Here is a 71,655-nt window from a genome sequence, read left to right on the forward strand (position 1 = left end):
CGGGGTGTTACAAACACGGCATTGACAAGAATTTATTAACGACCTGTGGGAGCATATGGACAACCACTGGAGCACAAATCGTTGATTAGGGATTGTCGATACAACAACCGTATGATTGACCGTTATATGGAAAAGCAATCTTCTTATGTTCACGAGAGACGTCAAGTTGATTTGATCGAGTATTTATGGGTGATAAAAGGCAACCACAGTGGATGAAGTCAAGTTTAATGCTTTGTTTGAAATTATACTTTGTTTTTAATAATGGTTTGTTTTAAATTATGCTTTGTTTTGTATGTGGTTTGTAATGAATTAAGGTTTGTTTTGATGTATGAAATGTTTTTAAAAATAGCTGTATTATTTAGGGTGATGATTTTCCCACTCCCTTTTTGTCCACTTATATTTCCATTTGTTTCTTCATTCTTTTTACCATAATATAAAAAGGGAGTGTAAGTGGACAAAAGAGAAGTGGAAACATACAATTTCCAACAAAGGGAGTGTAAGTGAACAAAAGGGGAGTGGAAAAATCAGCTCCCATTATTTAATGCTTTTTTATTCAATAAAAGAGAAACAGTATAACAAATTAATACATATGACAACTCTTTCAATACAACCTAATGGTTTTGATCATTTAACCAATCCATGTTGCTAGGTCCATCTTCATGGAAAAACTTTCCTCTCATAACATCCCTTCATTTTAGCTTCCAATAAGACTTTGTTTCAGGAGACATATGGCTCATATCCATGGCCATGATTTTCATCTCTTTTTCCGTCATGTCTTGTTGCTTTGCCAGCGCCCTTTTTGTTGCATATGTTTCATATCCTGCTTTGTTAGCTACATCTCTTTTCAAGTCTCTCTCAATTCTCAGTGCGCTGTTGATATCAATTTGCTCCAAAAATATTGCACATTCAGTGTTTGAATTTATAGAAAAGGTTTCCAAATTTTTTTCAACATATTTTACAAAAATTTTAGATTTTTTAAATATTTTTTTTAATAAAAAAATGGGTAGCCATTGGATTGAAAGAGATTTTTGGATCGAAACCTCCTAGAGAAGCCACGTGGCTTGTAGCTGTTGGTTTCTGGCAATGCTGACGTAACGCTAGCGTTGATGCAAGAATTTTTAAATTTTTTTTTACTATTGGCGCGTGCAATGGTAAAAAAAAATTACAAAAATATTGTGCTGACGTCATCTGCCCGAAGGCTAGACAACGGGCTAGATCTCCCCGTGGGTCCTAAGCCTTGCCCGCTCTGGAGCTACCTTCCGAGCCTAGTGCCCCATCTTGGCTAGGCTAACCCATTGCGCTGGAGCTTCTCTTACAAGGAGCCCAAATACGAAAAAACTGAAAAAAGAAAAACAAGGCCTCAAACATAACAAAACAAAACTCAACCTAAAATTTATGGAGAAGTTGAAGACATTGTTATGAGCCTATAGGCTAGGTATAACAATGTATTAAAAGATGTGGTTGGAGTCACTACTGTTAAGAAGAAATGAGTCAGTGCATTACATCTATAAATTGAGTTGTATCATAAAAGTATTTACAAATCTACTATTATATAATTTAGTACTCTCACTCCCTATTTTACAATATTATTCATCTTATAAAATTTTCAGAGCAAGCATAAATAATAATCCAAACAGTTATTGATCCCAATGGTCCCCCAACTATTGCTCAAGTATCATTTTGGTCCACCAACTAAAATTTTCATTTCAATGGTCCTTCAACTCTTCATTTGATATTGTTTCACCCGTTTTATTTTTGTTCCTGTGATTGTAGGGTAAAAATCCCCATTGACCTGAAAACCATTTGTGGTCAACAGGTCAACTTTCTTTTGCGTGAGCGTGCCACTGTTAGCAGTTAAGACCCTAACAGATTTGTAAAAAAAAAAAAGATAACTTGCGCCCCAAGTTACTGACTTTAATCAAGTGATCGTGATGTTGGGTGAGGAATATCTTCCCAAGTAAAGTTCTTTTCTTGCCTCAGATTGGTGAGGACTTTAATAATTTATCACAGTGAAAGCAATTGGGAGTTCTGACCAAAAATAAAAGTTTGGAACAATAGGTCAAACAGACTGAGAACAAAGATGACCTATTGTTCAAAATTAAAACAAAGTAAAGCTGTCATTTCTACTTGAAAGAAAAAGGGTGCAGAGTTTGGACTTTCACTTCTGCCTAGATTACGATATGTGAATCTGGCTGGGCTGGATGTATCTATACTGGAATTGCTCGTCAGTATCTTCAACTAATGGCATTCAACTGGAAATCGATACCAATGCTCGGAATTGGCAGAGCTTTAGTCTGTTTTAGCCATGGAAAGGCTTGCTGGATAGGCATAAATGCCTTTGTCAGCCTACACTCCTCCAGAGGTGGCTGTGTTGATGATTAGACTGATGACTGACGGCTTAGAGTTGCGCTACTGTGTCTGCATGGCTTTGACTAAGATTCAAACGAGGATTGAGAGTTTTTTTGGCTGTTCTAGACATTCAGAAGCGTTCCTGGAAGTTTGTTGAGGTTTTCATATCTGTGAAAGATCGAAGCCCTGGTTGTTTTGGCTTTGAGCTGAACAAATCTGTAACGACAGAAAGCTGAATTCTGCTTGATTTCCAGAGTTATGCTGGGTAATTTTGTAAGCCAAGTGGCTTGGGTGCCTCTGGAATCGAAGGCTTTCGAGATCAGAATGATCTTTGATTTCGTCAGTCGCCATTGATTGAATGAGTATTTGAGTGTTTTTGTTGATTTTGGGTCGTGTCCTTTTGTGAGCTCTTCTCTCTGCATTAATAGGCAAGGTTTCGGAGTGTTCTCCCCTTGATACCTGGCAATCACTTGCTGTAAAAATCCCTTTGTGATATTCTTGCCTGTCAATCCAAATTGTCATGATCATTAATCCCCCTTGGCTTTTACTTTTCGCCCATTCCCACCTATTTTTCCTGAAATTCTTCTGCCCTTATCCAGCTTTATGAATGGTTTACCATCATCTTTGTGGTAGTGGAGAAAAATTCTCTTTTCTTGTCTGTTTGTCTAGAGATGGACGGTGGTGATTGCCTTGCTGGGTCTTCTTCAAGATGGGCTGGAAGCAAAATTGGAAGCTGGGTATTCTTTAAAACTGTTAAATTAATTTACCAAGAATGGTAATTAACCTCTTTGAACAGAGTAGCCTTTTGAAACTGCCTAAAATTGATCTGGGCTTCTCCCCTGTTTTGGGTTGCTTTCCCTTTCTTTCAACATATCAAACAAGAACCGACCCAAGTGAAGTCTAGGATTGTGGGCTGCACAAAGCATCTGGGCTGGGCTCTCTTCTAATCTTGGGTTCACTTGGTAGCTCTTGAAATTGACTTTGGGGTTTATTTTTGAGCTGATCTCTTCCCTTCAAAACCCGAAACTGTTCATCATCATGGGCCGACAGATTCTAGGATGGGCTCTCTTCAATCTTGAAGCTAACTTGAGCCTTGGCTATGGGCTGGGCCCGCAAAGCTTGGAATAAATATGAGTTTTCTCGATTTTGGGCTCTATTCATCAAGCCCAAACCGTTTGGATTTTGAAGTTGTCTGCTATCATGGGCCAATAGTGTTCGGCTGGGTGTGCAGAATTTAGGCCCAAACAGATATCAAAACTGTCTTACTGTCAAAGTCTGTCAAAATATTCCGTTAAATTGAAGGGCAAAAAAGTAAAATATTATTTGAAAAACGGTTAATGACTAAAATGGTCCTCCAACTATTGTTCCAGTATCATTTTGGTTCACGAACTAAAATTTTCATTTCAACTGTCTTTCAACTCTTTTTTTTTTTTTTGGTATCAAGATGGTCCTATCGTCAAAGTCTATTAATTTTATTGTTAAATTGAGGGGTAATCCCACCATGTTGGTGGTGAGATTCAATTTTTTCAATTTTAAAATTAGGTACAAGTTCCTATAATAGTTACCTTTATTTTTTAATTATTGTTTACTCTTTTAAAAAATTTGTTATTTTATTTTTATATTTACGTGATTTTTTTTTAATTAATTTAAACAATAGAGAATTTTTTTTATTAATTGTTAGGTGAGTCTCATGAAAAAAAAAAAGAAAAAAAAGCCATATGGCTGGTGAGATTCAATTTTTAAAAATTTTTCTAAGTTTTATAATAATTTTCTTTAATTTTTAATTATATATTATTATTTTAATTCATAGAGATATTTTTACCCCTCAATTTAACAATAAAATTGACAAACTTTAATGGTATGACCATCTTGATACAAAAAAACAGTTGAAGACGGTTCAAATGAAAATTTTAGTTGATTGACCAAAATGATACTGAAGCAATACTTGGGAGACCATTTCAATCATTAACCCTAATCCAAACCAAGATGGACGGAAACTTTGTAACTTGGGCCTGGGTGGGTTTGTAGTTGATCGGTGCATATTTACATATCATTTTGTACCCTTCTAGCTTATGATTTGGTTATGTTTTTGAGTTAAACTTGTGCTTTTAATCCTTTTTGTGTTTATCTTTCAGTTCATTGAGTTTTAGGTAATAATGAGGGCTTTGGATAGTAAATGATGCAATCCATGCATGTTATGGCCTAATTTGGATGAATGGATGAAGAGCTTAAAGACAAACTCAATTTTGGCTACAGTCCCCTGCCAGCCCAGTTTCGTAGGTCATATTGCAAGCTTTGTTTCAGCAACCTACATAGCTCGGATGAGGCCACATTCTTCATGAAAGTTGTTTCAATGGGTGTGTAATATAACATATCCAAAATTCAGCCCCATTGGATAAATATGGAGTCTGTTACCTAGCAAACACAGAGCCATGCTCAGGATGGATTTTATCAGCGCGCAAAATGAGTTAGCAATTTGTTTTGGCCTTAACTTCCTCCTCCGACCTTGGATTGGCCCAAATGATATATGGCTGGAAAGAAGACATTCTGAACTTCAAGTTTGAGTGCTTAAAGTCTTAATTTGCTTAAGGGAAGCCCAATTCGTAAGCCCTTGAAGTTGCTGGTCATGCTGACCTCAGGATGAGCTATTATTTCTGGTTGGAAGCTTGGTCATGGTGACATGAAGATGAGCTAGGGCTGCTGGTGGGATTTATTAGTGAAGTGCATCAACCATTTCAGATTTTATAATGGAAGTGTTGTATGCATTAGTGAAGTGCATCAACCATTTCAGATTTTATAAAACAAGTGTTGTATGCATTAGCCATACTTAATTCAGATTTTCAGCTTCTTTAGGCCTATATATAGTGAGGTTTCCCAAGCTTGTAAACACACCCCAAGGGGGGGGAGCTCTCAAACACTTCTCTAGAGCTCCCTTCCCTTCTCTCCCTCAAATTCTCTTAGTTTCATTTTCTAGTTTTCAATTATTGTAATGAAATATTTGTGCTGAAATTCTCCTTAAGTTTTTCTTAGTTCCACTTTACTTTTCATTATGTAAATTCTTTTCTTTAGTTTTTCAAGTTTGATTAGTTTCCAAGTTTCAATTATGGTTCATGTTCTTATTCATTATGCTTATAAGTTAATATGCTAGTTTGAATGATTGATCACCATTTAGGCTTGCATGTTAGCTATCTTGGTTTGAATTAAGAGTAGACACCATGCTTTAATTCGAATTGAACTATGAATAGGAAGAGTATGTATGGACATTCGACAACAGGGATTAGATACATGCTTGGTTGTTTAAATTGTTCTTCTATGCTTAATGGGTTCCTAATGCTTAATTTTAGGTTAGACAACAAATGATCAAATTAGGGAATTAGGAACACAAGGTTATGACCACACACCATGGCTTAATCATACATTAGCTAGAATCAATCCGTTAATCTAATTGAACTTGGGAACTTATCTGCTTGAGTTAGTTATTTTCTTTCTTCCTTGTTTTATTTATTTCCTTTCTTTTTCATTTCTATTTTGTGTAGGGAAACTGAATTGGATCATTCAATCACCAATCCTCGTGGGATCGACCTCGCACTTACATACGCTATACTACCGAACGGCTCGTGCACTTGCGAGTATCACAAGTTGAGGATGCAACTGAATCCATTTTGGTGCAGCTGAAATCCACACAACAAGTTTTTGGCGCCGTTGCCGGGGATCGGTAACATTGTTTGATTCTATTTGGCTTTCCTACTTTTTTTTTTTTTTTCTTAACTAGACAATTTCAAGTTTTAAAGTTAATGACGTTAATGGACAAGTTGTGTTTGTAGTCCAACAGAAAAGGACAATTGCCCAACAAGCAAGAGAACTGGGTTTAAGTCCCAGCTTACACAACCCATTGGTGCTTGTTGCTTTGAAGCATGGAATTGGACTTGTGTTGATTTTCCCTTTCATTTTTAGTTTTTTTATATATATTTCGTAATCCTTTAATTCCGTTTCAAGTTTTTGTATGTTTTTGTTTTAGCAATGTAAATAGCTCAATAAAAATGGAGAGAGATGGCAACTTCAAAGATAGGAAGTGTGGAGTAGTGGGAGAAGTCGCGACCTCCAAGTGCATCCATGCTCGACCTAATCGCTTCAAGGGGGAGCATTTCAATCCTTTCTCTTCTTTGAATTCTGTTTATTTTCGTAGTTGTTTTTGCCTTTTGGTCCGCTTTGAGTTCTTTGTTTTTCTATGCTGAATCCAACCATATAAAGAACGTAAAATTTGGACTTACGGTTGGAAAGTTATAGCCTAAAAACTGAACAGAGGTCGAAGCTGAAAAACATAGAAACGAATCTGTCCAAATGGTGATAAACGGGTGATAGAAAGTGCTGTTTGTTTTTTTTTTTTTTCTTTGGTTTCTTGGTTTGTTTCTTTTAGTACAACAATTTATGTTGTTGTTTGAATTTGTTTACAGTACTTAGTTTGTTGTTTCATTTTATCTTAATTTGTTTTTATTTCTTATCTTAAAAATTTTAAAATAAAAAAAAAAGATTTTTCATATGAGCCGACTTATGGTAACCCCAGTGAGCACTTCCGTTAATACAGTGTCTAGGAGTTCTTTAGGCGACACCTTCGGTGTCTAAGAAGTTTGGGTTTTAAGCGGGACCATTGTGACCCCTCCAACCTTCCCGGATCCCCTGGCTGTGTTTTCTGAGGCCCTTAACTGGTCATCCGTGAGTTGCTTGTATATTTGTGTGTTTTAAAAACAATAATAATAAATATAAAATAATAAAAAAATTTGAAATTTGAAATTTGGGTTTTTATTTTTCCTTGTAAATTGCAATTTGGAACTTCTTTGTTGTTTTTTTTCTTTGTGTGGTCAGTTAGTTGTAAATAATAATAACAAAAAAACAAAAAACAAAAACAAAAATTTAAAAAAATTCAATTTGGAACTTCTTGGTTTTCTTTTATGTTTTTTTTGTTTTATTAGGTTAGTTTATTTATTTACGTGGTGTGGTTAGTTAGTTTATTTCTGAGTGTTAAAAACACATTTTTATTCAAACATTGCATTCAAAAAGATAAAAAGTTTAAAACAAAAAAATAAAAAAACATTCAAGTAAATTAAAAATAAAAACAACTTCTTCATCTTCATCTTCATCTTCATGGCATGCCTCTGTTTTCTCTTACTTGCAGAATCTGCAGCAGCTCCACATGGTCCTCATTTTTTCTCTGCAGTGCTTCCATGTGCTGATTGGCACAATAGAGCCGCTTCTGCAAGTCCGCCACCATAGCCTTCAAGGAAGCTATTTCCTCGCTCATCGCGGCACACTCCCGTGTTCTCGCCAGCAATCGCATGCCCAAATTGGTAGCCGAGACCGCGTGGAGTACAGTTAAATTGTGGGACTCCTCCACCGCTGCCTTGTCAGACCTCTGTGCCACATGCAGATGATCTGTCAGTGTGAGCTTGTTACCAATCATGCCTCCCAGCAGCGCTGCTCTGTTCGGCATTGCCTCAGAAAAGTTCGGTATTATCTCAGCAAAGTTTGAGGCCGTACCGTGATGATATGTGGAGTTTGGGAAGACATGGTTTGGAGGAACCCTTATCTGCGCATTCGGTGGCGCAAGGGACAATTCAAGGTTAAGATCATCAAGGTGAGTGCATGAGGATGCCATTGCTTTGTTTTTGGATTTTTTGATGTTTTTCTCTGAATTTGCAGGAAGAAATGCGGGGTGCTCTTCTACTTCACCGAGATGAGTTTAAATAGACTTATACAGACGAGGGAGCCGAAAGCACTTCGGATCTCGAGGGTGCTATCCTGTGCTCTTTTCTCTCGGATCCCTTCATTTCCGGCGCAAATTGCGAGCACGTTTTTTTTTTTAAAAGGGAGCATGCTTACACTTTCACTTACTTTTGCCTCCCTGTTTTCTGATGTTTGTGTTTTTGCTTTTTTCAATTGTTATTTTATTTTATTTTTTTTCAATTGTTTTCTTCTTGTTTGTCAGGTTTCTCAAGAATTTAGTTGGAAGAAGAGACAAAATTAAAGATGCGTCTTGGACACCTGGTGCAAGAATCCCATCTCTTCTTTTAAATTCTTGTTTGAATTGCGTGTTTATTTCAGTTTTTATTTATTTATTTATTTATTTTGTTTTTATTAGGTTTTATAATTTAAAACTCATAGGATATTCTTTGAAGGAGCTAAATTTTTGGTAACTCCAGTGAGCAACCGCAGTCTATACAGTGTCTAGGAGTTCTTTAGGCGGCACCTTCGGTGTCTAAGAAGTTCGGGTTTTAAGCGGGACCATTGTGACCCCTCCAACCTTCCCGGAACCCCTGGCTGTGTTTTCTGAGGCCCTTAACTGGTCATCCTTAAGTTTTTCTCTTAAAAGAAGAAGCAGCTATTTGTGTGTTTACTTAACTAATAAAAATTTCATGTTTGGGTTTTCGTGTTTTTGTTTGATTGTCATTCTTTAAATTTAGGGTCAATCGTCTCTTTGAGATAGCATAACATTTTTATATATAAATAAAATAAAATAAAATAAAAAACTTTAAAAATAAATAAATAAATAAAAACTGAAATCATTTCTTCTTGGCGCTCGGTGTCTCGACCATAGGAGCTTTTAGTTTGGCCGTCTGGATGTCCACTTCTGGGTCTTCACGCACAGCCTCTTGGGGCTCATCACTTGAGCTCCCAAAGATCGCAATCTTAGCTTGAGCGTAACTACTCTCGTGATCTGCTTTCTTGCGTTTACCCGGTCGGTCTAGGTCCTCCAGCTGCTTTCGCATGTCGCGAGAATACAACTCTACCATCTTTGATAGGTTTTTATTCTCGTCCCGCAATACTTCTAGCTGGTGTCGATTCACCTCCACTATCCTTGACCTTTCCCTTTTCAAGCTTTTTATAGCACTCTGACAATCTTCAACCATACTTCGCTCCGCCGCCAACTGAGCTTTGAGCACCTCCACCTCATGGGACTTCGCAAGTAGGCGATGACCCAAACTTGCGACACATGCTGTACTCTGCACGCTCAGTGCCAGGGCATCACTCGTGACCCGGTTGTCATCCCTTGTCCCGAACACACGTATATCTTTGGGAGTCACTAAATTTCTGCCAACTCCAATAGCAACATCGTTGTCTAGGAGTATTGAGTCATTGACAGACACAGGCCCCCGGGAGGAGCCAAAGTAGGGCATCCATACTGGTGCCGCTGCTTGGCCCAATGTCTGAGTCGGTGGAGCTAGGTTGAGATCCAACGAAAATGGGTAGGATGAGGCCATTTGATTTCTGATTTTTTTTTTTTTTCTTTTCTCTTTTGTGTTTCTGAGTTTGTGGTTTTGTTTTTATCCCCATCTTTTTCCTTCTTATATACATAGTCTTTGACAAACCCTAGCCATTGCAGCGTCTAAGCATTTCTGAATCTCCAGCATTCCTCGAGTCCCACAACCTTCTCACTTTCCAACCATACCCAACTCATTTATCACGACATGTCTTTTCTGAACGGACGCGTTCAGTAAAGCCTTCGCGCCTTTCCATGAGCCCGTAATTTCTGCTTGTGAAATCTGCGGCGCTTCTATCTGTCAACACGTGTCTCGCTCAGTCTGCCCATGACTATCCATGAGACGACATCAGGGACCACATTCCCTCTTTTTAGAAATCCCGCTTTGCGCTCATAATTCACGTTTTATCTTTTTAAGAAAAAATTAAAATTAAAACGTGTGGCCTTTGGATTTCATTGTGGGTCGGGTTTTCACCATTGTTTTGGTTTCAAAGTGAGTTAACTTTCTTTGGGGTTGGGCTTTCAAACGTTTGGGTTTTAGTTTGCGTAAGACTGTCTGTTTAGGGCTTACTGTTTTGAGTGTTTTACTGTTTCGTTATTTATTTATTTGTTTGTTTGTTTGTTTTGTAATTTTTATTTTTATTTATTTTATTTTATTTTATTTGTGTATTTTAATTCAAGTGTGTTTTGTGATTTATATTTACTTTAGTACCTTTCATTTCTTGTTATGACATTGTTTGTGGCTAATTTTTAAACATTGAGGACAATGCTCATTTCTAGGTTTGGGGGTATTGGAGTTTAGCAAGTAAACTTGGTTTTTCTTAAAATTAAAAATTAAAAAAAAAAAAATTTAAATTTCTTTCTTGTTTTGAATCTTGTTTTGTTTAGTCACTTTCCGAACACATTTGATGAGATTGTGATAAATGTTTGCATGACTTAAATGAAAATTGGATTTCATATAAATAAATAATTAAAAAAAAATAAAAAATTGGCATTGTTCTAGCATGATATGCTTGAAACCTTCTTTACACTTGCCATTTGTTTCATAATTTTCCAATTAAAGGATTTGCATGATCTAAAGAATTGTATGAAGCATAAATTAGACTTATATAACCAACCATATAAAGTGAGCTTTTGAGCCTTGTACTTCAATTCATGAGTGTTATACACATACTCTTAATTTCTTGTCATCTAAGTTGTTGTTTGATCTCATTATTCATTGATTTGGTTGAACACTTAAAAGTCATTTATTCTTATGCAATTTGACTTCACGACATTTAAGAAGTGATATTAAGGCCCTCTTTGGATCGTTTGTGCCTTTCAAGCTAACCTTATGCATGCTTAAGCATGATTTTCCATTGTTAACCATTTTGAGCCTACATGTAAACCTTTTCTTTCATTTACCAATTATATTTCCTCGCCTTAGCCCGAAAAACAAATATTTACCTTTCTAAGGAACTCATAGGGAATGGGTGTTACATTTCGAAAGAAAAAAAATATATATATATATCACACAATTGGTGAAAGAAAAGAGAAAAGTTGTGATTAAGTGGTGGTTGAATGAAATTTCATTTTTGGGTTTCATTTTTGGGCCTTCAAAATAAATTGGTGGTTGTTCAGGAAAGGAGTTTGAATCAATGTAAATGAAGGTATAAGGAGTTTTGATCATGTAAAAGAAAAAAAATCTAATCGTGATGATTCGAAGTCTTGTAAACAATTATTTTATGTTCTTACATTTTGAGTTCCTTGGACTTTGTATTATCCATACCTTTCATTTCTCACTCACCTTACACCCTTGGCCCCATTACAACCTATAATAAAGACCTAAATTGATCTTAAATGTCATGTGGTTGAATTGCATTCATTTTTCTACTTTTAAGTGTTTGGCATCCTTCTTGAGATCATATTAATGCAAGTTCTTCATCTTTCTATTTCGAGTTAAGTCTTTATGGTTTAACTCTAATCTCATGTTTATAACTGAGTGTTGCATTATAGCCCTCTTCCGAGTGATTCATTTGTGAGAGGACAACTTTGGTGAGATTTGAAGTTGAACTTGTGCTTTGTATGATTTTTGAAATTGTGTGAAAACTAAGATTGGGGAATTTGTTGCATTTGGCTATCACACTACCACACTTTGAGCATATTATGTTTTGAACTTTGCCGCTTTGTGAATAATGTTTAAAATTGAGCTTTTATTGTTAAAACTTTTGAGTCATGTGCATGAGTCATTTCTCTTCAGAAAATGTTCGGAAAGATTGTTTTGAGTTCTTTTTATTTTTGTAATTTTTTTTGTTTTGTTTTGTTTTGTTTTGTTTTTTTGTTTTGTTTTTGTTAATGTAATTATTTTTTTTTTTTTGTTTTTATTTTTTATTTTGCTTAAGGACTAACAATCTTTTAAGTTTTCTAATTACCTTGTTTTACAGAGTCAGTAAAACGTTTGTGGGTATCGTATCTGTTAAACCCTCAGGAGACACAACTCCTCCTACTAGGGATGCCTAGAGGTTTAAAGGCTTGTTGCATATGCTCAATGCAATCGAGTTACCTACGAAAGTGGTCTAGTTAACTTCTTGTTTGTTTTTATCTTTGTTTTCCTTTTGTTTTGCTCGAGGACTAGCAAAATCTAGGTTTGGGGGTATTTGATCGGTGCATATTTACATATCATTTTGTACCCTTCTAGCTTATGATTTGGTTATGTTTTTGAGTTAAACTTGTGCTTTTAATCCTTTTTGTGTTTATCTTTCAGTTCATTGAGTTTTAGGTAATAATGAGGGCTTTGGATAGTAAATGATGCAATCCATGCATGTTATGGCCTAATTTGGATGAATGGATGAAGAGCTTAAAGACAAACTCAATTTTGGCTACAGTCCCCTGCCAGCCCAGTTTCGTAGGTCATATTGCAAGCTTTGTTTCAGCAACCTACATAGCTCGGATGAGGCCACATTCTTCATGAAAGTTGTTTCAATGGGTGTGTAATATAACATATCCAAAATTCAGCCCCATTGGATAAATATGGAGTCTGTTACCTAGCAAACACAGAGCCATGCTCAGGATGGATTTTATCAGCGCGCAAAATGAGTTAGCAATTTGTTTTGGCCTTAACTTCCTCCTCCGACCTTGGATTGGCCCAAATGATATATGGCTGGAAAGAAGACATTCTGAACTTCAAGTTTGAGTGCTTAAAGTCTTAATTTGCTTAAGGGAAGCCCAATTCGTAAGCCCTTGAAGTTGCTGGTCATGCTGACCTCAGGATGAGCTATTATTTCTGGTTGGAAGCTTGGTCATGGTGACATGAAGATGAGCTAGGGCTGCTGGTGGGATTTATTAGTGAAGTGCATCAACCATTTCAGATTTTATAATGGAAGTGTTGTATGCATTAGTGAAGTGCATCAACCATTTCAGATTTTATAAAACAAGTGTTGTATGCATTAGCCATACTTAATTCAGATTTTCAGCTTCTTTAGGCCTATATATAGTGAGGTTTCCCAAGCTTGTAAACACACCCCAAGGGGGGGGAGCTCTCAAACACTTCTCTAGAGCTCCCTTCCCTTCTCTCCCTCAAATTCTCTTAGTTTCATTTTCTAGTTTTCAATTATTGTAATGAAATATTTGTGCTGAAATTCTCCTTAAGTTTTTCTTAGTTCCACTTTACTTTTCATTATGTAAATTCTTTTCTTTAGTTTTTCAAGTTTGATTAGTTTCCAAGTTTCAATTATGGTTCATGTTCTTATTCATTATGCTTATAAGTTAATATGCTAGTTTGAATGATTGATCACCATTTAGGCTTGCATGTTAGCTATCTTGGTTTGAATTAAGAGTAGACACCATGCTTTAATTCGAATTGAACTATGAATAGGAAGAGTATGTATGGACATTCGACAACAGGGATTAGATACATGCTTGGTTGTTTAAATTGTTCTTCTATGCTTAATGGGTTCCTAATGCTTAATTTTAGGTTAGACAACAAATGATCAAATTAGGGAATTAGGAACACAAGGTTATGACCACACACCATGGCTTAATCATACATTAGCTAGAATCAATCCGTTAATCTAATTGAACTTGGGAACTTATCTGCTTGAGTTAGTTATTTTCTTTCTTCCTTGTTTTATTTATTTCCTTTCTTTTTCATTTCTATTTTGTGTAGGGAAACTGAATTGGATCATTCAATCACCAATCCTCGTGGGATCGACCTCGCACTTACATACGCTATACTACCGAACGGCTCGTGCACTTGCGAGTATCACAAGTTGAGGATGCAACTGAATCCATTTTGGTGCAGCTGAAATCCACACAACAGTAGTACTTGAAAATAAAAATAAGATTAACTACACTTTAGTCCCTAGAGGTTTATGGTCAGTTTCGAAATGAGCTCCGAGATTTCAATTTCATACTCAACGTATCCAAATATGACCAATTCACCCTGTCCGTTAGATTGACCATTTGGTCAAACATTAAATGTTGATGTGCCAACTGTGGGACCACCCACAGACCCTGACAATCCATTCCAACTTGTCCAAGTGAAGGGCATTTCTGAAATAAAATTAAAGAATAATTTATTTTTAAAATATATATTTTTTCAAACCCAAAAACCAAAATATTATTAAATAAGCAATTGATCGGCAGAAATGCCACGATCCCCAAGAAGCTCTCATTTGACCAATTGACTGGAGCTTCAGCGACAGTGAACTCAGATTTCCGTAAGTTCTCAGTGAAAGCAGCTATGGATGATTTCAGATCCAAATCATGCGGGAATGGAATGATGCAGATAGAGAGCTACTACGGCAATGGCTCGGGGCCCACTTCCTTCGGCGGCATCAATGGAATGCAAGATCTCAGGTGTTACAGTGCGTCCTCTGCGTCTTCGGTGCAGTCGCCGACCCAAACCCAGATGGGCAACTATGGCGATAGGTTCAAGAAGGGCAAGTCCACAAATGGGTATGCTTCGAAAAGCTGGAGCTTTAATGATCCGGAGCTGCTGAGAAAGAAGAGGGTCGCTAGCTATAAGGTTTATACTGTGGAAGGCAAGCTCAAAGGCTCTCTCAGGAAGAGCTTCAGGTGGGTCAAGGAAACCTGCAACAGAGTGGTCTATGGGCGGTAAATCATTTTTCTGAAATGCTTATCAGCAGTCAAAAGGCCATTTACCATGGGAAGACCTCCTAGTTCAAGACTATATATTCTTACTCTCCGATTGACCTCAAAACACCAACCAAGCTCTTCATAGCTTCAAGTTTCATGGTTGCCAATTGAGGCGGTAATAATGTGGTGGAATGTGGCAACACCAGGAGGGACACCATGGGCAGTTTTAAGAAGGCCATTTACCGCCCTCATCCACCAAAAAGTTTCAGAAAAACTCAAGAACAAAATTACTAGTATTCTCAAGAATTTTAAATCCAAAGAGTAAACTTTCCCAGTAAATCAGAGAAAAAAAAAATCAAAAAAATTTTAAAAAAATACACTGTTCACCACTTCACTGACTACAAATCCCAAACCCACCTCCAAAAAACTCAGAATTACCTAGACCCACTCTCTATTTCTCTCTTTCTCTTCCTCCCTCTCCCCCTCTCTTCGTCATCCCCACCCTCTTCCCTTTATTTCTCTCCTTTTGTGGCTCAATTGCATTGGATTGGACAAATTAGGTTTTTTAGGTTCGGGTAATTATGGATTTGGAGCAACAACTAATAGGGCTAGTGAGTTATTTGGTTCTGATTGTGAGGTTGATTTTGTTTTGGATGTTTGATTGTATTTTGGGTTGGGAAGGGCCTGGGATTGATTGGAGGAGGGGGGGTCTGTGGAGGGTCGACGAAGGGAGGATGGGAGATGGAGAGAAAGGGTTGCTAGAGCTGGGGAATTTTTTTTTTTTTTTTTGTTTAAGTTTTTTTTTTCTTTCCATCATGTGGACTAGTTGGAATGGGTTTTCAAGGTCTGTGGCGGGTCCCACAGTTGATACATCAACATTTAACGTTTGACCAGACGGTCAATCAAACGGACGGGCTAAATTGGTCATATTTGGATACGTCGGGTGTGAAATTGATGAAATTGAAATCTTGGGGCCCATTTCGATAATGACCCTAAATCTCTAGGGACTAAAATGTAGTTAATCCATAAAAATACCTTAAACCCAAAACCGCAAAAGCTGAAGGGCAGACTTCAATCACTCAGCAAAGTAGAGAGCAGACAACAATGGAGTCTGAGGTGAGTTTTGAGACCTCCTTCTTTCGCCTTGTGTGCCCTCCGAGGTATTTAATTAATAGATTATTATAAATAAACCCAATTCTAGACATGTATTTATAAAAAAACCCACGCACTATTTAAACATAGAAACACACCCAAAAGCAACCCCAAAATCAACAATTGTATATTTTTTGGGTGTGTTTATAAATGGGTCTTGTGTGTGTGTAATGATGGGTTTTGGGTGTGTTTATAAAGTGTTTTGGGTGTTGGGTTTTTTTATAATTTCAACCCCCATTTTGGGTGTTTTAGTGAAACTCCCTTTAATTAATTGGTGTATTTTGCAAATTCAAGCACACGCTTACATAAGTTTCGAGATATATGATACTGAATAATTGATTGATTTTAATGTGGAATAGATTTTGCCCTCTGTGAAGTACACTGTGGAGCCAGTGGGGTTGGGTGGACTTACTTTGCTCAAGGTGACTTCTTTCTTTTTCATTTCTGTTTGGTTTCCCAGAAAATGGAGCAAAGTAAAGAAGAGCTATATAAACGAATATAAAATTTCATTGTTATCTCTATGTACTTTCCTTTTAAGGAAAAAAAAAGTTGCCCCATTGAGTAGAAGGTTTTGATAATCTATCAAATTAAGCTTAATCTGAGTGTAAATGGGACTGAGAGTTCACGTGTGTTTTGATTGTAGGACCGCGTTAGTACTCGAGGTTTTCACGCTATCCAACTCCAATTTAGTTCCTGGGAAATATGAAGTTGTATTCTTCCTATCTTTTTTTTGCTTTGTTAATAGTGATTCAATAATTAAAAATGACCACTAGATTGAGTTTGCAATATTCTGCATTACAAATGTTTATCTTATTTGTGAAAGGCTGTTGCGCCAAATGGTGATGGTATGTCTTTTGCTTTTCGGGTGCAGGGGGTTAAAGCTCTTAGCTCTGAAGTTCAAGATGGACATTTATCGTTTACCGGTGAACGAGTTTTAGAGGTGGGCATCCTAATATTTTGAGGTGTACGTATACTGCCCCATAATGCATATACACATGTTAACATTCTTCATGTTACTTTGCGTGGTAAGTGAAATGAGACATACACTTGTTTACCTCAAAGTCCTTACATCTGGTCGCATTCCTGCTTACTAACAGATGGCTAGGTCAACTTTTTGGGGCTCTTATATCCTAGCTTGGAACATTCAATAAAGTAAAGAATGTTAACTTGAATGAACTGCAATCTCTTCGTGATACATTAACAAATGTTTAGTTGGAGTCTTTTTAACATGACTTCTGAAGAAGTTACATCCCTTCATTTGAATGAATAGATCTCTTCACATCTGCAGACACATAATTTAATTAGGTGTTAATTGTTGTACCTTCACAAGTCATTCATGAAGCTACATCGTCATTGATCAATAATCAGCATATAACAATTTTTATTGGAATTCCTTTCTGCAGGGTTCCTGGCTTCTAGCGTGGTCGCTGAAGTTGCAGATGGTTCTTCTAATGGCCGAGAGGTATGGAAGCTTTCGTTTAAGTAGGCATGGAATTCATGTGGATCAAACACTATCCTTATTTTTTATTTCTCTTTTTCAATCTCCTCCCCTGTGGCCACCAATTTGGCCACTTACCAAAGGAAGAATCAAATGTTACAGTTGTTAGTCTATTCGCAGACAAGAAGGATGTAGAGAATATTTGGTCATTAGATAATTTCTCTTCTCTAAACCTCTTTTATTTTTCTTTTGATTTACTGTGTCCTATGTAATGCAAATTCTTACGTTTTCTTTAATTATTTATTTTTAGTTGATTTTTTATTTACGGGTTCATCGTTCATGTTTCTTTTATTATTGATGCTGAATTTGTTGTGTTGCAATTTTCATTGAATATAGGTATTGAAAATTCTTGATATCTCTTCATTCTTGAACTTACACCATGAACTAAGAGCAGTGTAAAGATTTGGATGCGGTTGAAAGTTCATGGGAGAGTTAGTACCTGTGAAAAGGATCCTGTTCTTGTTTAGGGATCCTATATTGCTTGGTCTTACAAGTTTAGAATCCAATGACTTCTAGCGGTCTCATGGGGAACTATTCTGCAGATACAACATGCCTTTTAGGACGCAAACCTCTCAAAGCTTTTAGGGTTTCCAAATCAGGCATCACCCCTTGTTCAATCATTTCCTCAACGAGCCTCAAAGCTTCACCTATCCTTTTAGCTTGCATACAGCCGTTGACCAAGGCTTTATAGCAAGAAGCAATATCAGGGACACGATCTTTTGTCACCATTAAATCAATGACCTTCTTTGCCTTATCCATTTTGCCACGAAAACAATAACCATCAATTAGCATACTGAAAGTTATTTTGCTCAGCTCCATGCCATATTTAACTTTGGCCTCAACTACTTTATGAGCCTCTTCTGGCATCCCTCCTTGGAAGACAGCATCCAAAAGTATTGTCAAAGTTATGATATCAGGTAAGACTCCCTGAACTACCATTTCATCAAACAACCTTGTGGCTTCAGCCCATTGATCTGTACGGCACATGCCATAAATTAGAGAGTTGTAAGTGAAAATGTTAAGCCTCATACCTCTTTGGGACATTAGCTCTAACACGGAGAGCGCTTCCTCGGTCCGTCTCTCCTTGCAAAGAGCATGTATTACAGTGGTAAAGGTTACAACATCTGGTGCAATTCCTTCATCCAGCATTCTATTAAACAACCTTGTGGCTTCTTTCCATTGCGCGGAATGGCAGAGGCTATTAATTAAGGAGCTGTAGGTGACGACATCAGGCTTTACACCTCTAAGGAACATTTCTTCCACAAGTTTTAGTGCCTCTGCCGTCTTCCCTTCCTTGCACAAAGCATCCAACACAGAAGTGAATGTAACAACATTAGGCAAGGCTCCACAATCAATCATGTTTCTAAATAGCCGCACAGCTTCTTCCCACTTACCAGACTTGCATGCTGCAGAAATTAAGGAAGTAAAAGTGAAAACATTAGGCTTTATGCCTTTGTTTTTCATTTTTTCAAACAGAGCAAGTGCTCGTGTCCAAAGACCCATGTTGCATAATCCATAAATTAATGAAGTGTAACTGATGATATTTGGCGCAACACTTTTGTTGATCATATCTCGAAATAGGGTCAGCGCCTCATCTATTCTTCTTTCTTTGCATAAGCGGTCAATGATTGGATTATAGCATTCAGGGTTAGGCTTAAACCTTCCATCTTCATACATTTGCTCGAGTATCTCAAGCGCCATACATGTTTTCCCAGCTCTGCACAACCCATTAATTATAGTAGCGTAAGTGATTTCACTGCATGCTAATCCTTTCTCTTCTATTTTCCGGAGCAACTCCATTGCCTCAGAGAGCGACCTGTACTTGCAAATCCCATGAAGCAAAGCGTTCAAAGTATAAGCATCGGGCTGAAGACCATGTTTAAGGATAGTTGCTAAAACAGAGAAACCCAAGTCCACCCGATTCATACGGCACAAGCAATTGATAACAACACTCAGTGTAACGACTTCCGGGTGTAAGCCAACACAAGCCAGCATCTGTTTATACATAGAAACTACAGTGGAACACTGATTCATCTTGGAGACTGCCCCAAACAAATGATTAATAGCCCAAATCGAGGGAATGGGTTTCATTTGAATTACGGAATCGAAGTGACCCAGTGCTTCATCTAACCCAAGATTACCAGATTTACAACGCGTTTTTACCAAATCCTCCAAATCAATGGTTTCCTTAACACTAACAGTATGACAACGATTGACAGAAAAAGAGCAAAACTGGCTTCTTAAAAAGACGAGCCCAAACACAGAATAGAGAGAAGAAGGATTACCCTTTTGGAGAAGCGTGAGCCCTTGAGCTATTTTGGCCATAATTTTCGTCATCATCGACCAGCTCCTAAGGCAGAGCAAGCAATTCACGATTTTTTTGGTCGAACTGAACGAAATTTCATTGCCAAAAGTTTTGCGAGTTGCACGTTTAGCGCGGGGAAGGCGTGAGGAGGCGTTGCAAGGCGGAGCGAGGCGGAGAGAGGCGGAGCAAGGCGCGCCAGATCTGTACACTCTGAACCGGAAGAAATTTTGCGAGTCTGCAAATTGGCTGCGGCTCTGCGAGGAAGACGACTGGCGTGTTGTTTTTTTAGGTTTATTGTAATGAAACGACGTCGTTTCGATTGAAGTGTTTAAAATAAAAACTTAAAGTGAAACGACGTCGTTATACTTGGAGTGTTTTGAAAAAAAGAAAACACGCAAGTGTCTATTTTTGTTTAGGGTAAATGGCCGAAAACCCCCTTGGACTATTTTGACTGTCGAAATGTCCACCCTCGAAAATATTTTCAGCCAATTTAGCCATTAGATTATTTTAAATGGTCAATTTAGCCCCTACCGTTAGTTTTCATGTAATTTCATTCAATTTTCTGTCTAAATGTCACATGTTAGGCACGTAACTCACTGTTTAATTAAATTTTTATTTTTTTTAAAGTTTAAAATAATTAAATTGTTAAAACTACAAAACTGAAGAAAAAAAAAAAAAAAAAAAGGGGAAGGCAATCATCGTCTTCCCCAGCCCCTTCCTCCCAAGACTATCTGCAATCCCACATCCACAAGGATTTTCGAGTGAATGCCAATGGTAGGTCCGTGTAAATAAACATATAATTAGAATTAAGATATGTTTTCATCTTCATCGACACCTACTTGTTCTTGATTGGATCAATGGGATTTAGGGATTGCATTTCACAGTTTTTGGGTATTCTGGATGATTTTTATGGGTGATTGGCAAAGAATCCTTTGGTTTATTTGAATCTGCACTTTTCACACTCTAGTTTTATTGATAAATATACATAATAACTATTTCGGCGTGTTAGCTTCCAAACCCAGGCGACGACCAAATTGCTTTGAATGAAGAGTGTCAAATCAAGTATAGTGCCCCACCAGGCCCGGACCGATAGCACACTATTCTAGTTTCTTGCTTCCTAGCATCAGGCCTATGGTCCATCCAAACAAAGGCAGGAGTTCCCATAAGGAAGCTTACTCACCTGTAAGTGTTTTATAATAACTTTTTGGATGTCCTTGCTTCACACACTTGACTATTTCGGATGTCCTTCTATGATAACTTTTTGTTGTCTTCATATTGTTCGTAGAATTGATGAAATCACTTGCAAATTTAGAGATGACGGAGTGCTTTGTATATTTCTTTTGTTGCAATGAACTTTATTTGGTCTTTGATTTGTCTCAGCCACTGTGGGTCTTGTTTTATTTGTGACCGTGGGTGTTGGGTGTTGGCTAAGTGTCCATTAATTTGGTTTTGCTATCAATTTCTTTTGCTGATTTTTGTTACCTACGGACGAGCAAGGGGATGGAGGCGGTGTTAGAATGGATTTCATATATGTGCATCTATTTTTGTGGGTTCGGTTTGATTTTTGTTACCAAATCATAACCGATTTTGTCCGGTTCGGTTTGATTTGGTCCAAGTTTTTTTGTGGGTTAAAAAATAAAATAAATAAATATAGTCGATCTAGTTCAGTTAGGTCTGGTTTTTTGTGGCATAGAACTGGAATTGGTACAAGTTTAAACCTGTCCAATTTGATTTTCAGTCTGATTTTCACTTTTTTGGTTAACTCGATTTGGTTCGACTTTCCGGTTCAATAGTTTTTATGCCCACCCTAATTTCACACTAACTTATAGTGGAATCCAAATCAACCAAAGTTTAACAATTGCAAAGTTAAATAAATAAATAAATGTTTAAGAACACAAGGCTGGTCTCCAGTAGCCTATTGGATTTGTGTGCTCCAAGCCAAAACCCATAATTTCTCGGGTTCGAGACTGGCAGAGAGAGAGAGAGAGACGAAGAGAGAGGGGTTGACAAAAAAATTTAAAAACACAAGGACATCACAACTTTAGTTTATAATTTACGCTAAACAAGTACAATGTTCTGTCTCATATAGTTTTTACACCCAAATAGCAATTGCAGATCTGCACCTCTTCTTCTATCTCCTTTTGTTTTCTAAACAGAAATAATTGAATTCAATCAAGTTTGTTCTTGTGTTTGAGGAAATGTGTACTTGTAACTATCCTCATCAGCAAAACCAATACTAGGATCCTTCCCCTCCCTAATCACCTCCCTAACATCCTCTATCCTCTCAAGAATTCCCTTCACAGCTAAATCGAATGCGTCTGCGGTCTCTAATCTTGACCTGGGATCTGCATAAACGAGGTTTGGAATTAGCCTTATAACCTCCTCTCTCAGGGCAAATTCCTTATCCTCTGAAATGCCAAGCAAGATTTCCTCAATGCTGGCTGGCACATCTTTTGCCTCCCTCACTGGAATAAACACAGAGTAGCTGCTATGATTCTTTGGCAAATGCCACAAGTACTGAGAATAAGCGGTACCCGGATGAAAAAAAACTGGTATACAACCAGCCAAAATAGAATCAAAAGCTGATCTCCTGGTGTATGAATCACCTCCAGGCTGCAAGCAATAAACTGAGCTCTGAAACACCCTCATTACACTAGCCGGGTTGTCACAATCAATGTTCCCACCAGAACTACAATCTATTAACTTGCAAGTGCTTGAAGCTAGGCACTGATCTATAATTTTGCCCCGAATCGAACTCTGCTGGTCAGGCCTTGGTGCCCCAGCAAAAGTGAACAAGTAAGGCCTTTCTAGCTTTCTCATTCTGTTCTGCCATTGAACCAATTCAATGTCCTTTGAAGGATGAAAATTTGTAGGGTATGGTATAGCATAGTCATTTTTCCATGAGCTTCCTTCAACTGATAACATACTCATGTTCATAGACTCAGGCAACCACCTCAGTTTACTACCCCAATCGGAAACATCATCTGTTTGCCTCCTGAAATCCCAAGAAATCCTCCCAGCAACCAAGAAATGGTCTCTCCCCCACATTTTCTTCCATTCGGGTTTTCTCGAGAGCCAATCGACAAGCTCTTTCGCCGAAGAGTCTCTGACCGTGAGGTTAGAATCCCACAGATGGAGGCTGGCATCAAGGCCAGCATAGAATGGGACATAAATGGCTGAAGCCAGAGTGGAGTTTTTTGTCAAACACTCATAATGCTTCATTTTGTTGTGGAATATGAACTCCAACAAGAACTGGTTTGTGGAAAACCAACTCTCATTGGCCAAAACCCCTTCATTGTTCTCAATTTCAGGACCAAATCCAAAATTCTCAAAGTAAGGACACAAATTGGGCTTATCAGTCCCCCTAGTAAGATATTTACAGTTCTCGAGCAAGTCATGGTTGAATTTTTCAGGAAGATCATCATGCATATAAACAAAACGACCAGAGCATGATTCTGTGCTGGGTTGGTCTGTAATTGAAAGGGTTTGGTTCTTCAAAATACCAATTGGGTCAACTTGTTGTGTGTTGACCAAAAGATTGACCCCATTGTTGACACTAAAAAAGGTTGAATAATCAAAGGAAAGCAATATAAAGCACAAAGCAAAGGAGATGAGAATGCCAAACCAGAGTTCTTGAGAGCACTTTGCAGGGAGCAGTTTCTCCATTGTTGGGCTTGCTCTGCTGAGCCAACCAAGATCTCCAGCTACTCAAGTCTCAGAGCAGAAGATAGAGACAGTGAGTGAAGGAGAAAGACAGGAAAAGCTTTGTTTGTGGAAAAGGAAAAAAGGAAAGAAAATAAAAGAGAAACCCCACAGCATTAATAATGTGAAGGAGAATTAATAGGTCCAGTGTGGCAAATTCAAGTACAAAATTAACTTTAGAGAAAATCATAGGCTTGCTAGTGTTGGTTGTCGGAAGATGACAAATGAAATGAGAATTGCTTTTGCTTTTGGATATCTGCAACAAGAAAAATAATTTGAAAAGTTTTTACCGAGGGAGGCACGTCCAATAGTTTGTCGGGTGATTAAAGTACAGGTGTTACACGTAAAACTTCGGGACACCGACACTGGCTAAGGGCATGTTTGGCAGTATCTTTAGCAAGGAAAAGTGTTTTTAGCAGAAAATTTTAAAATTATTTATGAATTATAAAAGCAGTTAAATTGTTAGTAAAAAATTTGATGCACATCCTAGTGCTTCGGTTTGTTTTGTTTTTAAAGAAGCCAATTCGGTACCTCATGGACTAGTTCGGTTTATACTATTATCTAATTAGGTATCTGAATTTTGAATGATAGGAGGACATTCCTGATATCATTCAGAATAATTTGGTATGTAATTCTTATGTTTTTTAATATCATCACTTCTCTTAAAAAATAAAAATAATTTTTTTTTTGCACTTATAAACAAAAATGTTTTCTACGTAACTTAAGCATCCCCATACGGATTATAAATCATGCAAATTTTTTTTTTTGGTGAACTAAATCATGCATTTTTAAAAACCGGCATGGGTTGCAAAATATTCATTACTTGTTAGAATGGATTAGTGAAAGCCTTGTTTGTTAGGCAAAAAGAAAACATAACAAAAACAAAAGCAAAAAAGCAAAAGCAAAAGCCTCCTCTGATCCTTGCAACACCCAAACACTGGTTGCGACGATCTGAAGTCATTGTTGTGAGGTCCGATAAGTTTTTGTAATTTTGGAAGGTTTCACAAGTCTGTAAACTCAATTTCCAGTGATTAATGAAGAAGTTTAGGTAAGTCTTTCACTTGTAATCCTTTTCTCGTTAACATGCTTTTACCATTTTGGGGTTTCCTCGTCGACAAAATTGCCTTGTGTTTATTGATTGAAAATAAGATTGAAGGAGTTGCATCGATGCATGTACTTTTCAATACACAGAGCTCGGTCTATTCCCCGATACCTTTAGAACCTATTTATTTATAATGTGATCGAATAAATGAGTATAACCTATTCAGCCCCTATAGGTATATTTTAAGACACTTTGGAATTTCAAACACATTACATCATTTGGATTTGCAGTGACCAGTTATTAACGTCAGAATGGGAAGACAAGGATAAGATCTCTTGCATATGGCAATAAAGTTCCATTCATAATACAAAACACAAAAATAAAAATAAAAAATACACACAAAATAAATAAGAAGATCTAGGTGCATTCATAAAACTCATGCACGTAGTAAATCGCTGGAAATCAACTTTTTTCTAGATGCGGTGGTGGGTGTGGCGGCGAAGGCGCTTCTTCTGTGGGGGTTGCAGAGTTCGTTTAGGCTCATAAATTGTTTTGGGATTTTGGTTATGTTGGGTTTGTAGACTTTATTTGGGCTTATGGTAAATTGTGGTGATGTGTGAGTTAGTAGTTTTAGTGCAGCTTTTGTCTGCGTTAGTTTTGCTTTTAGCATGTTAGTTTGTTGTCTTCTTGAAATTGGTATCTTGTTTTGTTGATATCTTTGATTGTACCGTTGAAATTTATCTAATAACATTTCTATTTGATCAAAATTAAAATAAAATAAAACTCATGCACGTAAGTACCTTCTCTTTAATGAAGCTGGTAGACATGGCATTCGTGTCGTGTTATCAGTATTCGTGTCGTTTTCGTGTCAACCCGTTTTTTTTAACGGGTTGACACGACACGACACGATAAGAAAACGGGTGAGAAATATCAAACACGAACACGACCCGCTCTAATTCGCGAATCACACGACACGACCCGTTTCACCCGTTAAGAAAATAAACTTTTTAATAAAAATTTAATAAACCTATATTTTTACATGCCCAAAAAATCAAAATCATTCCAACAAAAGCTAATATTCTTGAATTTAATCCAAACTTCAACATCAACATCCGTGAATATGATCCATCATAACAAAAGGAAAAGGAAAAACAAATATGAAGTAATCCATGAAGATCTGCACACCAAAAAATCCATTAACATGATCCAAACTTCAACATTTCACCATTGCAATTTTCCTGGAAGAAAAAAAAACACAGAAATTGTTAGACAGCAGTTAGTATGAAAATTCCAAACTCACAGAAATTGTTGTGAACTGCACATAAAAATTCTTCTCTAATATTGCTTTTAATATCAATTCTATACATAAAAATAAATAATATTAATACAACCCAAAACCATACAAAGATCAAATTGTTTGAAACTGTAACACTAAATCAAAATACAAGGTTGATTCTTCTTCATGCTTTATTGTTGGTTTGAAACTGCAACATTAAACATATATATATATATATATATGGAGGGCCAGAGCAAGGGGAAAAGCAAGGCCCCAGACAAAGAAGAAATGTGAAGAGCAAAAACACCATGAATTATGGAGGGCCAGGGAGGCGTCCAACTCCAATGAATGGGAATAATCTGAACATTTGTTAATGTTTCTCTCTCTCTCTCTCTCTCTCTCTCCTCCCGTGCACTCTGTGTCTCCAGCAAATACCAAGTCAGAAGCCTCTATATCTCTAATTGACAGCAGAGTAAATTAAGAAAAATCAAACATGTCCAGTACATCAATATATAATTTCCAAAGTCCACATAAATATATAATTTCCATATTGAAAATCAAATAAATTTACCGAATCAATTAAGAAAAACATTCATACCTTAAGATAGGATTTAACAGCAGAAAAGATCTTCAAAGACATAGAGAGGAGAGATCGCAAGAAGAAGGAGAAGATGAGAACTTGAGAGAGAAAGAAAGAAAATTGCAGAGCAGAGAAAGAAAAGAAAGCGGCTGAATGAATGAAGAGAAAGAGATGCTAGGGTTTTTTTTAAAAAAAATAGAAAATTACAAAATTACCCCCTCTTAACGGGTTGGTTCGTGTATTCGCGAATGGACACCGAAACGACCCGTTAGCTTAACGGGTGGCTAACGGGTCAACACGATAGCAACACGACACGATAACTCCAACCCGAATACTGAATTTTTCGTGCGAATTCGTGTCGTGTTATCGTGTCGTATGGGATTTTGCCATGTCTAACTGGTACTAAAGGGTTAGGTTGGGTTAATAAACTCCTTGTGAGATCGTGAGCTGCATATAAATTGCTGAAAATGTTTTTTTATTTTTTTCCCTTTTATTATGAAAGAAGATGTTGTTTCCAGACCAAGAATTGTTATTATCACAACTCTCTTGCATTAAAAAAAAAAATTATAAAAACAAACCGATAGTAATTGAAAATGTCTCTTTCAACAAAGGAGCAGACGTTGGAACTTGAAATATATTTTAATATTGAGAAAAAAAAAATACTACTACAATAACATTTAATTATATTTAGAAAAAAATATTTTTATATTTTTATACAAGAGATATTAGAGAACCGGACATTCGAACGGGTAGTTTACTAAGAAGGCCGCACAATAGCAAATGTGGTCTCTGGACTTACTATGAATTCATCCAAATTAGATCCATGATAAAGTTATAGATCTCGAGTGTAAACAATGGCGGAAACACAGAGGGACTAGAAGGGTCAAGCGACCCCATGACAGCCGAAAAGTTGGTGGTGGAGGTCCTCAGGCGACCCTATGGTTAGTTGGTCTGCGACCCCAAGGCGCACACCCTATGGTTAGTTGGTTCGACGAAAGACCTAAAGGACCTTGCGTTGGCGTGGTCTTTTATTTATTTATTTTTTAAATTATTTTTTTTAAGCTCTTGGCCAAAAAGAAGTTGTTTTGGTCCAGGTGCATTCAATTTCTTTTATGACATGACTAAAATGACGCCGTTTTGAGCCATGTCTTTTTTTTATTAAAAGGGTTAGAATATGAAAGCTTCATTCGATCAATCCCATAACCGCCATCCTGGGAAACTCCATAAAAACTTCCTCCAACCTCATTATATAAATAAAAAATTTAATTCTTCAGAAATTATATGTTGTGATTCAAACCCTAGCTTTCATTTTGTTTTGTTTTCTTCTATATTGCTTTGTAGGATTTTGGGGAAGAGATAGGAGGACGTCATGCATATGTTTTTTCAGGAGCATATGAAGTCCTACTGTTTATTGAATTTTAGGGCAAACAGTTATGAAGATAATAGTTCCACTGTTTTTTGTGTGTTGACAATAACTATTGCTAAATTATTGATGTTAACAAAGGAAATGAATACAAAGTGTTATGTTTTCTTCTGCTGGAATGTATTTATACCAGACTTTCACATGCAACTTGGTGCCTTTGAAAATGAAATCAATAAGGCTGTGGGAAAGTTTGACACATCAGTTTTTTTTTGGTTCATTTTTTTATTTTTTTTCATTTAAAAAAATCGAAATTTTTACACCACGACCCCATGATGTAAAAATCATGAATACGCCACTACGTGCAAAAAGAAAAATGCACTGTTGCCTCTTGCTCTAGGTGAAAATGTTTTAAATTTGTGTTAATGGTAACTCTAATTTGAACTCTAAAAAGAAATATCTACAAACAAATGATATTATTATTATTGTTGTTGTTGTTGTTAAGACATCCGCAATGGTTGTTTAACAATTCAATTCAATAGTTCAATTTATTCAACTTTTTGGGCAGTTATTGAACTGAAACGCAGTTTCACTTGCAGTGAAGGACTTCAATAGCTTACAAAATAAAAAATATATTTTTAAATGATCGAATAAAATAAAACGATAAAGTTAATTATATACAAATTATACAATTAAAATGGTTTAAAAATATTTTTAAAAAGAGAACAATTTTATAATAAAAAAAACCCTAATTGAACTAACAGAAAACTTATCCCAATGAAACTTGACTCCTGCAATTTTTTTTTTGTATCTCCTTTCTTTGCAACGTCCTCCCCCCATGGAGAAACACTTGCCTGCACCGCAGTCCTATCCCCCTCCAATCGCAGCCCTCCACTTGTCCATTTTCTGACAAAGTTGGACATGTGGCGGGCTGCGATTGGAGGGGGATAGGACTACAGTCCTATCCCCGGTGCAGGCAAGGTTTTTTCCCCCAGGGCCCCCCTTTCCTCTTTCCAGTTGTTTTTCTCTTCTTCCTTTCCCTGCATTTCTCCACCAAAGTGCACATGTATTTTTTTTTAAGGGAGAAAATGCAATTATCTTATTTTGTTGGTTTGATTAAAGACAACTTTTTGTACTTCTTTTGTTGTTTGTTTGCTGTAATACTTAGAGCCTTTATTTTTTTTGGGTCAATTAATCCTGGGATATTATATTTCCTGTTTGTAATATGAGAGAGTGGAAGAGAGGTATTAATTGAGTCTGAAAATGAAAGGGAAACAAATAGAAGACGGGGAAAACAAAAAGGGGCATGTATGTTTTGGGGAAAACAAAATTGTGCAAAGAAATGTGGGAGATGATTGAAGAGGAATGCTATTCACAATCGCTCAAAAGCGATTGTCAAAGGACTTGCTATACACGTGTACACGTTCTCATGCCTTCCCAAAAAAAAAATGATTTTTTCTCTTTCTTCTCTCGGTTGCCTCCCTCTCTCTCTCTCCCTTTATGTTTTTAATTAGTTTTTCTCTCTCTCTCTCCCTCTTTTTTCTCTCCGCCTGTCTCCATCTCTTTTTCCATCGCTCTCCCTCTTCTTCTCTCTGTTGCCTCCCTCCTCCTGCTTCTTCTACTTCTTAACAAACGGGGGCTAAGCCCAGACAACAACTAAACACAAAAAAATTATAGTCTTCCTTTTCTCTCTCCTTCTTCCTATTAGTCTTGTTTTTTCCCTTCGTTTCTCCAAAAAAATTTCTGTGTTTCTCTCCTTTTCTCTATGACGCTGCAAATTTCTGGGTTTCTCTCCTTGAGTTTTTGTGTTTCTGATTCCCACAATTGCTGCGTTTCTCTCCTGTTGATTTAATCATTACCCATCAAATGAACACAAAAAAGGAGAAGAAAGTTAAGAAATCTGAGGGAGAGAACTGTGATTTGGGGGAAGACAGACACAGAGAGGAAGAAGTTTGGGTTTTTAAAGCTTGGGGTTTTTGTTTTTGTGTTACAAAAAGTTTGGGTTTTTACAACCCATCGATGGAGACAGACACGGAGAAGAAGACGGAGGGGAAAAAGAAAATAAGAAGTAGAAGAAGCAGGAGGAGGAGAGAAGAGAGGGAGAGCGATGGAAAAAAAAGAAAGAAGGGAGATGGAGACAGGCGGAGAGAAGAAGAGAGGGAGAGAGAGAATAGAAGAAGCAGGAGGAGGGAGGCAACAGAGAGAAGAAGAGGGAGAGCGATGGAAAAAGAGATGGAGACAGGCGGAGAGAAAAAAGAGGGAGAGAGAGAGAGAAAAAAACTAATTAAAAACAGAAAGGGAGAGAGAGAGGGAGGCAACCGAGAGAAGAAAGAGAAAAAATCATTTTTTTTTGGGAAGGCATGAGAACGTGTACACGTGTATAGCAAGTCCTTTGACAATCGCTTTTGAGCGATTGTGAATAGCATTCCTCGATGATTGAAAGTTTGAAGATTTATGACAAGTCGCAGCTACCGTTGTCATTGTGTGCCGACACTTGACAGGGAACCCGCCAATTGTCTGTATGCGATGTGATCTACGGAGCAACGCCGTGACAGTAATTAAGGCAAGACTAGAGTAATGCTTTGGATGGCAAACCTATTAAATGAGAGCATGACGTGGTAGGCAAACCATGAGCCCCCCTCCCACTTTAGCGCCTGTGATTGTGCTAGTGTTCCACAAACTTTTCCAGTCAACAGTTTTTATTCTTTTCTTTGAGATGAGCGGGGAAAATAAAAATACAATATTAGCAAACTTTTATTTGACCATATCATTGATTATGTTGGACAAATTAAGCTAGTTTATTTCAGCCCATTATAAGAAAATTTGTTGAGTTGTTGAATAAATAAAAAGTCGTATAAAAAATATAAAAACATAGAGCATTTGAGCCTACATCCATGGACAAATGTTTAAAAATAGTAAGTGAGACGGTGCGACGGTGTGGTGTTATTAATTCACTCATATTATAATACGTATAGTTATTTATTAATATTATATCTAAGTTTATGATATATCAACCTCATCGTTCACTCATATTATAATACGTAGATTAATAACCCCATGTGATAATGCAATCATTGCACTGAAAAATTTATCAAGATTATCTCTAAAATTTTATCAACGGAAGAAAACAAAGAAGATATAACCTTTAAAATGAGGAGATATTAGATATTTAATACCCAAATATATCCTCCAAGCCCAATCAAGTTGGTTTGGGCTTTGACTTGTTCAGCTTGGCTAGGCCTATAAGTCAGGCACCCCAGCAATAAAAAGTCTCACAATCTCCAAATAAAAGAGTCATATATTTGTCTTTTGAGAGTTTCCAAAAATTGTAGATGTACCTAATTTGAACTAAATGTTATCACATATATTCATCTTTTGCAGTTAATCTAATTTTTTTTATAGGCATGATCCTAACTATCTAATCTTCCAAGTTCATCTTATCTACGTTTTTTTTTTTGGGGGGGGGGAGGAACAAGGGTAAGGGATTCCCGATTTTAAAAATACCTGATAGGGTATGAACCGGGGATGGTATTGTTATCCCCATCCCTGAATCCGAACGAATAAGTGTTGTATTTATTTTAATTAATAAATATATATAATATAATAATTGAAAAGTTACCCTAATTCCTAAAACCATGTTACAACTTATGTACAAACATTCCTTATTCCAACTCCATATTTATATGTGTGATTGGTTTTCTAGCTGTAGACTTGGATGTGTTTGTGCTTACCTTAAACTATATTGTGGAATTATTTGTTTGGATTAACTATAGTAAACCCCCCAAACTATGGGGGTCATTACAAACTTATACCCAAAGTTTATTGACCGGTTTGACTAGTACACAAACTTAAACGGAACCTTTCAAACTACACCCTCCTCGTCAAGTAAACCTTTAAAAATTCTGTTAACTGATGATGTGGCAAAATAGGATTCCTGTTTTAAGCTGATATGACATCCACATAGACTGAAAAATTAATAAAATATTCCTTTATTTATAAATTATTAAAAAAATTAAAATCAAATGTATAAAAAAAATAAAATTAGAAAAAACTAACCCAAAAAAAAAAAACCCTGCCAAACCCAAGTTTTCCTCATACTCGCCCTCTCTCTTTCTAGTCCTCCCGCCGCAACATTGAATCGATCCATACCCAACATCTGTTCCTTCTCCTTAATTTAATCAAACACACAAAAAAAAAAAAAAATTGTTTTCCTGTAATAGGGTTTTGTAATATGACTAGCTCTAGGAAAGGGTATTTTACTAAAATTGTATTTTATTTATTAGATTCACTTGACATTTTCTCATTGGTTCTGTGCCATGTCAGAAATTTTTAACAGAATCTTACGGAAGGGAATAAATTTATGTGTGAGATGCAACATAAAGGATCAATAATGTCACAAAAATATATAAAGGATCAAAGGTGATAATTTCACAAATCTGATGGACCTATAAAACCCCAAAAAAACAAACCTTTTAACCCAAAACCCCAAAAGCTGAGGGGCAGACTTCAATCACTCAGCAAAGTAGAGAGCAGACAGCAATGGAGTCTGAGATGAGTTGTGCACTCTTTCTTTCGCCTTATGGATTGCCTTCTCTTTCCCAACACTGAATAAATTTTCTCGCTTTTCTCAGAAACCAAGTTTCGAACCGTTTCGGCTGTTTTCATCATCAGGGTCAGGATTTCTTGAACAATCAGAGCCCCCTCTTCCCCCTCCGCCTCCTTGGGTCGAAGTGTTGCCCTCCGAGGTATTTAATTAATTGGTGTATTTTGCAAACTCAAGCACACGCCTACATAAGTTTCGAGAGATGATACTGAACAATTGATTGATTTTAATGTGGAATAGATTTTGCCCTCTGTGAAGTACACTGTGGAGCCAGTGGAGTTGGGTGGACTTACTTTGCTCAAGGTCACTCCTTTCTTTTTCATTTCTGTTTGGTTTCCCAGAAAATGGAGCATAGTAAAGAAGAGCTGTATAAACGAATATAAAATTTCATTGTTATCTCTATGTACTTTCCTTTTAAGGAAAAAAAAAAAGTTGCCCCTTTGAGTAGAAAGTTATGATAATCTATCAAATTAAGCTTAATCTGAGTGTAAATGGGACTTAGAGTTCATGTGTGTTTTGATTGTAGGGCCGCGTTAGTACTCAAGAGGTTTTCACGCTATCCAACTCCGATTTAGTTCCAGGGAAATATGAAGGTGTATAGAGTTCTTCCTATCTTTTGTTTGCTTTGTTAATAGTGACTCAATAATTAAAAATGACACTAAATTTAGTTTGTAATATTCTGCATTACAAATGTTTATCTTATTTATGAAATGCTGCTGCACCAAATGGTGATGGTATGTCTTTTGCTTTTCGGGTGCAGGGGATTAAAGCTATGGGAAGGTTCTCTTGATCTAGTTAAAGCTCTTAGCTCTGAAGTTCAAAATGGACATTTATCGTTTACCGGTAAGAGAGTTTTAGAGGTGGGCATCCTAATATTTTCAGGTGAATGTATACTGACCCATAATGCGTACACATGTTAACATTCTTCATGTTACTTTGTGTGGTAGTCTAATGTTCAAGTGTAAATAAGTTGACTTTTATTTGTAAAGGTGCTTTTGTGAAATGGGACATACGCTTCTTTACCTCAAGCCCTTACAAAGTGAAACTAGTTTGGCTTCTGGTCGCATTCCTGCCTACTTCATTCAGATTGTAGGGTTTCCTCACAAAGTATTACTCCATTAATTTCATTTTCACACATCGTAGAGGGGAACTCTTGAAATCTCTAGGTGCCTTTTAATTGTTATCAACAGATGGCTAGGTCAACCTTTTGGTGCTCTTATTTGCTTGGAACATTCAATTAAGTAAAGAATGTTAACTTGAATGAACTGCAATCTCTTCGTGATACATTACCAAATGGTTTAATGACAAATAGCCTGAACACTTTAACCTTTGTTAGAGATAACACCATGTTCTGCTGGATTAGATGGAAGTTATGCTTAGTTGGAGTCTTTGTTATGGGCTCTAACATATAACTTCTGAAGAAGTTACATCCCTTCATTTGAATGAATATATCTCTTCACATCTGCAGACACATCATTTAATTAGGTGTTACTTGGTGCACCTTCACAAGTCATTCAAGAAGCTACATTGTCATTGATCAATAATCAGCATATAACTCATATATCACAATTACAAGTGATTATCTCTTATGAGTGATTTCCTCGTTGGCCTCGAAATTGAGGCCACTGTCTTTTATCTCCTTCTCCCATTTCTCACTATGCCTTACTGTGTTTCCTGTCATGAATTTTCAGCTTGGTTGCAGTCATGGACTTCCTGGTATCTTTGCTTGCCTTGAGGTGAGTTTTTGTTTCTTAAGCTCGTATATTTGGTTTCATAGATTAGATTTCTTAAGATTCTTCATTGTTGCTTCAGGGTGCAGCTGCCATTCATTTCCAGGACTTCAATGCGGAGGTCCTGCAGTGTCTCACCATATCTAATGTAAATTCAAATGTTCCAAGCTTCCAAGGCCCAGCACTGCAAGTTACAAAGTGTGATGTGGGGACGGAAATTCGTTTTTTTGCTGGCGACTGGCGTGAAATACATTAGCTTCTTCCCTATCCACAAAACATTGAGAAGGATCTTAATGTTAGTACAGGGAAAGGTCTAGATGCTCACTATGATATTATTTTAATGGCAGAGACAGTTTACTCAATCTCTGCTCTCCCACATCTTTATGAACTCATAAAGAAGGTATTTCTTATTTAGTTTGTCGTTATTTATGATTCAGAACTGTGAACTTGCAGCTGCTGTAGGTCTGATAATGTTTAATTTACAGTGCATAATTCCTTCTCATGGAGTAGTATACATGGCTGCCAAGAAGCATTATTTTGGAGTAGGTGGGGGAACTCGAAGGTTCCTATCTATTGTGGAGAAAGATGGTAAGCTAGTCTGAATTATCTAGAAAACTACTTAGAATCTATCTCGCCACAGAAGTAGTCTCTTATTTGTTTTCTACCCTATTCCTTTGGTTCATGGGATTGGGTTTAGGGGAATGGTTCCTTTGTCATTGTAATTAAAATATTCATGGTTCCTTTGTTAAATATATGTGACAATGTGGTTATTGACTGTTGTCAAATAATTTATATCTATACATTATTGTTTTTGGAAGTAGGCCTCTCTTCTTATAGAGTCCACATCACCATCCTTGTCTCAGAGTGCTATCTTTACAGATGCTTAAATAAGAAATTTGAAATAAGTTTTATTGGAATTCCTTTCTGCATGGTCGCTGAAGTTACAGATGGTTCTTCTAATGTCCGAGAGGTGTGGAAGCTTTCATTTAAGTAGGCATGGAATTCATGTGGATCAAACATTATCCTTATTTTTTTATTTCTCTTTTTCAATCTCCTCCCCTGTGGCCACCAATTTGGCCACTTACCTCCCATATGAAGAATCAAATGTTACAGTTGTTAGGCTATATGCAGACAAGAAGGATGTAGAGAATATTTGGTCATTAGATAATTTATCTTCTCTAAACCTCTTTTATTTTTCTTTTGATTTACTATGTCTATATGCAGACAAGAAGGATGTAATGCAAATTCTTACTTTTTCAGTCCCAAAATAGAAGTTTTTCTTTAATTATTTATATTTAGTTGATTTTTTATTTACGGGTTCATCGTTCATGTTTCTTTTATTATTGATGCTGAATTTGTTGTGTTGCAATATTCATTGAATATAGGTATTGAAAATTCTTGATATCTCTTCATTCTTGAACTTACACTATGAACTAAGAGCAGTGTAAAGATTTGGATGTGGTTGAAAGTTCATGGGAGAGTTAGTACCTGTGAAAAGGATCCTGTTCTTGTTTATGGATCCATCGGTGAGATTAAGAATATTGAATGTATTTTTCAGCACCAAGGATCCTATACTTGTTTGAAACCACTTCATTTCACTAATATTGCTTGGTCATACAAGTTTAGAATGCAATGAAATGATTAGCAGTTAAAAAGATTTAACAGGATTGTAACTAGTTCTCGCGGTCTCATGGGGAACTATTTTGCAGATACAACATGCCTTTTAGGACGCAAACCTCTCAAAGCTTTTAGGGTTTCCACATCAGGCATCACCCCTTGTTCGATCATTTCCTCAACGAGCCTCGAAGCTTCACCTATCCTTTTAGCTTGCATATAGCCGTTGACCAAGGCTTTATAGCAAGAAGCAATGTCCAGGACATGATCTTTTATCACCATTAAATCAATGACCTTCTTTGCCTTATCCATTTTGCCATGAAAACAATAACCATCAATTAGCATACTGAAAGTTATTTTGCTCAGCTCCATGCCATATTTAACTTTGGCCACAACTACTTTATGAGCCTCTTCTGGCATCCCTCCTTGGAAGAGAGCATCCAAAAGTATTCTCAAAGTTATGATATTAGGTAAGACTCCCTGAACTACCATTTCATCAAACAACCTTGTGGCTTCAGCCCATTGATCCGTACGGCACATGCCATAAATTAGAGAGCTGTAAGTGACAACGTTAATCCTCATACCTCTTTGGGACATTAGCTCCAACACGGAGAGCGCTTCCTCGGTCCGTCTCTCCTTGCAAAGAGCATGTATTACAGTGGTAAAGGTTACAACATCTGGTGCAATTCCTTCATCCAGCATTCTATTAAACAACCTTGTGGCTTCTTTCCATTGCGCGGAATGGCAGAGGCTATTAATTAAGGAGCTGTATGTGACGACATTAGGCTTTACACCTCTACGGAACATTTCTTCCACAAGGTTAAGTGCCTCTGCCGTCTTCCCTTCCTTGCACAAAGCATCCAACACAGAATTGAATGTAACAATATTAGGGAAGGCTCCACAATCAATCATGTTTCTAAATAGCAGCACAGCTTCTTCCCACTTACCAGACTTGCATGCTGCAGAAATTAAGGAAGTAAAAGTGAAAACATTAGGCTTTATGCCTTTGTTTTTCATTTTTTCAAACAGAGCAAGTGCTCGTGTCCAAAGACCCATGTTGCATAATCCATAAATTAATGAAGTGTAACTGATGATATTTGGCGCAACACTTTTGTTGATCATATCTCGAAATAGGGTCAGCGCCTCATCTATTCTTCTTTCTTTGCATAAGCGGTCAATGATTGGATTATAGCATTGAGGGTCAGGCTTAAACGTTCCATCTTCATACATTTGCTCGAGTATCTCAAGCGCCATACATGTTTTCCCAGCTCTGCACAACCCATTAATTATAGTAGCGTAAGTGATTTCACTGCATGCTAATCCTTTCTCTTCTATTTTCCGGAGTAACTCCATTGCCTCAGAGAGCGACCTATACTTGCAAACCCCATGAAGCAAAGCATTCAAAGTATAAGCATCGGGCTGAAGACCATGTTTAAGGATAGTTGCTAAAACAGAGAAACCCAAGTCCACCCGATTCATACGGCACAAGCAATTGATAACAACATTCAGTGTATAGACTTCAAGGTGTAAGCCAACACAAGCCAGCATCTGTTTATACATAGAAACTACAGTGGAACACTGATTCATCTTGGAGACTGCCCCAAACAAATGATTAATAGCCGAAATCGAGGGAATGGGTTTCATTTGAATTACGGAATCGAAGTGACCCAGTGCTTCATCTAACCCAAGATTACCAGATTTACAACGCGTTTTTACCAAATCCTCCAAATCAATGTTTTCCTTAACACTAACAGTATGACAACGATTGACAGCACAAGAGCAAAACTGGCTTCTGCAAAAGACGAGCCCAAACAGAGAATAGAGAGAAGAAGGATTACCCTTTTGGAGAACCGTGAGCCCTTGAGCTCTTTTGGCCATAATTTTCGTCATCATCGACCAGCTCCTAAGGCAGAGCAAGCAATTCACGATTTTTTTGGTCGAAATGAACGAAATTTCATTGCCAAAACAAAGATACAACTTAACCCAAATACGAAAAAACTGACAAAAAGAAAAACAAGGGCTCAAACATAACAAAACAGAACTCAACCTAAAATACCAAAATAGGAGGCCCAAAACAACAAAAGCCCACAAATACAAAAACCCCAACACCTAACCCTAAACAAAACAAGCTGCCGTTGCTACCACTACCACCAGAAAAGCTACTGCCGCCACAAGAAGAGTAAGTGAGAGGGTTTAGTTACTTCAATTTTAGGGAAGAACGATCATTTTCCGTTGGTTCATCCATTTTTGCCTACTGTTGGTTGGGCATCTATTTTTATGTTTTATTTTTGACAAAGTGGTATTCTAAATTATATTATGAAATTTGCATATAAGGTGCGCCACGGTGAAAAAGTGGGTCAAACTCTCCCCCTTCACTCAAGTCCTTAAAATTGAGAAGGAGCTTCTCCTTACAACCAATTGTAAGGACTCAATTGTAAATGCCACATCAACCACACACACACACACACACACATATATATATATATATCTTCAGAAAGTAAAAATGAAAACTTTTCCTGACCCTAACCCAGCATCATCTTTAGAAAATTGAATGTTTGCGAAATAGAAAAAGTTGATTGATACAAAACCCTGTGAGGAGTGTGCAGCATATGAGGCTTTGATCTTAAAATTATTATTGCGTCGATTTAGCTGCACCAAAATGGATTCAGTTGCATCCTCAACTTGTGATACTCGCAAGTGCACGAGCCGTTCGGTAGTATAGCATATGTAAGTGCAAGGTTGATTCCACAGGGATTGGTGATTGAATAATCCAATTTAGTTTTCCTACACAAAACAGAAAAAAACAAGAAAGAAAATAAATAAAACAAGAAAGAAAGAAAAGAAAATAACTCAAGCAGATAAGTTTCCAAGTTCAATTAGATTAACGGATTGATTCTAGCTAAAGTATGATTAAGTCATGGTGTTTGGTCCTAACCTTGTGTTCCTAATTCCCTAATTTGATCATTTGTTGTCTAACCTAAAATTAAGCATTAGGAACCCATTAAGCATAGAAGAACAATTTAAACAACCAAGCATGTATCTAATCCCTGTTGTTGAATGTCCATACATACTCTTCCTATTCATAGGTCAATTCGAATTAAAGCATGGTGTCTACTCTTAATTCAAACCAAGATAGCTAACATGCAAGCCTAAATGGTGATCAATCATTCAAACTAGCATATTAACTTATAAGCATAATGAATAAGAACAAAAACCATAATTGAAACTTGGAAACTAATTAAACTTGAATACTTAAGAAAGAATGTACATTACAAATAAAATTAAAGTAGAACTTGAAAACTTGAAGGAAAATTTAGTAAAATCATTTTGTTATAACTATTGACATCTTGAAAGGAAACTAAGAGAATTTGAGGGAAAGAAGGGAAGGGAGCTCTAGAAAAGTGTTTGAGAGCTCCCCCCTTGGGGTGTTTTATGAAGCTTGAAGACTTCTCTATTTATAGGGCTAAGAGGGAGGAACATCATGATGAATTCCAACACCACCATCCCTATTTGTTTGTGCCTAATAAATCACGGCCACGAATTGGCCGAAGGAGCCCCTCTTCTCGGCCTTGTCACTTTCTCGAGAAGCCAAAACGCAGCGTTTCGCCAGGGTGTTTGGCCTTCCTGAAAACTAAGGAAAAATGCTAAGGCATGATCATCTCGGCCACGATTATAGGCCGAGGCAGAGGCCGAGCAAAATCACGGCCAAAGAGTGTCAAGGTCAAATCATCACGTGATAGCAGGGTCCCATGCTTCATTTAATGAAGTAGTGCCTGTTTAATGCAGAAAACCCACTGGTCACGAATAAACATTTAATGCATGAGGGAAGGTGGGAAGTGACTGAAGTCAGGTTTTGGCGACAAAAAACAGAGTGATTAGACGTGGACATTCTCACAAGAATCCTTGCAACTTGAGAGATTAGGTCACCAGCTATCAGAATAATAAATGCGTCTCCACGGCCAGAAGCTCAGAACCCACGATCGAAGCGGCGGCTGAGATTCACCAGGATTTAGGGGGTCACAACACCATACTTCACAATCCCAAATGTCGATTGGACTACCCACTTGCTCTAATCAGGCTCCACCATGCAGATTTTAAGCCTCGATTACTCCTCCAAGAACTCTTCCTATAAATACAAGGCTCAAGCTACATTCAAAGGGTTCAAACACCAAACAAAAGCCTCCCACGGAGCAACTTATATTTTCCTGTAATGCACTTTCAATATTTTACTTGCTTTCCTAGGAGTAGTGTTAGTTTGTAAGAAAAATTCATTCATCAATATATCATACGACCCTTGATTTTCAAGGCGCCGGAGCACCATCCTTGTTATTCGCTCACTCACCCTATATATCATACGACCGTCGCTCCCTGAGCAGCGCGCCGGAGCACCGCCCAAAACCCACCAACACCACCACTCAACGGCCTTGTAGTTCAGGCCGTGAACCTCACAGCCGAGACTAGTTCCTCTCTCGGCTACAATCGTTTGATTAGAAGACGAGTTCAAACAGGCGCACCACTTAAACCATTCTATCCACTTCAACCAACTCGACGCACGGTAGACCGTGCTGGCACGCCCGCGCACAACCGCACCGCACCCAAAAGCAGGAAACCGCGTGTCAACGCATATCCCCTCGGCCCGGAACTCCAGGCCGTGAGATTTGCGCGGCAGACACTATTTTAATACAACTCATAACTCCCACTTCATCTTGTCTATGTTAGTGTGGCTGGAATCAATTGCATCCCATACTTCTTCTGCTGCACCTCAAGCTTTCTTCACATGGGATTATCAAAGGTGTTCAATTTGTGGCTGCCTTTTGCTGCCAACCCATGTGGGTTTTCTTCACGTTTGCTGGAAAAAAATGATTCTTCTGAACCAGGCTTAGTGTAGGAAGGCCTGAGGCTTCAATATGTATCCTGTGGCTCAAATTTGGATATGTCATAATAGACACCCATTGGAACAACTTGTATGAAGAAAGTATTCCCATTTGAGCAGTACAAGTGTACGTTTTGGGCCTTGCAAGTTGACTGCCGAAAATAGACTGGAATTGACTTCATTGCAGTCAGCTTGTGGGCTTGTTTTGGGCTTGATCTTCCCTCCTCCAAAATCTGGAAAAATCTGGATCTTGAAGCTCTTTGAATTCTCTTTCCAAGTATATGCAGCCCAGCTCAAGGAAAAATCGGAAAGCCCTTCAAATGTGATATTTGGCCCAGTAACGCAGATGCTGCCGAATTTGACCTTAAGCTGCCAAAACTTGCATAAATTCCTCTAGGAGACTTGGAATCATGAACCGTAAAATTCTCCAGAAACTAGACTTCCGCATCTTTCCAATGATGTATGGCTCATCATCTGGTTCTTCTTGAGCAAGTACAGTCCAATTCGTGAAGTTGACTGATCTGCAGACACCGATGAGCTAACTTGTCTCCAAAATGCATTTAATGAGTCTCAAGCTTATTACACTGAAACAAACACAAAATTTACACAAGTTTAACTCAAAAACATAATCAAATCATAAGTTAGAAGGGTACAAAATGATATATAAATATGCACCGATCAATTATGCATGAGTTTATTTGACAATTGAAGCAAGCAAAAACACCAGTGACTGAAAATTCAAGAGCAACAGCTATATAGCTACAAGTGTACTGCAAATCCTTTTATTTTTTCTTTTGATTTACTGTGTACTATGTAATGCAAATCCTTACTTTGTTAGTCCTAAAATAGAACTTTTTCTTTAATTATTTATATTTAGTTGAATTTTTTTTTATGAGTTCATTGTTCTTGTTTCTTTTATTATCGTCACTGATAAATTATAATTTGGCTGCATGTTGAATTCGTTGTGTGGAATTTCATTGAATATAGGTATTGTAACACTGTGAAATGACAACTAATTGATATCTCTTCATTCTTGAACTTACACTATGAACTAAGAGTAGTGTAAAGATTTGGATGTGGTTGAAAGTTCATGGGAGAGTTATGTGGGAACCGAATTTTAGCAAAACCCTAGGTCAAATATTTCCTTCCATTTGGGGATTCTTACCCTGAATTAGAGATTTGATCCTCATCAAATCCCTAACTTAATTAGAGATTTGATCCTCATCAAATCCCTAATTGATTTAAATATCCTAAAATCAGGAAAAATAATTCCTTTCCCAACAAGGATTATTTTTCCCCAAACCCTAACCCTCCAAGGCTCTATAAATACGAGGCTATGCAAGGCATAAGGTAGGCCATTCTAAGCTTTAAAATTACGGCAGAAATTCCCCTCCTTTCCGCCACCTCCCTCTCTTTCTTATACAAGGCTTCGGCCACCACACAAGGCTCCGATCATCCGGTTCTCTCCCTACAAGAGCTCTGTACCCTTTTAGCTATTGCTTCTTTACGAATCAATCGAACTAACTTAGGCATCGGAGGGCCTTTGGCCAACACCCTCTTGGGTGTGGTCCTTTTACTCCAATTGGTTTTGTAGGAAGAAAGAGTTCGAGGAAGGAGAAAGGGGAATCTATTGATCGAATATTCAAAGGGATGAAAATCAATCCCACAAATTGGTGCTTTCATTAAGAGATTCGAGATATACTCAATGCGATGCTCTCGAATCCAAATAAAGGGAAATCCTTTTCCCCCTTATAAATAATTCCGACATCAATCCAAAGGAACAATGACAGGACCCGCCTTGAATTCCTCAGAACCCGGGACGAATCATGTGGAAATTCTGACATCACACCGATGCCGGGCCCACTTACTAATACTATAGCCTCCTTTTCCAAATAAGGAATAGGGGTACGAGACTTTCTGTAGAAATTTCAGCAGAGTCTCCCCTGAAAAATGGACATTTCCCAAAAAATTTCAACATGTTAAAACACAATCATAAGCATCCCAACAACAGCATACACAAGATAATATCATGCAAATTTACGTAATAGGCCTCCGGCCTTCAAATAATTCGAAACAGAACCACCAGCAATGCTCTTAAGTCAAATAATACATTAAACGATGCAAATAATAAACTCAACACATATTTACGAATGCCCACTGTAATTAACATAAATTAACTTCCAAAATTTCCATCATGCGATGTTTAACATCCTAACACAATCGCAAGTAGTTTAAGGCCTCAACCCAAATCGTACAACAATCCAAAACGGGTTTCATACCTTTTTTGACCAAAACACATTTAAACAACCCTCTCTTAGTCAAACTAGAATATGCACAATCATTTAATCGCGCCTCGATTTCAATCGAGTTTCAGGACCAACGACAAAGTCTGAACCAAACTCATTAATAAAAACAACAAAAGTAAGACTAGATCCAAATGACCAAATTAGAGTTCCAGAAATAAAATTTACTCCACGGCTGCACCTAGGTAAGACCCTAGGCTGCCTACGTACCTCTTTTGAGGGATCAAGCCACATGTAGTTCTTAGGTCAACTATCACGGTTCAGATAATATATGCTTATTTAAAAATATGCCGACAATTAAATTTAGATTCAAATACAACATCAAATTCGAAAAGGCAACCACTGAACACTTTAATAGTTCCTTTCCTGTTATCCGTTCATCCTCGCAACCACACCATATCCAAGAAGTCTCTTGCCAATCAACACTTTCGAAACTATGACAAACATTAATACCCGTGTAGAGTACTCACGAAGCACAATCTCAAGAGTCTCAATTCGGAAACAAATCCAAGTACACCTATGTAATAAGTCAGTCTATATATATATAAACCAACAACTTAGTTTGAACCTTAAACTTAACCACTCTTCTAGGGACTTTTGGCTCTGATACCAGGTACTGGCCCAGACTCTTAAGAGCAAAATTTTTCTCAATCAATTTTAAGCTTTCGAGCGGAAGGTAGTGTAGAGACGTAGAGAATAAACATAATTATTATGAGGAATTCAAACATACAAAGCCAAAACCAAGGATAATAATATAGAGAAATTAAATACGATATCAAACGTAGTATCATTAATATTCAACAAACTTACATAGAAGCAGGGAAGGCAGTAGTGCTTAACAGAAGCTTCGCAGAAGCAGCACTTGAAAACACTCAAAACACTCAAAACACTCAAAACACAAAGTTTATTTTCTGCTTGAGAGGCGATCTTTTTGGGTGCTTCGCAAAGGAGGAGAAGCCCTTCATTTAAAGCCTCCTGGCTGTTGACGTGTCAATTAGAGGCAGAAGATCACAAAGCAGCCTACAGTAGAGCGGCATCTTCACTTTAATGATTCTGTCCGAACGTTCACGCAAGCGGCCAAAAAAGGAAAAAGGCAGACTCTTACAAAAGGCAAATAAAAACAGAGTAAAAGCAGGAACGTTGCTTTTACCAGAAAAACGTAAAAGTAAAAAGCTTTATCACAAATTACAGTAAACACAAATTGTCTTCTTATCAGACATAATATTACTTGGGCCCACCATAAAGATCCGAATGGAGATCTGGATGAAAGTGGTCAAGCATGTCTTCATTAGCAAAAGGGTCCACCTCATCTTCAGGTTGAGTGGCGGAAGCTGATGCCATCGACTCGTCATCTAAATCCAGGATCTCGAGGACTTTCTTTTTCAAATCTTCTTTTGATGAAGAAGAGCCTGGCTGATCTATCAGCATCTGTAGCCTTTGCGAAACACTTAGACTGGCAGGAGAAGTGGCCAAAGGCTGAGCAGCAACAGGATCAAAGGAGGGAATAATTGCTGGGGTGATCTTGACAGGAACTAAGTGGTCTCTTGTGAATTTATCCCACCAACGAATTAAGATGCTGCAGACTAAGTTAGGAATATAGGTCCATTCTTCATCAATGTCTTCCGAGATGACATATTCCCACTTTAATATCCAAGGTAGCTCATACATTATCATGAACCACATGAACAAAGTCCTTTGATCAGGATGATTTTTATTCCATTTACAAAATTTCATTTGAAAAGACTCCTTAATTTCAGGAGGAAGGTATTCCATAGTAGGACCCCAGATAAGGAAAAAGCTCTTGAACCAATTTGGGAGTTCTTTCAGAGCCCGAAGCTTAAATTGGATGAACCAAGTATGAGAATAGTTTTGATTTTGAAAACATAAGACATATTCCCATGCTTTTTTATAATCCCAGAAATTATATGAATATGGCCTAATTTCAGGATGGATAAATCTTTTAGCCCTTTCAGGGCTAGGACCCCATTCTTCCAAGGAAATAACATTTAGAATTTGGATTTTGGAAAAGGCTATTGTGTTGGTATTTTCACCCCTATGACGATGAACTATATTAACAGATTTAGTTTCAATTAGGAGAGTTTCATAGAATAGACGGGGCTTATTTAAGGGAGGAAGGTTATCCCTTAAATATTTTTCAGCTAGAAAATTCGGATGTTTGTCCAGATCATTCATTTCAATAATTGCTACAGACATATTCATATATTCACGGAATGGATTTTCAGCAATCTGCTTCTCCTTACCCTTATTATATGGAGAAGAAGTCATCAAGGGCTTTGGATCAGTCGGGGAAGACCTAGCAAGAGCTCCTGAAGAGCTCCTACTTGGAGTCATTTGTCCGGAACTCCTGGTTCGCACCCTGCAAAAATTCTCGAGTTAAGAAATCAAGGAGCGCATTAGTTTCACCTTTAATAAATTCAATATCAAAATCGAAAGCAGATAGTATTCCTTGCCATCTTGCGAAAATTTGTTTTGATGCTAAATGTTTTACATCTTTAAACAGAATGTCTTTTGCAGCCTTGCAATCCACTCTTATCAGGAATTTTTTATTTAAAAGATCACTTTCGAATTTAGAAACAGCATGGACTATGGCTAGCATTTCTTTCTTAACAGTAGAATAATTCTTTTGAGCCGGTTTCCAAACTCCAGAAGTGAATCTAACCAGTTGTTCTGAATTATTGACCTTCTGTTTTAGGATTCCTCCATACCCGATTTCTGAAGCATCTGTTTCTACTATTTTAAAGGCTTCGGGGTTGGCTAAGGCTAAGCAAGGAAGTTCTTTGACTTTAATTTTCAACCTTCTTACCGCTTTAGTGTGTTCTTCTGACCAGGGAGTTGGGTTCTTTTTCAACCTTTGGTATAACAATTTTGAATCTTGAGCCAAATCTTTATAAAAATCTTTTATATAATTAAGACTTCCTAAGAACCTTTGTAACTGTTGCTTGTCCCTTATCTCATCAGGGAATTTTTCAGCAAAGGATATTGCTCGATCAATAGGAACTATCAGTCCCTTATTAATATTGTGTCCCAAAAAACGAATCTTTGAAGAAAATAATTTCATTTTCTTTGCCGAAACCACTAATCCTGCATGCTTCACAACTTTCAAAAAGATATTCAGATGTTTAAAGTGTTGTTCTAAAGAATTAGAATAAACCAAAACATCATCAATATAAACAATGGTGAAAGCTGTGTAAGGATTAAATATATCATTCATAATATTTTGAAACTCAGAGGGAGCATTTTTTAGACCAAACGGTAAAACATTCCATTCGTAATGTCCGAAGGGGACATTAAAGGCTGTTTTGTACCTGTCTTTTTCTGCAATTTGAATCTGCCAATATCCCGATTTCATATCAAATTTAGAAAAAATTACTGCCTTATTCAATCTATCCAAAAGGTCCTTTTTATTAGGAATTGGATATCTAACCCATTTTAAGGCTTTATTAAGAGGTTTGTAGTTTATCACCAATCTAGGTACCCCTCTTTCTAATTCTGCTGCGTTTTCTACATAGAAGGCAGAACAGCTCCAGGGAGATGAGCTTTTCCTAATTAACTTTTTCCCTAATAAATCTTGAATTTCAGATTTACAAATTTCCATTAGCCTAGCATTCATTTGAATTGGCCTAGCTTTGGTTGGGATTTTCTTTTCATCAAAATCAGGCTCATACGGCAATTCCACTATGTGTCTTTTCCTATTCCAAAAAGCATTGGGTATTTCGGCACAAACTTGATTTTCAAACATCTTTTGGACTTCTTCTACCTTTTCTTTTACCCTATTGTCTTGCAGTTGTTCCTCTATTCTTTTGTACTGCAATTCTTCTTTCAGGTGATATAGATAACTTTCTTTCTTCTTTATCTTTTCTTGAATTTCATTAATATACTTATGCTTGGGTGGTTGAGAGAACCTAAAGACTATAGGTTGACCCTCTACCTCAGTTCTTATTCCCTCTTCAGAAACAGAGAAAGGATAAAGCATATTAATGAAAGGGGTTCCTAATATCAGGGACTGGTTTAATCCTTTCACCAAGACAAAAGGGGTTTCAAAGCAAATTCCTTGATTAAGTACAGCAGGGTCAGATAATTTAAACTGAATCCTCATCCTTTGACTATTGACTGCTGTGTGTAGGACTTGGGTAGTTTTCTGAAAATACCTCGTTGGTACAACACCTTCATTTATACAATTAAGATCGGCTCCAGTGTCTATCAGCCCTTCAACAGTAAACTTGTAGGTTTTATTAATAACAATAGTTATCATAGCATACCATTTTTGTGATATTACCTTATCTATGCTATTAATGAATCTCATAGTATTAACTTGTTCTTCCTGTAGGGTTTCTCTTGTTACAGGTTCTATTTTTTCTTGAAATTCTTCCATTAGGTTTTCGAATTCTAATTGCTCAGATTTTTCTTCTGTATCTTTTTCTGAAAAAGGACGATAGAGTTCTAAAACTCTAACCCTATTTTTTAACTCTCTAAGTTCTTCTTTCACCTCATGGACCTCGCACTGAAGGTCGTTGAGCGTAGGTTCCTTTTTATGAATTTTATCATTCATTCTGTTTACTATAGTCTTAAAACTATAGTTTTCAACTGGTTGTCTTACATTAGCTATGGCCGGTTGGGGATTATTTGGTCCGGTTCTAGCTAACGAGATATAACTTTCCAAAGCTTCTCTCTTCTTTTCTGGATCTTCTATTTTATCAATTAAGTCTACTATTAGACTTTCTTCTTTTGTTAAGACACATATTCTCAGATCTTTAAATTGACAGGCGCACTCTTCCTCGCTACCTGAGCTAGTCTCAGCATCTGATTCAAACAATTCTTCATTTTCTAGTTGGGCTAGTTCGTCATCACTATCTTGTTCAGAACTAGATGAATTAAGCATTATTTGGCAAAGTTGTTGTTTAAGGTCTTCACTTATGCTTAGGTTACTGATTTTATCCTTCATTTTGCACTCAGATTTATAATGTCCTACTTTTCCACACTTATAGCATGTAGGGACAGCTCCTTTCTTTCCTTTACTAGCCTTTTTGCTAGTATCTCCTGTGTATTTCCTTTTTCTGAAAGTTCTATATGGCTTCTTGGGTTCAGACTTATATTTCTCGTATTTTTTAGTCTTACGCCCCCCAAATTTCTTTCCTTTTTTGTATGTTTTATGTGAATATGATTTTATTGGTTCAAAACCAAATTGTTCACAAAAGTCACCTAATTCCTTTTTTCCTAGGGCCTTTTGCTTATCAAGCTGTTTTCTTAATTTCATATCTGTGCAAAGAGCTAATCCTTCTGCGCAGATTTCAGAGGATAATTCCCCATAGGTGTAAGACCCATAAGGAATGACACCACCATTTTTCTCTTTAATTCTATTCCTAACCTTTTCAGCGAATAGAAGTGGCAATCCTGAAAGAAATTTCTCTTTCCAAAAGTCAGCATTACAGTCTTGCCTAGTGAACACCTTGGAGTAAAACACGTCCTTATACCACCTAAAATGGGACAAGGTAGGACACTTAAGGTTCATTAAGAGTTCTCTAGACCTGTCGTCCTGTAATTCTGTAGTTCCTACAAAATGTAGAGTAATTGTGTAAATTAGTGAATTTACCGCATCTTCCTGGTAAATGTTTTCACTTTTGATTAATCCAGTTACTGGGTCTTGTACATTCTGCTGACTAATAGCCACCTGGGCGTTCAGGATTTGGGCTCTTGCTGAGTCGCTTAGGTGGAAATCCCACCATCCTTTTAATTGACCTACAAAGCCTGCGATGATAGCTTCAGCCACCCTCTTATCTCCATTTCCTTTTATCTTAGAGGCTGTAGCGTACATCATCATATGTTTCATTGCATTAATGATCTGATATTCCGTTAGACCATCAATATTCCATTCTACTATGGAGCTTCCATCATACTGAGCGGAATTCCACATTCCATGTTCCTCAAACTGTAAATCTACTGGAGTGGGTCTGGGGTAGTAATTTCTTGTTTTAGCAGTTTGAGTGAATTTCTTTTCATTTGTTAACTTATTAATTTCAGGTCGTTCTTCCTTAAACATCGTTTCCAGGTCCTCTATTTCTCCTTCAGTGAGAACCGACACTTGAGGTCCTTTTCCTTTATCTGACAATTTTACTTCTGATAATTTCTTTGCCAGGATATCAACAAAATTTTCATCTTCTGACAATGTTCTTCCCATCTTAAAGTTTTTATTATCTAAAGGGGGAGGTGGTTTGAAGAACACCTGACTACTCATTTCCTTGATCCTTTTAGTTTCTGAGGGACCGTGTCGGATTTCTGCTCCTTTACAGAAACAGACGTTTCAATCCTAGTGACTTGCTTTCCTAGAGACTGCAGAAACAGGTTGGTGTAATTATTCTGCTGAATAACTGCGCCTATATCCTCTTTACTCGCTGTGCGAAAATTATTGGCGCTATCATCAAGGAAAGTGGTTTCTTTGTAGGGAGCCGCTATCATATCTTTCTGTTTAATTACCATCTCGGGTGGATGTACGGCTTTTACTGATTTCCCATCTTTGGAAGTGTAAGTCGAGAATGGGCTTCCTATCATCTCTATATGGCTCCTATATTCAGGAATGTCATATTTCTAAGCACACCAATCTAACCACGTAAAAAAGAAACAATTGAATTTCTTTTCTTTCATAAAGGCGGTATGGGCTTTCCAGAGATGATTTTGCCTATGCTCCTGAAAGGCTGTTTCAAACCAGATTCTTTTATTAATATTTTCAATACTCAGATAATTCCTTTTTATCTTTTCGTGTTCTATTTCGAAGGATTTTAACATATTTATTTCAAATTCTACATCCGAGAAGGAAGGCTCGGGTTGAGGTGGATTCATCCTAATTCCTGGGTTTGGAAGGGTTTGCTCAAACCTGTAGGCTGGCCTTTGTGTCTGTTCCTGGGTTCTCCTAAGACCTGCCAAGATCATTCTGTCATGGTCTAGATCGTAAGCTATATCAGAGGAGGTGCTCGACCTATGGGGTTCTAGGTTGGATCTAGAGGGTGCTAGATCAATCCTAGAGGTACTCGACCTATGTGGTTCTAGGTTAGATCCAAAGGGCGCTAGATCAATCCTAGTTTTTCTAGCGTTGGAGAATTGTATTTCTACCTCTCCATCAGCGAATTGGGAGATCCGAGTAGGTTCTTGATTTTCAAGGGGCTTCTTTGGGACTATTTCATCCAAAATCCACTTTTCTGGTAGGGTTATATCACTCCACTTTATCATTTTTGGGACTGCCACGTTTGATTTTTCAAGGTTGGTTTGGAACAAGGTAGTTTCACCTTTGCTGTCTAAATCTTTAGCTTTGGGACAGACAGTGTTCATAACCTTATATGAAACCCTATAAATGATCGCTAGATTTTGGGATCCTGGGTCCATATCATAACCCTGAGTTTGAATATTTAATGTTAAAGCTTTTAAGACATTTACGTCGGAAAGTGCAACAGAAAAGTTTGGGAAACAGTTAAAGTATATCGGACCTTCCCCTAAGGTTGACTCAACTATTCCTAACAAGGAATCCGTGAACTTTCTATGTCTTCCATCTCTTACACAAAGCAAGATTGAACTGGGCAATCCTGTTCTGGTAAGTGGTTTCACCGCTACCTGCACCAATCCTATGTGCAAATAGTTATAATTTCTCTCCAGATGCTGGTCGATTTGACTCTGGGTGAATAGCTGAAAACTATCTTTTTTTATCAATGACAGATATCGTTTTTTCAACAGTTTTTATTGCGTAATCAGATCTGAACTTGAAAGATCCTTTATAGTATATATCAGTGATGGGTACTCTGGGTATATCCCAGTTGCACAACTCCTTTTCTACGTCCCGCATGATTATTTCTTGAGAGTTTTTAACTCGTAGGGTTCTATGGCTAGGACTGTTACTAGAGCTTGCTTCTCCAGAAGAATACACAGGAGATACTAGCAAAAAGGCTAGTAAAGGAAAGAAAGGAGCTGTCCCTACATGCTATAAGTGTGGAAAAGTAGGACATTATAAATCTGAGTGCAAAATGAAGGATAAAATCAGTAACCTAAGCATAAGTGAAGACCTTAAACAACAGCTTTGCCAAATAATGCTTAATTCATCTAGTTCTGAACAAGATAGTGATGACGAACTAGCCCAACTAGAAAATGAAGAATTGTTTGAATCAGATGCTGAGACTAGCTCAGGTAGCGAGGAAGAGTGCGCCTGTCAATTTAAAGATCTGAGAATATGTGTCTTAACAAAAGAAGAAAGTCTAATAGTAGACTTAATTGATAAAATAGAAGATCCAGAAAAGAAGAGAGAAGCTTTGGAAAGTTATATCTCGTTAGCTAGAACCGGACCAAATAATCCCCAACCGGCCATAGCTAATGTAAGACAACCAGTTGAAAACTATAGTTTTAAGACTATAGTAAACAGAATGAATGATAAAATTCATAAAAAGGAACCTACGCTCAACGACCTTCAGTGCGAGGTCCATGAGGTGAAAGAAGAACTTAGAGAGTTAAAAAATAGGGTTAGAGTTTTAGAACTCTATCGTCCTTTTTCAGAAAAAGATACAGAAGAAAAATCTGAGCAATTAGAATTCGAAAACCTAATGGAAGAATTTCAAGAAAAAATAGAACCTGTAACAAGAGAAACCCTACAGGAAGAACAAGTTAATACTATGAGATTCATTAATAGCATAGATAAGGTAATATCACAAAAATGGTATGCTATGATAACTATTGTTATTAATAAAACCTACAAGTTTACTGTTGAAGGGCTGATAGACACTGGAGCCGATCTTAATTGTATAAATGAAGGTGTTGTACCAACGAGGTATTTTCAGAAAACTACCCAAGTCCTACACACAGCAGTCAATAGTCAAAGGATGGGGATTCAGTTTAAATTATCTGACGCTGCTGTATATATATATATATATATATACACCCACCTCTCACAATTATCATGTACTAAGGGAAAACAATCCAATCTAGGGATCGTTTGACTAGACCACATGTAGGAATCCTCAACAACCATGTGGCCAGGGATGAGCCGTCCAACCGGGGGACTAACTTTACTAGCACGTACAGCCGAATCCTCAAGATTTGTACGCCTGTGACAAGTCCTATACGCGTAGACTACTCCGCTAAGGGTCTACGAAACACCCCGTCAAGGGCGCCCGGATTCCGATCATATCCAAGTATCCATATCCGTGTATTCATTTCCGTGTATCCAATTATCCATATCCACTGTTTCCAAGTATCAGTATCCAAGGGGAGGTACATATGATATTGCACATCATAAACTGGGGAAAACAATCCAACACGGGAATTGTTTGACTAGTCCACATGGAAGAATCCTTAATTGACCATGTGGCTAGGGAACGAGCCATCCAACCGGGGGACTAACTCTACCAGCACATATAGTGTTGTTAATTATTATGTTAACTCGCAATTGTACGGGGCAATTAGTAATATAGCAAGACAAGTACGAGGTCGTACCCACGAAGACTGAGAAGTTCAAATTAGTTATGTACGTAGATTACCGAATTCAAGAAGTTAGGAAGTTAAGTCTAAAACAGAAATTAAAGTGAGAGTGATTGTGATTGTGAAAGGAAGTGAGCAAACTGAAATTGCAAATGAAAGCAAATAAACAAGTGTAACAAAGAGTGGTTTTAAGAGTTGGAAAGCAGATTTGGAGACTAGGGCATTCGAATCACCATAACAATTCAATTCTGGGTTATATGGAGTCAAGTAACAAGTCTAATTCAGATTCAAAGATTGATTCTAGCTAAAGTATGATTAGGCCATGGTGTTTGGTCCTAACCTTGTGTTCCTAATTCCCTAATTTGATCATTTGTTGTCTAACCTAAAATTAAGCATTAGGAACCCATTAAGCATAGAAGAACAATTTAAACAAGCAAGCATGTATCTAATCCCTGTTGTCGAATGTCCATACATACTCTTCCTATTCATAGTTCAATTCGAATTAAAGCATGGTGTCTACTCTTAATTCAAACCAAGATAGTTAACAAACAAGTTCTAATGGTGATCAATCATTCAAACAAGCATGTTAACTTATAAGCATAATGAATAAGAACATGAATCATGAATCAAACTTGAAACTCCAAACTTATAAACCCAGAATATTCATGTTAGGTTACATCGAAGCCCTAGTTATGGATTTAGCTACTCATAATGGAAAAGAAACTAAAATAGAAATGGGAAAACATAATGAATGCCATAAGAGTAGAAAAACCCTTTTCTGAAGTTCTTGTAGTGTCCAATGCTTCTCCAAGAGCTTCTCCACGTCTAGAAGGATGTATGAAGGATATGGAGGTGATTTGAGATGAGCTTGAGTGAGTGGTGATGGCTGAGAAAGAGGAAATTCGTAGGGAAATGGAAGGGAGGTTTTCTGGAGCTGTTTTGGTGATTTTGGGGCAGTTTAGAGTATTGGGTTGATTGCTTGAGTGTTTGGGGTTGTGGGAATGTATGAGGATGATTTCTGGATGATGGAAGTGTGGAGGATGGCTGAAGTGAATTTTGTAGCTTGAAGACTCCTCTATTTATAGGGCTAAGAGGGAGGAACATCATGATGAAATCCAACACCACCATTCCTCATTTAATACAACCCATAACTCCCACTTCATCTTGTCTATGTTAGTGTGGTTGGAATCAATCCCATCCCATACTTCTTTTGCTGCACCTCAAGCTTTCTTCACATGGGATCAAAGGTGATCAATTGTGGCTGCCTTTTGCTGCCAACCCATGTGGTCTTCTTTTGGTTGTTGAACAAAAACGAGTCTTCTGAACCAGACTTGGTGTAGGAAGGCCAGAGGTTTCAAAACTTATCCAATGGGGCTCCAATTTGGATATGTTATAGTAGACACCCATTGGAACAACTTCTATGAAGAAAGTATTCCCATCGGAGCAGTAGAAGTGTGCGTTTTGGACCTTACAATTTGGCTGCCGAACAGAGACTGGAATTGACTTCATTTCATTTATGCTTTACATGCATGCACATGCTTTCTCTATAATAACTCCAGCATGTACCAACTTGATCCTTTAGAATTTCATAGCTGGAATGCCTCCCCACTTCACTCATTATGTTGGATCCAAAGTCAGTTGCAGCATGGGTGAGGCACATGGCTCAAAGGAGGAGACAAGGCTCAAAGCTGGCAGCTGCAAATCCTCCTGAGCATGGTTCAGTGTTGGACGGGCTAAGGACTCCACATATGTTCAATTGGGCTGCATTTTGGATATGTTATACTAGACACCCAATTGAACAACTTCTATGAAGAATGTCTCCTCATCCGAATTGTGCAGATTGCTGAAATGAGACCTGCAAGGTAACTTACGAAACTGGACTGACAAGAAGTGTGGCCCAACTTTGGTTTTGTCTTTAAGCTCTTGCTCTTATCCCAATCAGCCCTTAACATGCATGGATTGCATCAAATGTGATCTCTTACTATCTTAACCTACAAAACACACAAACAATGTGATCTCTTGCTATCTTAACCTACAAAACACACAAACAGAGGTAAGTGACTCAAAATAAAGAGAAACTTAAGCAAAATCACTAAGTAAAGAAGGCAAGCAAGTGTACGAAATTATGGACTTATCAAAACAGAAAACGGATTAAAAGCACAAGTTTAACTCAATAACATAACCAAATCATAAGCTAGAAGGGTACAAAATGATATACAATTATGAACCGATCATATAGCCGAATCCTTAAGACTCGTACGCCTGTGACAAGTCCTACGCGTGCAGACTACCCAGCTAAGGGTCTATAGTAACACCCCGTCAAGGGTGCCCGGGTTCGGACATATCCAAACCATATCCACAATTTCCAAGTATCCATCAATTCCAAAATCCGTAACCAAGGAAGCCCACACGCCGGAAAATCCAACGCCACGTGTGGGTATAGTGACCAGGGAAGGTACATATGATGGTGGACTTTTTTATGAGGTTTAAGGGTTGAGTTTGTTTTAAGAAATCAATGACAGTTTTGTAATTTAAAATAAGTTGAAAGCTCTATTGTTATATTGTAAATGAGCTTTGGGTGTGTTTCTAAAGTCCATTTCATATAGGGTTTTTTTTAATTTATAATTTGGGCTCCTATATTGGGTATAATAGTGAATCTCCCAATAAAAAAAGCAGAGTTACTGTTCGCGGCCACTACGCGTGACGAAACCAGACACAAGTGACATCGGAGTTTTCTTCCAGCCGATGTCTTCCTTGAAGCGCCAACCACCTAGCCACCAGGTGCGCCTGACCTATCCCATCATGGTCGGGAGTCTCCAACCTCCAAATCCAGGGACTTGTGCCGTCTACAGCCGCAGGAAACCAACCCAGCGGCGTCTTTCCAACTGTTGCCATCTCCGAAATGACGGCTTCCACCCGACCATACCATTAGATTCGTCGACTTCAGAATAGTAGATGCCGAAAGGGGCTCTACAATACGAAGCCAAAATCTCGCTGCGCGGCACTGGAAAAAATGGAGCTCTCGGCCAAGCTTCGAACGGAGACCTTCCGGGTGTCATTTCGTAACATGGCCGACCCCATCAGAACGGCCGGCCTTCTGTTTTAAAAACCCACCAAGAACGAAGCCATTTGACGCCGGAAGATCCACCAACGGGCCGTCAAAGGCTTCGCCGGATCTGCAAAGAATCGTCGACGCCACTCTATGCATCAGCTGGTGATGTCGCCACCATCGTTGGGAGCAAGAGACTCGGGTCTGTCGATTTGCTAGAGAGCCCAGCCTCGTCGTTGCACGGCACACGATTGAGCTCCATGCTTGGGTTCGAACGGTTCTACAAATAGCTCCTCCCGCACCCAAACATAGATAAGCTCTCTCTCTCCGAGTCATTATTTGACATTTTCCAATAATTATATTAATATTTGATATAATTATTAAATAATTTCTAATTTTATAATTCTTAATGATAATATAAATGTTTAATGTTTTATTTTGAATTAATACACTTTCGTAATAGGTGTTGGTATTTAATATTGATTTTGAATTAGTGTTTATTCTTAATAAATATTAACAATTAATATTTTATTCAGAATTATTACACATGCCTTATTTAATAATTATATTATTTTATCAAGACAAATGTGATATTATAGTTGGCATACAATCATCCTTTTATCATGCCCGCTAATTACATTTTATCACTAATGATCAAGAAAATACCAAATGACTTGGTGATCAACCTACGAGTCCTTGGTCCACTTGATCAATGATTCTTCGATTAATCTGATCCACGATCTGTCTGTTAGCCCAATGCATGATCCTTCAAACCAAGGCCGATAACCTCCCTCGGGGCCTCGTGGCAGAAACTGGAAATCTACCTCATGGCCCCATGGTCGAGGTTGGGATTTTCACCCATCACGGAGCCACAACTTCCCATCACGGCAATCTTGGCACCGCTGCCACTTATGGCCCGATTATGGAGAAAATATGACCATTACCTCTTTTGCCACCTCGTTTGACGTTCGCGTCTCCCCCACACACCTCTAACAAAACCCTAGCCTGCGTGCAATTGGGCTCTACACAATTCTCTCCTCCTGATCCACGCAGTCAAGTAGACCTCAATCTTAGAGACGACCAGCTAACTCAATGAGTGGACGACTAAAACAACCTGGTTAGATAGCTCCTCAAAATGGTTGACTTGGTACGAAACCTTGGCCTTGGATCCAAAGGAAAATAGAGAAGGATGGACGAACGCACCGGAAAATAGTTCAAGAGGTTTGAAGCAGGTCGAGCAAGAACCAACAGGTAACGAGGAAGACAGGAACGTGCTGCTCAACATGCAAGCATGTCACAAGTAGCCAAGGAACCTCCCTAGAAGGTCATAAGGATTAATACGATCCTAGCCGACTCCAAGAAGTTCGGGCTGACTAGCAAAGAGAAGAAAAGGAAGATTAAACAGGCCACTGTTATCTCCTAAGTCTCAACTAGCCTCCCACTGACAGAAGACGATCCCTTGATTGGCTTCCCAAAGAAAGATTTAACCGGCCTTGATCTGCCACACAATGACACCCTCGTCATCAGCATTCAAATCGCTCAAACCATAGTCGACCGAATCCATGCAGATGAGGGCAGCACAGCTAATATCCTACAACTGGCAGTCATCCAACAGATGGGCTAAGGGACGAAGATGAACAAATCAGCTAGGTCACTGACTGGTTTCAATAGCGCGACTACGGTTACTGTGGGCACGATAGACCTCGACATCTACTCTCCACCAGTGATCAGCTCGCAACCTTTCATGGTCATTGACAAAGTCTCCCCTTATAACGACATTCTGGGTAGATCATGGATTGACAAGATCAATGCCATCACCTCCGTCACACATTAGAAAATCTGTTACCCAATCCCTGGGGTGGTGTCGGCTAGATCAACAACGATTAGGCGATGGCAAGGAAAAGCTCAGCTCAAGGGCTGAAGAGAAGCAAAAAAACACAGTTCCTCCCTGTGAATAAAGCAGATCTGAAGGGAGAAGAATATGTTGGAAATATGCCCTAAAAGCCAATCATATGATGTAATCTTTTATGGATATTTCATGTATTAGACTTATGTTTAATCCTCTTAAAGGGCAAGTTTATTGTTTATTAGTAAATGTCTCATTAACAGTTACACATGCTTAAACAATAAGTCCAAGGGATGTGAGATAGAGAGAAAGTAATCTAAGGAAGTTAGATTCAGGAGACCTTTCCTCTATTATCTTCATGCCCTAAATGTTCCTAGTCATAGGATTGTCAAATGGGCACTGACAATCGGGAAAGACCGGTACATGCTATGTCTTCTCAATTGGGAGGATGACTGGTCTCAAGTCATTCGTGTGGAGACACTAAGACAAGTATGTAGGTGCTCAATGGAGAATGAGTTCACTGAACGCGATCAAACGAGAGTTTCTTGTATGGAAATTTTACTTATATATCAAACAAGAAACTCCAAGTTGCAATAATGCAAATTAGTCCTTAGACCTGAGGCACCATGGTTGTCTTGTGGGAAGGTTGTGGATCTTTGATGATGCTATAAAGACATGTCCTAATCACGGATGTGTTACAAGTATTGTTGGGATTCACGATTAACTCATGGAGACATGTGAGTGTACAACATGGAATCTCTATCCTTCAGTAAAGAAGGAGAATGCTCGGAAGATATGATTAAGCAAATCTCTGATCAGAGTATTCGGTATGACTTAGAAGGATGTTCTTGTCATACTAATACAAATCATATAAGACGTGACAATCTCATTAGGGGTTTTGACATGCACCATGCCCTAGTAATGAGATTAAAAGCATTGTAATAGGGAAGGACCGTATTGCATTGTAATTCCAACTGAATAGGTTTTCTGCTTATTCTACTTAGCTTGGATATCCATGACATACTGCTAGGTGTCACTCATGGATGGTGGAAGCCCAAAGGACTAATGATCCTAACTAATGGGGAGAATTAAAAAAGGGTTTTGATTCACAATCAATTACGAAGAGTTCAAATTGCCCATGACCTTGCTAATTAGAACCTAATGGATCGCACACCGTTAAACTTGAGTTATTTGAGAAACCGTTATGGAGATGATGAATTGAAGAGATCAATTAAGCTTTGTTAATTGGTTAAGGCAAAATTAATTGTGGAATTAATTTAAACGACACATGATGTCGGAATAGGCTTCAAACGGGAATTTTGAATTCCGGGCTCATTGGGCTTTATCCTTTTGGACATAGAGATTGGGTTGTATGACAACATAAATTAAATTGAGCCCAAGAGGCCCAATTTCAAGGGATGGACGTTCATAAGGGCTTTTGGTTGCTAGAGTCAACTTGTTGACTCAAGAAAAAGATGACTATCATCTTTTTGAAGCCTAAGTGTTCATTAGTGAAAAACAAGAGAGAGAAAGAAAGCTCTAGTCTTCCAAAAACTCTCTCTACACTTTCATACCATCTTAGTGAGGGATCACTAGCACCATCCTCTCACTAAGCTCATCATATTCTTCTCAAGCTCTAGTTGGTGAAGAGACTTAGAGGTTACCTATTTTGGTGACTTTTTGGAGAACCTCCTAAGTTGAAGTTTTGAAGGAGTCATTCAAGCTTCAACAATAAGGTGGAGATTTTGGAGCCATTCAAGCTTCAACAACTTTGGTGGAATTCGATCATAGGGTTGAAAGCACGCACCAAGGGTAACTCCTCCTTCCAATCTTACTAGAAATATGTTCTAGGAAAGTAGTACAACTATCACTTGGCTTAAAAGATTCATGGGAAAAGTTTTTGTTTTTGAACTCATAGATGCATGCTTAAGCTTCCGTTGCCATGATTTTATTTATCTATGTTGATGTTCAAATGAAACTCATGATTTTCTAAAGGTTTCCTTCAGAATAAGCTTAGGAGAAAGCAGATCCCGTTCCCGACTGTCGAGCAAACAAGAGAGGAAAGGGAATAACTACTCCCTAATAGCAATCAAAAAATCAGAACCAAGTCGAGGGAATCCTTTCGGAAGTATCTCCTTAAGAAGGATGGAAGCCATAAGAGGACGTCGAGCTAGTACCTCTTAATCCTGACCAGCCAGATAGAAAAGCGCGAATCAGCTTGCATTTAAGCCTAGACAAGAAGGTGGAGCTGACCACCTTCCTCCATTATAACAAAGACATGTTCGCATGGTCGCCATCTGATATGCCTGGCATCGACCTGAACATCATCTGCCATCAGCTTTATGTCAACCCAGCCAACAAGCCAGTGGCGCAGAAGAGACGCAACTTCACTCCCGAGCGAGTCGCGATTATTGAAGCCGAGATCGACAAGCTCCTAGCTGCCGGCTTCATCGAAGAGGTCTCCTACTCAGAGTGGCTAGCCAACGTTGTTCTGGTGGCAAAACAAATGGACAAATGGAGAGTTTGAGTCGATTACACCGACCTCAACATAGCATGCCCAAAAGACAACTTCCCATTAGAGAGAATCGTCCAGCTCGTGGATTTAACTTCCGACTATCAACTGCTCAACTTCATGGACACCTACTCCGGCTATAATCAAATCCTGATGCACAAGAATGACAAGGCGAAGACCTCTTTCATCATCGAGAGAGGGACCTACTGTTACAAGGTCATGCCTTTTGGACTGAAGAACACCGGAGCAACCTTCCAAAGACTCGTGAATAGAATTCTCGAGGAGCAAATCAACAAGACCATGGAAGTCTATGTAGACGACATGTTGGTCAAAGCCCATGAGGGTGCAGACCAAATTAAGAACTTGATAGAGGCATTCAGCTTGCTTCGCCTATATCGCATGAAGTTGAATCCAAGTAAATGCACATTCGGTGTATCATCCAATCGATTCTTATTATACCTAATCACACAACGATATAAGCACCCACAAAATAGCTAAAAGTAATCCTAGCTATATACTTCTAATTCTAATTCTATATAGTACCAAACCCATTTACTTTGAAACCCAATAACCTGCTTACAACCTAATAACCTGCTTACAGCACAATAACCCAATTAAAACCCTAGGTCAACCCACATATATAATGTAAAATTTCTCTCTATCACATTCAAAAACCTAAAACTCACAGCCGTCATCTCCTTCTTTTCTCTCTCCCTCTGTCTGCATCCCTCACAGCCGTCCCCTGCCTCACACAAAGGCTTCTCCTTCTCGTCTCTCCCTCTCGGCTCTCCCTCCCATCCTCTGCATCTCTCAGTCCCTCTGCGTATTTCATCGTAGACCAAGCAACCCAAGAAAAATTGATATCGCATCTCTCAGTTTCTCTCTCAGTCTCACCATCTCATCTCTCAGTCTCCGTCTCTCCCTCCCTCTCAGCTTATTTCTTTGTTATTGTGATTGCCGCTCAGGTATATTTCCCATAATCTTATTCATTGTATTTGTTTCTTTTTATCATCATCTAAAGTCTTATGGTTTGAATTGCAGAAAATTCCACTTTAGCACCCAACTTGGAAGAACTGACTGAGGATATTAGTTGAATGGACATAAATCCCTCACAATCTGCTGAGTGCTCTAATACCATCATTAACAATGGTGGTTGAATATTTGAGTTGGGAATGTGATGTTGTATTTTATGTTGTAATTTAATAAAAACAAATTTTGTTTATGTTTGATTTGGATTTTAGAGTGACTTTGAAGTTTTGAATTTTATTGTCATTTTGGAATGTTTGATTTGACAGAATATTTGAGTTGGTTGTTAGAATTTAAATTTGAAGCAAGCAGGTTATTAAACAAGTTATTATGTTATTAAACAGGTCATTAAACAGGTAGGTTACTTGTTTATGACCTAACCCAAGCAAGTTAGTAAACAGGTAGGTTACCTGTTTATGACCTAACCCAACCTGTTTAGTAAACTGGTTACACGGGTCGTGTCGTGTCAACCCGTTTATAAACAGGTTGGGTTTGGGTTTGCATTTCTTGACACGATTAATAAACGGGTCGTGTTTGGGTTGGGGTTTCTTGACACGTTTAAAAGTTTGACATGACACGAACCTGACACGACACGACACGACCCATTGCTAGCCCTAGTAGCGAGGCACACCCATGCCAAATCAAGGCCATTCTTGAGATGAAGTCACCTTTAATAGTGAAGGAAATACGCTCATTTTGACCATTGTAGTTTCCGCGAGAAAACGGTGACCCTACTACCAAGCTCACTGAGTCATCGTCATGACCGACTTTCCTTTAAGATCAATCCTCCACAGCCCTAACGCTTCTCAACGATTCATGAAGTGGGCTATAAAGCTAAGCCAATACGACCTCCTCTACCGGTCGAAGACTGCAATAAAAACTCAGGCTTTAGTAGACTTTGTAGCAGAATTCACCCTATCGGCCGAAGAAGAGAAGCTGGTTAACAAAAAGAAGGAAAGTTCGAGAAGATATAGAACCTTCTGTGAACTTGCCTAGCCCAAAAACATGTGGCAGTTACGCGTAGACGAAGTGTCAAACCAGAAGGGAGCAGGGGCAGGCGTCGTCATAATCACCACAGCGGGACTTTGTTGGAACAAGCCATCACACTGGGCTTTCCAGTTTCAATTAACAAGGCAGAATATGAGGCATTGCTCACCGGACAGCACCTAGCAAAAGAACTATCGATCAAAAGATTGGCCATTTACTCAAACTCCCAGTTGATTACGAATCAAGCTTCATGCAAGTACATGGCAAAACATCCAAGAATGATCCAGTATCTCGACGAAGTCTAAGGACTTTTGAAGGAATTCACCACTTTCACCATCCAACAAGCCTAGGATCAGCGCTGGATACCCAGTTCAAATGTTCCACCTCGGTCAAACACCTTGATTGATCAAGCATTGAAGAAATAGAGTCAATCGACACAATGCAGATGGATGAAAACCCTAGTGGGCAAGGCCCCATCATCGACTACTTGGTGAATGGAAATCTGCCAACCAACAAGTCCAAAGCTAGGAAAGTCCAGCAGAAGGCTGCGAAATACTACATGTAAGACGACAAGCTCATTCGCAAATCATACTCCGGCCTTCATCTCACCTGCATAAAATACCCTCAAACACTTGAGGTTCTTTGAAAAATTAATGACGGGGAGTGTGGCAACCAATTTGTTGGCAGTTCACTCACCCAGAAGGCTCTAAACACAGGTTATTTCTGGCCTACCATGCGCCATTACTCCACCGAATATGTCAAAAGATGTGATCGCTGCCAACGGTTTGAACTAGTTCCTAACTTGCCTGCCGAAGTCTACCATCTACAGAACAGTCCATGATCATTCATGCATTGGGCCATTGATGTAGTGGGTCCCCTGCCACCTGCACCAGCCAAGAAAGACATGATGATCGTCTTCACTGACTACTTTACTAAATGGATCGAGGCCGAAGATCTATCCTCTACTAAAGAAGCCGACGTGGAACAATTTGTCTGAAGAAACATCATCTGTCGGTTTGGCTGTCCACAATCGTTAGTTGCTGAATATGACTCATAATTCATTGGCAAGCAAATCACCGCCTTCTTTGCAAAATACAAGATCAAGCAACACTTGTCCACCCCGAGGTATCCGCAAGGCAATGGTTAGGACAAGGCATCCAACAAAATTATATTGGATCGCCTAAAGAAGAGATTAGAAGGCGCCGAAGGGAAATGGGTAGATGAGTTCCCTAGAGTACTGTGGGCTTATCGCACCACCAAGCGAAGATCACACTACAAGAAAAAAAGGCTAATGTGACGAAATTTTTTCCTCACATTAGGCAAAATTTCCTCGCGGTTACGTTAAAGTGACCATATTCTGGCGTCACAAGGGTCGTCACATTAGGCCCCTCACCCGATGTCAAATGTGACGACTATAACTCAGTGTCACATATAGTACACTGTGACGATGTCTGAATTTGTCACAGTTTAGAGTATGTGACTTCTTGTGTTTTGTCATATTGTTTCTTTTGTGACGTGTAACAATAGGTCACCTAATTCATTTTTTGATGACTAGCAAGTGGTCACATGGTATCTAATATGACGACAGACAAGTTGTCACAATGTTCAATTTGTGATGCTTTATAAATTGTCACTTTGTTTAAAATATGACATAACAAATCGTCATATTGTATAATTTGTTATGCCCAAAAAATTCATCACAATTGATAATATGTGTGAATGATTTCATGACAATGATCCTAATAAATATAATACTCTACATCAAGAATACAAAAGCTTCATATCATAGATGAATAATATCCAAAATAGCATATCCAAGTTAATAGTATATCCAAGGTTCTAAACATGCTTAATATCCAAAATAACATAATGTAAACATGTAAATCTCCTTCTAGGTTGTTGCCGACAGCATCAAAGTTACACACCATTGACATCATTGACATCATGTAAGATCCCACATCGACCAACGGAGAAGGGGTGATGTGCCTTATATGTACATGCCCGCCAACATCTAGCACGAGGCCTTTTGGGAGCTCATTGGCTTCGGAGTCATGGGAACTCCGAAGTTAAGCAAGTTTGGGCTAGAGCAATCCCAAGATGGGTGACCCACTGGGAAGTTGCTCGTGAGCTCCTAGAAACAAAACCGTGGGGGCAGAGAGGGGGGGCCCAAAGCGGACAATATCGTGCTACGGCGGAGCCGATCCTGGATGTGACACATCAACTATGCATTATCCAGCCCACCATTGTTGGATGCCTCCAGAGCTGCCACCAAATTGGCCCTCAAATTTGAATAATCTTCCTGCACACTTTGCATATTTGTGGCAAGCATTTGTACTGTATCTTGTAAATCATCTTGGCCCTCAGTTCATCTCACATTTGTTTCATTTTTTCTATAGACAAACTAACAAATTAAGCTTGCAAATTAATCAACTAGCACCCATCTAAACAGCTAGCATGATGAGTTGTCATTTTTTTTATGATATCCAAAAACGCTTGGCTCATAATTGATCTTTTAGGTAGCCAACGATAGAAAGCATATTGATTTCATGTCTTATATTCTTATATAATTGCCTCAGCAAGCACACAAAAAGTAGTAAAGTTAATAAAAAAATAAAAGGAAAAGTAACAATACAACTTCCTATTACATCCCTATCTCCTCCTAAAGCAAAACTCCAATTAGAACTCTAAGAACGAGATTTTTGAAAAGTAAATACCAATTCATATTCCTATTTTTTAAAAGCAAAGATAATAACACAAATTAACAACAATGCATAAAAACCCGATAAATCAAATTATGCCTGAAGAGATTTCTTTAACATGAAATTTCACAAATAAACCAATTAACAATCACGGGAAGATTCTATGAATCTTAAATCTTAAACATACAGAAATTCACCAAAACACTCAATTTACCCAAACTGAAGCAAAGAGATAAAAAATTACATGTTAAAATTACAAATCTGGTACTTGTATTAGGATTAATAAGACAGAGATATTGTGGTGCCTTGAGGAATTAGGAATGAAAGCGCTTTCGTAGAAGTGGCAGTTGTTGCTGGAGTAATAATGGTCGTCGGAGAAGTTACCATATTCAGAGAAGTAGCCGACGACAAAGCGGTATCGATCGGCAGTTGTTGATTTGAGAAACGCAGATGGCTATGAGTTTTGGTAGCAGAGCGAGTAAAGAGCAAATAAAAAGAGGAAGATGAATGAATAGTTGTAATTTTTATTAATATTTTATGTAAATAAGTGAGGCCAGGTCCTCACATATGCTAATATGTGATGACAACTAAACCCTAAAATATAAATTTTATTTTGGAGCGGGAAACTTTTCCGCTCATTCCTTTTTATTTTTCATTTTTTTAGATAGATATTCCTGCACTAAAAATTTGTGACGCCTTAAAATATTATCTGTGACCCCACAAGTCTCACAAATAAATGTTGGTCTATCCCGCCCAAAACCGCCAGACTATTTGTGAGGGATTTGGCTTTCCTCCAAAATTGCAGATGTCTTCGTTGTTTTATGAGTGACGACTTGATAAATTCGTCACAAATACCCATTAAATGTGACAAATTTACAAGCCTCACTTTTTATTTGGTCACATTAGCCTTTTTTTCTTGTAGTCAACTGGCGAAACCCCATTTTACCTCGTCTATGGGACGGAAGCAATCATCCATACTCACATCACTGTCCCCTCCATAAGCGTTGAGGTTGGCAATGTTGATCAGAACTCCGAACAAAAGAAGCTCAACCTCGACCTACTGGAAGGAGAACGAGAGAGCGATTGTCTGAGTTGCCTCATATCAGCAGCAGTTGAAGTCTTACTATGACAAAAGGGACAAGGTCAGACAATTTCAATCAGACGACCTTGTCCTCAGAAAGACTTTGATCATTGCACAAAAGCAAGGATTAAAGAAGATGAAACCCAATTGGGAAGACCCCTACGTGATTAGCTAGTCCGAGGGCAGATGATGCTATATACTTGACACCATGGAAGAGAAGGAAATTCCACGACAATGGAATGTCTACTGCCTCCAAAGATATTATCCATAAAGCTCTCTCCTACCTGCTCAGTCCCCAGAAGATGACTTGTCTGCCGCGCAAATCTCACGGCCTGGAGTTCCGGGCCGAGGGGATATACGTTGACACGCGGTTTCCTGCTTTTGGGTGTGGTGCGGTTGTGCGCGAGCGTGCCAGTACGGTCTACCGTGCGTCGAGTTGGTTGATGTGGGAATAGAATGGTTAAGTGGTGCGCCTGTTTGAACTCGTCTTCTAATCAAACGATTGTAGCCGAGAGAGGAACTAGTCTCGGCTGTTGGGTCCACGGCCTGAACTACAAGGCCGTTAGGTGGTGGTGTTGGTGGGTTTTGGGCGGTGCTCCAGCGCGCTGCTCAGGGAGCGACGGTCGTATGATATATGGGGTGAGTGAGCGAATAACAAGGATGGTGCTCCGGCACCTTGAAAATCAAGGGTCGTATGATATATTGATGAATGAATTTTCCTTACAAACTATCACTACTCCTAGGAAAGCAAGTAAAATATTGAAAGTGCATTACAGGAAAATATAAGTTGCTCCGTGGGAGGCTTTTGTTTGGTGTTTGAACCCTTTGAATGTAGCTTGAGCCTTGTATTTATAGGAAGAGTTCTTGGAGGAGTAATCGAGGCTGAAAATCTGCATGGTGGAGCCTGATTAGAGCAAGTGGGCAATCTAATCGACATTTGGGATCGTGAAGTATGGTGTTGTGACCCCCTAAAATCCTGGTGAATCTCGACCGCCGCTCTTGATCGTGGGTTCTGAGCTTCTGGCCGTGGAGACGCATTTATTGCTCTGATAGCTGGTGACCTAATCTCTCAAGCTGCAAGAATTCTTGTGAGAATGTCCACGTCTAATCACTCTGCCTTCTGTTGCCAAAACCTGACTTCAGTCACTTCCCACCTTCCCTCATGCATTAAATGCTTATTCGTAGCCAGTGGGTTTGCTGCATTAAACAGACACTACTTCATTTAATGAAGCAAGGGACCCTGCTATCACGTGATGATTTGACTTTAATACTTCTGGCCGCGACTTTGCTCGGCCTCGGTCTCGGCCTACAATCGAGGCCGAGATAATCATGCCTTGGCATTTTTTCCTTTGTTTTCAGGAAGGCCAAATACCTTGGCGAAACGTTGCGTTTTAGCTTCTCGAGGAAGTGCTAGGGCCGAGAAAAAGGGCTCCTTCGGCCAGTCTATGGCCGTGATTTATTAGGCACAAACATGACTGAGTCCTGCATATTTATGAAGAAGAGAAGCAACTACTGCAAATTTCCGAATATGCTGCACCAAAAAAAAAAAAAAAAGAGGGTTGCCCATAAGGAGCGTCCTAAGGGAGATGCATGGCGACAACCAAAAGCATCCTTCGGAAGACACAGCCACCAAGAAGCATCCTTTCGAACACGCAGCCCCAAGAAGAGTCCTTCGGGAGACGCATGGTGTGCCAGGAATTTCCTAAGAGAGGTATCCATGTTCCTATTCGTTTCCTAAGGGGGGCATGATAGTCATACTGTAACATCCCACATCGACCAACGGAGAGGGGGTGATGTGCCTTATATGTACATGCCCACCTCCATCTAGCACGAGGCCTTTTGGGAGCTCACTGGCTTCGGAGTCATGGGAACTCCGAAGTTTAGCGAGTTGGGGCTAGAGCAATCCCAGGATGGGTGACCCACTGGGAAGTTGCTCGTGAGTTCCTAGAAACAAAACCGTGAGGGCTGAGAGGGGGGCCCAAAGCGGACAATATCGTGCTTCGGCGGAGCCGATCCGGGGTGTGACAATTTGGTATCAGAGCCACTCTGCCGTGTGGAGCGAGTGTGCTGACGAGGACGTCGGGCCCCTAAGGGGGGTGGATTGTAACATCCCACATCGACCAACGGAGAGGGGTGATGTGCCTTATATGTACATGCCCACCTCCATCTAGCACGAGACCTTTTGGGAGCTCACTGGCTTCAGAGTTATGCGAACTTCGAAGTTAAGCGAGTTGGGGCTAGAGCAATCCTAGGATGGGTGACTCACTGAGAAGTTGTTCGTGAGTTCCCAAAAACAAAACTGTGAGGGCAGAGATGGGGGCCCAAAGCGGATAATATCGTGCTACGGCAGAGCCGATCTGGGGTGTGACACATATAGCTGCTCATAAGCAGCGTCCTTTGGAAGAAGCAAGATGACGACCAAAAGCGTCCTTCGGGAGACACAGTTCACAAGAAGCGTCCTTCAGGAGAAGCAGGATGCGCTAGGAATTCTCTGAGGGAGATATCCAGGTCCCTATCTGTTTCCTAATGGGGGCAGGATAGTCATACAGTTGCCCATAAGTAGCATCCTTCAAGAGACGCAGGGCGACGACCAAAAGCGTTCTTCAGGAGATGCAGCCTACAAGAAGCGTTCTTCGGGAGACACAAGGTGAGCCAGGAATTCCCTAAGGGAGGTATTCAGGTCTCTATCCTTTTCCTAAGGGGGCATGATAGTCATATAGTTGCCCATATGCAGCGTCCTTCGGGAGACGACCAAAAGCATTCTTCCAGAGACGCAGAAGATGCTTGGAGTCCCTCAAGGGGGACCCTGGTGCTTGTCAATTTCCTAAGAGAGGCATAACATCCAAAGTTTCTTGAAGAAGGAGTAGAAGATGCCCAGAGTCCCTCAAGGGGGACCCAGGCTCCTGTCATTTTACTAAAGGAGATACACAATCAAGACACTGGCCAGTTACTCAAGTAGTTCAAAAGACAAGATGCAAATTGAAGTTGAAAAAATAATTGAAATTTCCATAATAAGGCTTGGAGTCCCTCAAGGGGGACCCTGACACTTGTTAATTTCCTAAGGGAGGCATAACAGCCAAAGTTTCTTGAAGAAGGAGTAGAAGATGCCCAGAGTCCCTCAAGGGGGACCCAGGCTCCTGTCATTTGCCTAAAGGAGATACACAATCAAGACACTGGCCAGTTACTCAAGCAGTTCAAAAGACAAGATGCAAATTGAAGTTGAAAAAATAATTGAAATTTCCATAGTAAGGCTTGGAGTCCCTCAAGGGGGACCCTGACACTTGTTAATTTCCTAAGGGAGGCATAACAGCCAAAGTTTCTTGAACAAGGAGTAGAAGATGCCCAGAGTCCCTCAAGGGGGACCCAGGCTCCTGTCATTTTCCTAAAGGAGATACATAATCAAGACACTGGCCAGTTACTCAAGTAGTTCCCAAGACAAGATGCAAATTGAAGTTGAAAAAATAATTGAAATTTACAAAGCAAGGTGACCAACCGGCCGAGTCAACAAAAGGATGATGGTCAAATAAGACCAATTATTCTAAACAAGAAAGCAGACTACAAAAACTGGAAAAATAATAATAAAGAAGTCTTTATCTACTTCGAGACGCCAGGAGGTGACCTTTGATCTGCAACCTCTTCGGCATCCACCTGATTAGCCACACTTTCAACAGCTCCACCTGCTTGCTCCGCGACATCTGCCACCATCTCATTAGCTGCGTCCTCCTTTGCTCCATCCTATTCGACTATTGCCTCTTCGGTGACCCGCTCTTTAGCTTCCTCCCTTTAAACAAAGAGCAAATCAGGGTAGAGCGCTTCGATGTCTTCATCTCTAATGGCATAGAAGAGAGCAGTCCCATTTGTGTAGTCCCAATTACGCAGCTTATACGTATCTGTGATAGCTTCAAGCTTGGATCCCTCAGCAATCTTGTGATGGGCGCCAAATCTAGCCAGAAGCTTATCATAACTGAAGGAGATGTCAGCATTCTTGCACTCAAGGCGGAAGAAGGCATCTTTTCGATTGACCAAGTCAGCAGCAGAAGAGCTAAATTCGTAATCTTTTTAAGCAAGGGAACACTTCAACTCAGATATCATCACCCTCAGTTCAGACGTCTTCTTTTCATAATGGATCTGCTCGGCCGAGAGCTTGCTAGTTAATTCAGCATTCTTCTTCTCTAACTCGCTGAGTTGAGCAGAATAAGAGGCAATAGTAAACAAGCTTCAGATAATCTCAACATTAAAAACTACTCTTTTTTGAAGCAAATGAACTGTCGCTTCTCTTTGTTTCTCCAAGGAAATACTTGAAAAGGTATCAAGATCGTTAGCCTTATAGATATGATCAACCAGCTTAAAGCAAGTAGCGGTCTTGACAGGAAGTTTGTCTTCAGTAGATTAGACACGCCTGCATCCCCTGCAAGGCTGGACTTGTCTACCTTACGATCAACCACTGACATTATGAAGTAACCCTTCGCCCTGGCAGATGACGCTCTTGCCTTCTTAGCCGCCGCCATCCTCACCTCAAAAGGAGTCAACAATGTTGAATCAACTCCAAGCTTGATTGCTTATGACTCAATAGCTGGATCGTTATGGTGGGGCGGATGAGCAGACCTCCCAGTTCGATCTCCATCCCTTGACTGGTGCAGACGACTCGAATTTCGAAGAGGAATACCAGCATCTCTTTACCTCTCAGTAGGTGAACTAGTTCGCGAGCAGACCACTTCACGGAGCAAATCACGGTTTCCAAGCTTGTTAGCATGAGGCTTGAGTAGAATGTCCTGAGTGTTTCACATATCGCCAGCCTTCTAGCTGTTTGCACCGATGAGGTGCTTAACCCTAGTAGATGAAATGGGAGCAGCTCCTACTTATGTATTCTCAGCAGAAAGGAGCCTTGGTTTTTTCCTCAACGGAGATACATCCTTCGCTCGCGAAGTCGCAGCTCTATTTCTTGAAGACTTGACATCAACCTTCCTCTTCGAGGGGGTTCGCATAACACTCCTTCTGTTCTACAGGCAGATCATCAAAGTTTAGACTGTTCTACTTCTAACTCTCAACATCCTAGGCAGGGGGTAGACCACCAACTTCCTCCCGATACTCGCCCAGCGGATGTGGCCCAGCACGCTCTAACCCCAACCTGCGATGATAGGCAGCAGCTGGTCCACCTGCGCGCACCTTCTCCACCACAGCTGCAGCCCATTGCAAGTCGTCGCATGTCACAACGACAACCAGCCGGGCTTCCCCCAACTGGTCTTCGCCGCAAAAAAAAAAAAAGACGAATAAAATGAAATATACGTGCTCGACTTAACTTGGGATGCACGTCGACTCCTCTCTTCGACAAGCTGTACAAATTCTCCAAGATCTCTCTCAAGCTAGAAAGTAGAGAAGTTAATTTAAAATGTGAAGAAGGAATCGCAAGCCCATTCCTACTAGGAACTCAACTCCAAGAACAGTAAAAAGGCCACTCCATAGACATTGGTGCTCCAATTACTAAAAATATGCAGCCCATTCAGAGAACGCAGAACAGTGAAGGTACTCGGCCAAGTATGACACATGCATTTATGCAGGAGTTTGATTTAATGCACGAACCTTGCGTTTGAGTAGCTAGAGATACCTATTGGCATTGTTGTTGAATATTCAGCAAGCGTTTGTGACACTTATGTAATTGGTGTTGTGAATTAATGACTAACTCACTGCCCTTAAAGATCTTGTTGTTGATGGACTTTAGACAAAGAACTCAATGATGGATGAGTCTTACACACACACACAGAAATTAACCAAGCACAAATGACACAAGTGTTTATAGAGGTTCAGCAAATTGCCTACATCCTCTTTGGTGATCACCTTGAGAAATTTCACTAATGAAGATAGGTTACAACTTTGGTTTACAAAGGAAACCCCCTTAGAACACTACCCTCACAATCTGTTTCTCTCACACCCTTGCTCAACACCTTGATACACTTAGAGAACTCTCTTGCTCTCCCCTTAGTTTTTCTGAACTCTCCCAAGAAGCTATACTCAACTTCTGCTTCAGCCACTTCCTAATTATCCAACTTGTTTTCTCCTCTTGTGTTATCTTACTTCACCCCATTTCCTACACAAGCCAATGGACATAAGATAAGACACAATCTTTGTCCTCCACGTTCCTTCCTTTAGTCACCACTTAGACTAAATGTCAGATCAAGTAGGTAAATGATATCCCACTCAGCCACCTCCCACTTACACCAGAAAATGGAGAGTGATCTCTTTCAAATAAGATAACCAACTAGCCATGA

At 38.8% G+C, this 71,655-nt stretch overlaps 4 protein-coding genes, 2 long non-coding RNA genes and 1 pseudogene across 13 annotated transcripts; 3 read left to right on the forward strand and 4 right to left on the reverse strand.

The window, feature by feature from the left end:
• Positions 1-14,243: 14,243 nt before the first annotated feature.
• On the forward strand, positions 14,244-17,555 carry LOC110744351 (uncharacterized). Of its 6 annotated transcripts, none has more exons than XM_088246951.1 (5): positions 14,244-15,840; positions 16,192-16,254; positions 16,476-16,539; positions 16,704-16,772; positions 17,236-17,555. In XM_088246951.1, the coding sequence occupies exon 1, from the start codon at positions 14,325-14,327 to the stop codon at positions 14,700-14,702; it is 378 nt and encodes a 125-aa protein (XP_088103077.1). In that variant the 5' UTR covers positions 14,244-14,324; the 3' UTR covers positions 14,703-15,840; positions 16,192-16,254; positions 16,476-16,539; positions 16,704-16,772; positions 17,236-17,555. The 6 variants fall into 6 exon arrangements, with proteins under 6 accessions (XP_088103077.1, XP_088103081.1, XP_088103075.1 ...); XM_088246955.1 differs by having other exon boundaries at positions 14,244-15,796; positions 16,704-16,796; XM_088246949.1 differs by having other exon boundaries at positions 14,244-15,796.
• LOC110744266 (uncharacterized) lies at positions 16,898-19,928 on the reverse strand. 2 transcript variants are annotated; one of them, XR_015832892.1, is made up of 2 exons: positions 17,770-19,928; positions 16,898-17,114 (listed from the first exon to the last, which is right to left on the reverse strand). XR_015832892.1 is itself a non-coding variant. In XM_021944234.2 (1 exon), the coding sequence occupies exon 1, from the start codon at positions 19,668-19,670 to the stop codon at positions 17,862-17,864; it is 1,809 nt and encodes a 602-aa protein (XP_021799926.2). In that variant the 5' UTR covers positions 19,671-19,926; the 3' UTR covers positions 17,664-17,861. The 2 variants fall into 2 exon arrangements, 1 of the variants encoding a protein (XP_021799926.2); XM_021944234.2 differs by lacking the exon at positions 16,898-17,114 and having other exon boundaries at positions 17,664-19,926.
• A 381-nt stretch (positions 19,929-20,309) lies between these two features.
• Positions 20,310-21,172, forward strand: LOC110744347 (uncharacterized). Its single transcript, XR_002524624.2, has 2 exons — positions 20,310-20,409; positions 20,645-21,172. It is a non-coding gene; the product is annotated as an uncharacterized LOC110744347 (long non-coding RNA).
• Positions 21,173-21,650: 478 nt separating this feature from the next.
• Positions 21,651-23,517, reverse strand: LOC110744280 (putative xyloglucan galactosyltransferase GT14). Its single transcript, XM_021944252.2, has one exon. The coding sequence runs from the start codon at positions 23,299-23,301 to the stop codon at positions 21,808-21,810; it is 1,494 nt and encodes a 497-aa protein (XP_021799944.1). The 5' UTR covers positions 23,302-23,517; the 3' UTR covers positions 21,651-21,807.
• A 1,852-nt stretch (positions 23,518-25,369) lies between these two features.
• On the reverse strand, positions 25,370-26,628 carry LOC148297390 (uncharacterized). Its single transcript, XR_015832894.1, has 2 exons — positions 26,254-26,628; positions 25,370-25,617 (listed from the first exon to the last, which is right to left on the reverse strand). It is a non-coding gene; the product is annotated as an uncharacterized LOC148297390 (long non-coding RNA).
• Positions 26,629-32,145: 5,517 nt separating this feature from the next.
• Positions 32,146-35,066, forward strand: LOC110744303 (uncharacterized; annotated as a pseudogene). The gene is made up of 8 exons (XR_015832893.1): positions 32,146-32,340; positions 32,439-32,501; positions 32,725-32,816; positions 32,959-33,058; positions 33,890-33,934; positions 34,011-34,328; positions 34,414-34,516; positions 34,870-35,066. The product of XR_015832893.1 is annotated as an uncharacterized LOC110744303 (transcript).
• On the reverse strand, positions 34,167-37,523 carry LOC148297391 (uncharacterized). The gene has a single exon (XM_088246948.1). It carries the CDS (start codon positions 37,433-37,435, stop codon positions 35,627-35,629), a length of 1,809 nt encoding a protein of 602 aa, XP_088103074.1. The 5' UTR covers positions 37,436-37,523; the 3' UTR covers positions 34,167-35,626.
• Positions 37,524-71,655: the final 34,132 nt, after the last annotated feature.

This window comes from Prunus avium, chromosome 1 (genome assembly GCF_965620075.1).
Source record: "Prunus avium chromosome 1, drPruAviu1.hap1.1, whole genome shotgun sequence".
Taxonomy (NCBI): domain Eukaryota; kingdom Viridiplantae; phylum Streptophyta; class Magnoliopsida; order Rosales; family Rosaceae; genus Prunus; species Prunus avium.

Excerpts from the sequence above, each read along its gene's own strand:
- LOC110744351 (XM_088246951.1), top strand. The coding sequence starts at position 14,325 with ATGGATGATTTCAGATCCAAATCATGCGGGAATGGAATGATGCAGATA.
- LOC110744266 (XM_021944234.2), bottom strand. The coding sequence starts at position 19,670 with ATGATGACGAAAATTATGGCCAAAATAGCTCAAGGGCTCACGCTTCTC.
- LOC110744280 (XM_021944252.2), bottom strand. The coding sequence starts at position 23,301 with ATGGAGAAACTGCTCCCTGCAAAGTGCTCTCAAGAACTCTGGTTTGGC.
- LOC148297391 (XM_088246948.1), bottom strand. The coding sequence starts at position 37,435 with ATGATGACGAAAATTATGGCCAAAAGAGCTCAAGGGCTCACGGTTCTC.